Raw genomic sequence first — 70,975 nt, forward strand, 5'->3', positions numbered from 1 at the left:
AGATTTAACATGTTTGCGAGCGCTCACTTCTGCCCCTAACCTGGTGACCGTATATTCACATCTAGATGTATTAAGCGCTTCAATGTGTTATTGAATTTTTAAGATTTTTCTACGCTTGACATTACTATTCTCCATGCACAATTGAAAGATGGAACACATCATCTCATTGGATAAAACATTTTCTATACATGAGAATTGAATTAAAAAAAATTTTGTTTAAGGCCATAATAAATCTTACTTTGTGAAGAACCACAAAGATCATAAAAACAAAAAACCCAAACAAAAGCAACCAGTTACACCCAAGATGATATCATAGTAGTGCTGAACTTTTCGTTCGGCACCATGTTTGTTGAGTTTAATGGATGGATATTTCAACAGCCAGTCGGTTTTTCAATGGGTAATAATTGTGCAATCGACTGACATATTTGAATTTATACTTTTATGAATCAGGTTTCATACGAAACTTTCTTCGAAAAAAACCTAGGAAAGTTCCTTTATTGCAATTTCAGATAAATTGATGATGTCCTGTTACTCAAAAAGACACATTTTAGTGAGTGCTTGCATTTCATATATCCAAATGAACTTGAAATATTAATGATGCAACTGCTACAAGAAGCTTTGCTTCATATCTTAATCAGTGATATTGACACAAATCGACGATTTAAAACTAGAATATATGACAAACGGTATGATATAACTTTCCAATTGTGAACTTCCCTTTTCTCACCAGTAGCATACCCTCATTTCCATTATTTGGCGTATATTACATATTTCATGTTACGTCTGTGTATATTCTTGTTATATGGAGCTTCATTAGCAACATTAAATCGACAATGCATAAGTTTTAAAGTCACCTTATGAATTATTTGACCGATATGCTATATCAGTTTCTCAACTCACTGGTGACAAGTCTTATTTTATATCTTTATTCTAATATGAAAGATAAAAGATGAGGTCGGGTGACCAAGGTTTTGATTCTTTAAAAATGAAGCATTTAGTTTCTTAGTAAGGATTACTTACCTTTTTAAACTATTTTCTTCCATAGATTTCAGAATGAAATATTCAATGATTTAAACTAGACCCCTTCACCCAACTACCAACAAAAAAAACCTGAATGGTTGGGATCCAAAGTAAAGTTTAGCTTAAGATATCTCATTCATGTAGGCACAGTGCATTTTTAGACACGAGATAATGTGTTTTGTTACAATCTTACCAAAAAAGTTAAATAAGCGCTTGATTTCCTATCCAGATTGAAAATGTTGAAATAGAGCAAATATTTAATACATTAATCCGTAACTAAAACATATGTCTATATTATGATCAAAACGAATCACACCAGTTGTTATATTCCACGTCCACTCTAAGAACCAGAGTACTAAATAGCCTTTTCCAGAAACTCGTGAACGGAATGTGGAATTTTGCCCCAAAATTTAATTGTTAAATCCTGTTGATTTATAGATATTATATGGTGAACTTGAATATTAAAACTGTTAGTAATATTTTGTTTTCCAACATACTCTTTATCAAACTGGAAATGTTTATTAACAAAAGTAATGCATTGTTTTCTATTTTACTTCACACAGTTGCTATGATCTGCACTGCAGCGACCAGTATTTATACAAGTACACTTCCCAACAAGAGGAATAATTCGTATTGAATTGTAATTTTAAATCTGATTTGGGCTTTCTGGAGTGAAAAATTTTGACAATAAACCTAATCAATAGAACAGATTCCAATTATTATGCTGACAATTTATCACCGTGTTCTTCGGATAAAAATGAGACAGCTGACAACGGCTGGTAGCCGGTTTGTAGCCTACACAAACACATGATGTTGTCTGCATACAGTATACAAAACAACCCACCATTGCAGTAACTATAATATCATGTGCACTAAAATCCAGCAAAATCTTACACCCAGAAATATGACCGTCAAAGAGTTCTGCTTTTATATTACCATGTATAGTCATTGCTGTAAAAATCAAAACAATTCCTAGTATGCGATTTATTTGTAAATAATATGCTTGTTCCATGGCAATATCTTTGTATCAAACTGATTATTTCTATAATTTCATGCGACTAAGACAGCTTTCCTATATACACACAAATCTCGAAGAATGAAACTTAGCTCTTTATCTTTCCCGAAAAAATATTTCTAAATACATGTATATTGTTTTTCAAAATTTCTATATATGAGAAACATTAGTAAACCATCTGAGTATGGAAAAGTTTTCAGATATGGGGAAAATAGTAAATCCTGTAAATAATATACCGCATGTTCACCATTTTTTAATTCTATTGTGATTTTGTCAACATAATAATAAATTTGATACCATCAGCAAATATTAGACTAAGTGATCGTAGTTGGTTGAACATGGCAAATATTGCATGCAAATTCAGGGCGACAACAAAAAAATAATCATCAAATTAATTAAATCAGATCGGCTTCACGTTGCGTTCAATCATTAAATTGTTTATGAAGTGTCTTAATTCCATTATCGTGAAATTCTTTGAAGATATATTATTACAAATTTGCATTTTTAGAATATTTCATTAAGATTATTCTGGCGATTAGTTTCTAGTTTTGTAAATAAATTAGTGTCGTCAATAATTTAGAAGAATTTCATCTAGCTATCTAATTTACCGAAGAATAGATATTTTTTGGTCGTTGATGTGATGTTAGATATAATCGTCTTTCATTTTATGCGTCCTAAGCGTTGTATCTTTTACCCTTTTAGGGTTTTAGATTTAAGAAATAAAACTGGAGTTAATATCATCCCGCTATAATGGTCGGAATAGAGCTCGAATATAACGGCACATCCCATGTAAAAAGTTCAAACAAATCTATGACTTGCATAAATGATTTCTAAATAAGCCATTCAGGTATATAAAACATATTCCTCTTTTTTAATTTGAAGTTTGTTACTACGTTCCATTTCGTTTTAAATAATGATGGTCTAGACAGATATACGTATTAAACCAACAGAAGAATCGTATGGAAGCCTTATAAATGATTTTCAATGATACCAGGCTTAAAATGTCAAGAGTCTTCAAATTGCTACGTAAAATTAATTATCAGAGGCTCTGAACTTATGTCTTCCTTCTTTCTTTTAAAATATATTGACCAAACAGCTTGTGTTTGAGGAACAATATATCATCACGTTGTAATGTACATGATTCTTGGTTATACGAAACTTCCCGAGAGCGTTTCTGGTACTTAAAATCCATAATTAATATTTTCTCACTACTCTTCCAATGAAACTGCTTATGATGGTTAACTATCTATTTTATCAAATATAACATACATAAAGTAGAATATTAAAACGCTGTATGCCTCTCTTATGTTTGAATCTTAGTGAAAAGTAAACCAATTGATTCTCTGACGTAATTTTACATCCGGGTTCTTAGGATGGAACGTCGACAGTTGACAACGCTTCCTGTTGGGTTTGTAATTAACAGAAACACATGAGGATGTTTGCATACAGTGAATAAAACAATCATTCAAATAGGATACAAATATATTATGTGTTGTCATATTATTCCGAATTTTATAACCAGAAATTCCGCTGAATATTTTCTCTTTCATCTCACAGCTTGACATCAGTATAAGTATTCCGAATACAAGTGTCGTTCTCAACATCATCTTCATATTTTTAGGTTCTTAATACTGCATCATTCATAAGCACTAGGTATCCGATCACTTGTAATTGTACATACACTTATTCTAAGGAACTTGACAGATAAAAATCACTGATCTAGGAATATGTGCTTCAACCATTTTTAATCAATTTAAAGTTACTCATTTCACAGTTACACAACTCATTTCAACTATGCTTTATATGCATACTTAAAAAGAAACTGAATAAAACAAACGTCGTCTTACCGAATCACGTTAGACGTGGTTCATGCAATAAAAAAAATCGTCCATTGAACACTTTGAAATGATTTTAACAATGATATATATATGAAACATTTACCCTTAGTATTTGTTTCGCGTTTATTTGAAAGATTTATTAACCCTGCCTGTATCAGACGTTTCTTTCACATTCATAGTCTTTTTTGCGTAAATCCTTCCGAGTAAATAAAAATTATTTTTCTGAATATATGTCCATTGAAATTCAATAGCCCGACCTTGGTGCCATCCATTTAAAAACATCTTATTACAACATATTTTCATTAAGAATCAATTAATCTTCATCTCAATCTTATATTTTTTTTTAATTAATATTTACGGAATCAATTCAATGTTCAAACTGCGGTATTATAAGAATTTACACTAATAAGCAATATACCGCTGCTTCTCTTTTTATGTTTTTTAATACAATACAAAACTACCTGCCCAGAAAAACACCGTCAAGTATAAACTCAATGGGTTGTTAATGCATGTATAATAGAATCATCGTTTCAACACAAGATACATTGGGTGAGTGGAATTATTTTATAACATAATATAGGTTATTAGGCCGTATAAATTTGACATGCAAAATAATCATCTCCTGCTATAATTTATTCTCGAAAAGTCTGTCATTTCACGTAATTCCCAGTGTAATTATAGATCCATTTTTAGTTGACTCCCTTAAAAGGGAGATTACTTTTTATTGACCATGGAGAACAAACGGAAAGGGCAAAGTTATCTGTGCCTACACATATCAAAATTTTGTTAAGCTAAAAACGTTCGATATCAGTTGTTTCTCGTCACAAAAAATTGGTTAAAACGCCACTAATAACTTTCGACTTATCATGCTCTGCGTGCACAGAAGCAAATTTGGTATAGAACCAGTCTTCGGTAAATGGACTGTTATGCATTAATGTTGCTTTAACCATGTCTAGAATCGCATTGACAAGGATAACACACACATTCAATTTTTCTCTGACTGTTTACACTAAATCCATTGAGTATTGGATATGTACTGACTGATATTAGTCTCACATAGATGTTTTTTGATTAATAGTTGTAATCGGCTCTGACTAGCTGTCAGTAACTGCGGGTACTCTGACAGTTACTGTATTTTGTGTCTTTTTTATTGTTTTGGATGTACCCGTCCACGTCTGGTCTGTGATTTTGCTAGATGTTTTTTCTGCTTTGTATCGATCTGACGATTTAAGCCATTTTCAACTGATTTTATAGTTTGTTCTTATGTTGTGTTATAACACCACTGTCCAAGGTTAGAGTGGTAGTTGAGCGCTTACAAACATGTTTAACCCCGCCACATTTTGTATGTGCCTATCCCAAGTCAGGAGCCCTTAGTTCAGTGGATGTTGTGGGTTCATATAAATTGTGGTATGAGTGCCAATGATACAATTCTCTATTCAATTCACAATGTGTAAAAAGTAAACAATTATAGGTCAAAGAACGGCCTCCGACACGGAGCCTTGACTTACACCGAAAATGTCTGTCGTATTTGTTTTTCGTAAATTGTTTTGTTATAGATTATGCCGTGTTTTCTCAAATGAATTGTTTTATATTTTTAATGTCGGGTCCTTTTAGCCGACTATACGGTATGAGTTTTTCTAATTGTTGAAAGCCTTACAATGCTTACATCAACTTCACTTGGGTGGATAGTTGTCACATTGACAATCACATCACATCTCCTTATTTTTATAGAACTTAATTTAAGGTGAACAACAAAAAAGATAAGTTTTATTTACGCCTTAAGTATAAACGAAGAGGCATATGGCTTACGTATACACACTATATAATTGATTCATGATTTCGTTAACATACATTTCTTTAATATTTATACTAAATTCTCTCATAAATACAACGACGTGGTTTTAAATATTGACGGTTCCTTATTTGACATTACTCACACATTTTACTGGTGTTTTGTTTATAGACATCATAATATGATAGTCAAATAGTTAACAGTCTTTTGAATAGACTTATTTTCAAATGTAACCAACGCAAACCTGTAGTAAGATATTTAAATATTGCATTAGTTTGTATCAACATTAACTGTATTTACAAACATTAATACATAAATAACATATATTTCCACCACTTAAAATCCTGCATTCAGTCGATACTGATATTTGCAATGCACAAATTCGTGATGTTCGAAGACGGTTCATTGTGTCATGACACTAAATTCATTTGAGATTGACTGATTGATTTTCTTTCTCCTGCGAATTTATTTGGTTTTAAAGTTAAATCTTGCTTCATGTTGCTAATTGTGATGCATTATTGTTTGCCTATACTTTAGAACGGAATTATTTACATAAATCCAATTCAGATTCATAAATTATTTTCTTTTTCCAAATCAATCCTCAGGTGACCAAAACAAAACATGAAAAGTGAGGATAACATAATACACTGTAGATACTTGACACTGATTTTTTGGATTCATAGTAGACAGATAAGACACTTTATTTAGAAAGGTACACATTTACGATTCTGTAAACATTCATCAATATTGAATTTAAGTAGTAAATTGTCCAAGGGGGTTTCTGATTCAATATGAACCCCGGGTCATTAGGATGGTACGTTGATAATTCACAGCGTTTATTGAAAAGTTGGTAATTGACAGAAACACTTGTGTTGTCTGCATACAGTAAAATTCTGTAAACATCCATCGATATGAAATTTTAGTAGTAAATTGTCCAAGGGGCTTTCTGATTTAATATGAATCCCGGGTCATCAGGATGGTACGTTGATAATTCACACCTTTTATTGCCAGGTTGGTAATTAACAGAAACACATGATGTTGTCTGCATACAATAAACTAAACAATCCTCTATCATGGACACATCGGGTTCATAGAATGTTAAAAGCGCCCGAATTTTAGTATCGAAATGAGAACTTTTCATAACTATTTTCTCTTTTGTTGCAAAACAAGGCATCATGAGGATAGTCCCATAAATCATTATAGTTCCGAATATCAAGTTCATGTCTATGGCACGCCTGAACCACTTTTATAGATAATCCTAGACTATCTCCAATTAACTAGGATTTTCTCAGATAATTGGGATTATCTCATTAGTTTGCATTAAACTCATATACACCGGGATTATCTCGGAAATTTTCAGATAATTCAGGTTAAAAATCTTAAAACAAATTAAAAATGTTTTCCTTCAGTATTCGTTTTCGCTGCTATTTGACAAGAAAAAAAAAACAAATTCTTTGATTTGTCTTCCCTATAAATCAACATGCGTTTGGCCTACAAAATTTTAATCCTGGTATTTATGGTGAGTTTTTCTTCATATGATCTTCGTCACATATATGTTAACATCATAAAACAATATATTTTCCAATTGAAGCAATTAAACTTCAATTCAATGTAATAATATAGTCTTAAATAATTTTGTCTGAAAAACATTATATTTGAATAGTCTACATTTATAATCAATGGTGCTTAGTATTTTCGTTTTGTTTGGTTTTAGATAAGTAAGTTTATACAGGATCATACAGGCCGACAAGATCAGTAAAGGAGAAATTAAATAGAAAATTACTCACATTTTCGTGTTTTAAAAGAAGGTATAAAAAATCGAATATAATATAAGCTGAAAGTCATTTATCATATAAAAAATATTTTTTTATATTCCATAAATTTTCTATTCTGACACTTGTTTTGCCTATTCTTTACATTCTATCATTATAATTCATATTGGGAATTTTCAATAAAAATGAAATATAGATTATTTAAACAAAGAGGCTAAGGATACCAAACTGGGCAATGAAAATTGTTTTGTTGAAGAGAAACCGATTAAAACAAGGCGACTTACCATCAATGAATCATACAACGAGCGCCTAGTGGAGCGGAAACTACTTACCATCAATGAATCATACTACGGGCGCCTAGCGGAGCGGGAGCTACTTTTATGAATGAGTAATACTATGAACGCATTGTGGAGCGGGAACTACTTACCATAAATGAGTAATACTATGGGCGCCTAGTGGAGCAGGAACTACTTACCATCAATGAGTAATAACATGAACGTCTATTGGAGCAGGAACTACTTATCATCAATGAGTAATACTATGAACGCCTAGTGGAGCGGGAACTACTTACCATCAATGAGTAATACTATGAACGCCTAGTGGAGCGGAAACTAATTACCATCAATTAGTAACGCTACGAGTGTCACGTAGATGGGGAACTACTAACCATCAATGTGTAACACTACGGGCGCCTAGTGGATCGGGAACTACTTACCATCAATGAGTAACACTACGGGCGCCTAGAGGAGCGGGAACTACTAACCATTGGGAGCATCTGTTTATGCCCTGTTTTATGAGTGATGTTACTCAGACAGGAGAAGTTTTGGGAATTTTCCATAAGATTGAAATCTAGGGCCCTCAAAAAAGATGAGGAAGACACCAAATGGACAATCTTTGTCAAAGAGAAACGGATAAAACCAAAGGAAAAACTAAAAATTGCTGCTCGGACTTTTTGTTGTAATAAAATTCTTCAAATTCAACATTAGATCGCCTGAAAAATTGTTTCTTACACAATTTTAATTCCTTAAAGCCTTAATCAATTCATCACAACGACCTAGTAAGAATCTTATATCGGCATTGTGTGTAACACATGTGTCAATTTTGTTAGTGAATTACGAACATATCTCAAACATAACGACCAACGGAAATAACCCAAACTCAATTTACGTCATATCGAAACCTGTCATATGACTTTAAAAACAGTACACCCTGTTCGGAAATGCAACCCATAATGCTACGGTAGGGAGCAATTTATTTGATGTTTGACAGATAGTTTCAATGTATATTTATAACAGAAATATATGATTAAGAAAAGGGTGTATAACATTAACATGTTTATTTTGATAATTGATAGATCATTTGTACAGTAAAAGGAAATTCATAAAAAAAAGCATATACGTCGTATATAAGAAGGGAAAGTTGACCTACAGATTGCAACCGAGCAAGAAATTAAAAATCAATACAAAAAATGTCATAGCAGTTACCAAAAAACTACTAAATTAAACTCGATGGTTTTATTGGACGAATGTTGCATTACGAAAATTGCATACCTTTGTATTTCTTCATCGCATGAATATCAAACGGGTCTTGCTACCAGAAAGTTAAAAAAAAGTTAACCTTCCCCCAAAACAACAAGTTCAACGCTAAACAGAAGTGCTTTATGTAATTAAGTACTTTGATTCCGTCCCGGATCCGCAATGCCACATAAACACTGTGGAAACATTCCTCATTCACACTGATTTTTTGAATCTATAGTAGACAGAGAAGAGACCTTACTAAGAAAGGCACACATTCGAGAGTATGTAAACAATCCTCGATATCCTTGTCTTAGTAGAAAATAGTTCATTTGGTTCTCTGAACTATTATAATTCCCAGATCATTAGGATGGTACGTTGATAGTTGACAGCGATTTTTGTCAGGTCGGTAATTAACAGAAACACATGATGTTGTCTGCATACAGTAAACAAAACAATCCGAGATATTAAGTCTTAGTAGAAAATAATCCATTTGGTTCTCTCAACTATTATAACTCCCGGATCATTAGGATGGAATATTGATAGTTGACAGCGATTTTTGTCAGGCTGGTAATGAACAGAAACACATAATGTTGTCTGCATACAATAAACAAAACAATCTTCCATAATGGATACCACTATTTCATGTGTTGTATGAACCTCACGAATTTTTAAACCAGACATTCTACTGAATATTTCTCATTTGTTTCACAACGAGACGTCATGAGGATAATCCAAAAAAATATTCTAGTTCCGAACATCATATATGTAATTTTATAACTTTATAAATCAACGAATAAAAATGTTAATGGACTTACCCATTAAAATTTGAAATGTTTGCCCTCAGTTTTTGTTTTCTGCTGCATTCGGGGTAGGCGAACATAATCATCCTGTGATTATTTTTCATCCTCGAATTCAATTTGCCCCTCGGCTTATATATGTAGACATGAAATTATATATTTTCTCATCAAATAAATTGAATTAAATTTGATTTCAATATATTTATATAGTCTTCATAAATATTTTCTGAAACACAAAAAAACATGATAAATGATCAATTAAGGTATTTTGGTAGTCTACTTTTATAACAATGGTGCTTTGTTTTGTTTTAATTAAGTTAACACACCCAATTAAGTGTACACTTTTCTCTGGGTAAACATATCTATTTATTAATTATATTTGGCTTTGAACTAGTTTTCAGTTGCTGCGAGTACATTGCGGTGCTTTGTGTCTTTAGTTTGTCTTTACGTTAGTTGATTTATTTTTGCTCCCTACCGTTTTATTGAGTTTAGCCATTTGCAACTGAATTTTACAGTTTGTTCTTGTATAGTGCTGTGCAAACGCAGTCCCAAGGTGGATATCAATAAAATTATCAACTGAAAATCTACCCAGTTCCAATCTCACACCTATATATGATGAGGTCTTTTTGGTTGCAAGAATTTAAAAAAAGTAAGATTGATTTTTTCAAAGGTTGTTTTGTCAATAAAATTGGTTTTGAACTAACTAGCTTCCAGTAACTGCGAGTAAACAGCGTTTTATTTAGCCATTAGCAACTGAATTTTAGTTTGTTAAAAACGCAGTCCCAAGTTGAGATGCAATACAATTTTCAACTGAGAGTCTACCTAGTTCCAATCTCACACCTATATTTGATAAGGTCTTTATTTGGTTTCAAGAAGGTATTTACAAAACGTACGATTTTTTCAAAGGTTGTTATGTCAAAAACATTGGTTTTGAACTAGCAGCCAGTAACTGCGAGTAAACTGCGTTTTATTGATTTTAACCACTAGCAACTGAATTTTACAGTTTTTTCTTGTACAGTGCTGTGAAAAGCTGTTTGGATAGCAACAGAATTTTCAACTGAAAGTCTCTCTATTTCCAATCTCACACCTATATTTGATGAGGTCTTTTTGGTTCAAGAAAAGACGGTTTTTACAGAAAGTTAGATGTATTTTTTCACAGGGTGTTTTGTCAATAAAGTTGAGATGGTCAATGTCTTCTTTGGTGTCTATAGATATAAGGAGATTTTTTCACAGGGTGTTTTGTCAATAAAGTTGAGATGGTCAATGTCTTCTTTGGTGTCTATAGATATAAGGAGATGTGGTATGAGTGCCAATGAGTATAGGTCAAGGTACGGTCTTCCTTTTCAACACGGAGCCTTGGTTGCTTTGCCAAAAGGTACAGAAGCAAATAATCATCAAAGGAAATTCAGGAGTTGTAAGTTAGAATAGGTTTGACCAATTTATCAAAGCGATTACTTTAAACCAACTTATATTGGCGGATACTTTATTTTGCGTTGAACCCATTGTAGTCTATTTCGCAGCGATTTAATTTCAAACTTCTTGACGTTGTTTGATATGTTTAATATGGGGAGATCCTTGTTTCTTACAATCGTGGCGATTTATATTTGCATTATATTTCTACTCGCGAAAGTTATTTGGTTTACAGTATTCGACACCGAAATAGGTAAAATGCCTAAAAGAAGCTGTATTTGCTGGAAAGGAAAAAAATGAAATGTTTGCAAGACTTATCTTCCTTTGTTAACAAACTGGATATGGAAATCTTATGGATATGTGATGTGACTGCAAAATGAAATAACTTATAACAAAGACAAACGGACATTGGTTTGAATAACTACTTGTTGAGCAAACTATACCGTATATGGTCACACTGTTCATATTAATATTTAATATCAGGATATCATCTTAAGAGTGTCTATTAATGAATGAGGTTGTTAAATGTGATATATGCTTTTTTGTGCTTCTTTGTTAAATATTTGTTTGTTTTTGTTGTGATTAAGATTATGACACGGTGTTGACTGCTGTACCCCTATTTTGACATTTTTACCTATTATGTCTGTTTGTTTTATTCACGCATCGTTGTCAATATAATGGAATTTGATGAGACTGTCATACAAGTGAGAGGTTTAGCGCTATAAAACCAGGTTCAATCCACCATTTTCTACATAAGAAAAAGCCTGTTCCAAGTCAGGAATATGACAGTTGTTGTCCATTCGTTTGATGTGTTTGTGCTTTTGATTTTGACTTTTGATTAGGGACTTTTCGTTTTGAATTTTCCTCGGAGTTCAGTATTTTTGTGATCTAACTTTTTTTTTATTCATACTAGTAGTTGAGTAGTTTACAGATTTTTTTAATGTTTAATTAGCTAGTGTTGTTAATCATTTAAGGAAATCCATATAAGAGAAATCCATACATTTTTTTGTACTTTTAATTATTATGAAATCTCTATTTTTCTTCATTTTGCTACGTTGGTTATATTATCAATCTATGCTTCTTTGATATTTGCTGATATTTTGTGGGTTTATTTAGATTTAATTAAATTCTAAAGTTGCATTAAAATTTTTGTTTAAAATTCGTTGATGCGTTGATGCATTTATTCAAAGGGCTTTGTTCATTTTTGGAGGCCCTACGGTGACCTATAGTTATTAATTTATGTATCATTTGGTCTCTTGTGAAGAGTTGTCTCATTGGCGTTCATACCACATCTCCTTTTTTTATATATCAAAAGACCTGTGGTGATATATTTTTAGACATTTCAATAGTGGAAACCCAAAGCACGAGTTAAGGTTCATTCAATAAACCATAAAAGTTTGTAGCAAGCAGCAATCACCAACAATAACTTTATTACAGGTTATTCATATGTGAAAGGTGCATACATAATTTGAAGGGCTACCCATGACTGTCAATTAACCCTGGATAGTGTTATAACTGTAGAAAAATATCATAACCTGTAAAAATCTGTTGAAAATTGGCGAGACTCATCAAATCGATACTTTAATAAACCTTAATAAAGTATAAACATAACTGACCGAAATGTTTGTGATATGACGTATAACATGTAATATTTTGTTCTTCCTAAATTTGCCTTCGAAACAATCTTTTTTCCTCAGAAAACGCCAATTTTTGAGAAAATATCCAAATTCGGAGACCGTAATCGATCCGTGTCTCATACGCTTTGGTGCATGCTCAGTCGACGAAATGCCCGCGAAATTTAAAAACTCTTTGTTTCAACATTTGCGTAATTGTGATGCGATTCGCGGGCATCTTCTAGTATTTACAAAAATTTATACTTACGCAAACATTAATTGCGAACACCTATGGTCCTGCATCATGTCGATCCTTTATTGTCATTGCACAAGATCATGATGTTTATATACGGTGCATGATGGCTTTACACTAAATCCATTGGAGTTGTACTGATTGGTGTTTTTTTCTATGAATACACTGGGTTTAGGTTCAATCTTGTTTCATGTATGCACATTATGAATTGTTCTTTTACACATTGGAAACGGAAGTGTGAATATAAATCCGAATCAGATAACGAGAAGAATATCTATAAATCATTCTCTTTTTTAAATTATTCCCTAGAAAATCCAAACTTAACGTGCAATAGAGGGAGAATAGTAAACTACACTGTGCGTACTTGTTTCAGGACACAGAGTCATTAAATTCATTTAATTTATATTACACAAACAGGAGACAAAAAGAGGTATCTTCATTGATAGAAACATATTTTGAAGATTCGGTTTACCGTTACCTTCCTAAATATGAAATCTCAGTAAAAATAACTCCAATTCGGTCTCAGACGTAATATGAAATCCGGGTCATTCGGATGGCTCCTCGATAGTTCAGAGAGATTATTGTCAGGTTTGTAATTAACAGAAACATAATGTTGTCTGCATACAGTAAACAACACAATCTTCCATAATGGATACATTTATTTCCTGTGTTGTCAAAGCCTCCTTATTTCTAAAACCAGAATATCTACTGAATGTTTTATCTTTTGTTTCACAACAAGACGTCACGAGGATAGTCCCAAAAACCATTACAGTTCCAAAAATAAAATTCATGTTTGTAATTTGTAGTTAATTCAATAAAATAAAAATGTTAATGGACCACTTTAAACAAACTGAAATGATTTCCTTCAGTATTCGTTTTACATCTTTCTGGGTAGAAAACAAAAATGTGATTATTCTTACATTGAACTCAATATGATCTTCGACAAATATATGTATACATCATGAAACAACATATTTTCACATCGAAGCAATCAAATCAAATTTTAATTCAATAAAATAATATTGTCTTCATCAATAACTTCTAATAAACTTTATCGACCAATCACGATATCTGGATAGTTTACTTTTATCATCAACATGATCAATGGTCCATTGTTATTTTTTTGTTTGGTTTTTAATTACAAGTTGTAAACATATACATAGATATAAGAAGATGTGGTATGAGTGCCAATGACACAACTCTCCATCCAAGTCACAATTTGTAAAAGTAAACCATTATAGGTCAAAGTACGGCCTTCAACACGGAGCCTTGGCTCACACCGAACAGCAAGCTATAAAGGGCCCCACAAATGACTTGTGTAAAACCATACAAACGGGAAAACCAACGATCTAATCTATATAAAAAACGAGAAACGAAAAACACTTATGAACCACATCAACATACGACAACCACTGAACATCAGGTTCCTGACTTAGGACATGTGCAAACAAACACATGCCAATTAAGTGTAAACTAATTAAAATTAATGCATTACTAATATTCTTGCACTGACGGAGACACATTGATAAACCAAAGCAAAATTCATTAATTGCCATGAATGAGTATCACTACGGACGCCTAGTGGAGTGGGAACTACTACATTTGTGACCATTGTGATCATCTGTTTAATCCCCTATTTTATAGGTTCTGTTGCACGTACTTTTTTTGTTGTGTGAACTGTTTTGTGGACATGTATTTGTCTGTTCGGTTTTTTTTTTCTTTGTTATGGTGATTTACGTCATTCATTGTTTCTAAAGATAGTTTTTCATTGACGGGACAAAACAGAGGATGATGAACAATCTTAAATTGAATAATGACCTAGGTAATATGAAATCTTGAGTGTTTCATTGGGCGGACATTGCTTGAAGAAAAAATGCATACCTTTGACTTTCTTCTAAGCATGAACATCACAAACCAATCGGAAGACATCGAAATATTTCGCTATCTTACATTTAACAACAACAAGTAAATAAAAACAATATAAAAATAACTCTGTATGAAGTTGTTGCTTCAGATGCGCTTTTGTGGATTTTATTATGATCAGGAATGATTATACTCAATTAATTGAAAGCCAAGTAACTTAAATACGTGAAGAACTTTTCTTTACATATTTTGTTTGAGCAAAAATCGTTTCTCCTCCGACGGTTGCGGATTTTTTACAAAAAATGCGGCGTGTTATTTTCGTAGGATATGTTAATTAAACATGAAAATTGTAGTAAAATACATGTTTTGTCATATCCCATTTGATTTGCTTCCATCATGTTAAAAAGCAAAATACCCACAACAACATAATTGTTAATCTAAATTTTAAATAAAGCACCGTTCTACTTTCTTCTAAGCATGAACATCACAAACCAATCGGCAGACATCGAAATATTCCGCTATCTTACATCTAACGATTAATGAATCTACCGAGGTACGGTATGGTTGATTTGCTTTTTGGGTTTTTTTTTCTCGTTTGAAAATTCCTGTTTCTAGTTTATTTTTAAGGTCGGTGGTTCTCTCCGGGCTTCTTGGCTTCCTCCGCCAATAAAACTGACTGCCACGAAATAGCCAATAGTGCTGAAAGTGGCGTTAACCACCTATCAATCAATCCATATGATTTAGACTCTGCTTGAAAATGTTCTTTTATGTGACGATGGATTTTCATTACTTTTAAAATTTAGTCTTGAATAATATTCTTCTTCCATGGCAGTATCTTGTACCAAACTGATGATTTCTCCAAATTCGTGTAATACAGTTTTCCTTTCTTTTTACACACGAATTTTGAAGATTGACTAAGCTCTTTATCTTGTTCTAATAAAAACTAAATAGATCGGGTTTTTTTTTTAAATTCCTACGAGAAAAACTTGTTTATCTTCGGAGAGTTTGCAGATATGGGGAAAATAGTATCTTCTCTCGATAATAATAAATCCACCATTTTTTTATTCTATTGTGATTTTTTTAACGTTATAATAAATTTGATACCATCGGCAAATATAAGACATAAAGATAATTGTTGGATAAGCATGGCAAATATTTCATGCAAATTCAGGACGACAGCAAACACATCAACATTAAATTAATTCAATGCAGATGGGCATTACGTTAAATCACGAAGAAGGTCGCTTGTCATTTGACCTGATGTAAACATCAATATAAATATAAATACACTGACAAGCACGGTGCAACCGTATGATAACGATACGTCTAGGTCTGTTTGATTTCATGTCAATGATAAAAAGAATATATAAATCATTGTTTAACCTGTATATACATATTTGTGTATGTGCAGAATCAGTCAACGAAATGGTTCTTCCCGTGGGAAGCCTTGTTTCACTTATCAATGTTGACATTCTATTCTTTAAATATTTTAACATGCTTCCAGCTAAGGGTTAGAATTAAAGTCGCATGAATACGGATTCAAATTAGGTTGAAATTTTGACTTACATTTCAATCTAATATATTATATTTTATTATTAAATTTTAGGGAATCAGTTCAATGAGCAAACTGAAGTATTGTAAGAATTTACTCTTAAAAGCAATATTATAGCGTTTTTCTGTTTAAGGGTTTTTTAATACGATACCAAGCCAACTGCGGGCAGACACCCCATCAAATGTAAAGTTAGAGGAAAGTTAATGCATTTTTTAATAGAATCATGCTTTCGGTATAGAACCCATCTTCGATTGACAAAGGGAAGCAATTTGTGTTAAGATTGTGTATTACTAAAATCAAATCGACAATTGACAAATAAACTATTATGTATTATGGTTGCTGAAATCCATATAATTTATACTCTGTTAGATAGTTGCCTCTTTGGCAAATTAAATCTTCCATATTTAGACAGGGTAAATATGGTCTTCTTTCCATCTATTATCCCATATGTCGACATATAAACATCTTTAGCTATGTAATCATTCTATAAAGTGTGGTCAGGATAAAAAAAAATCTTATCCTGATTTACCCCATATGTCGACTGTGTAAACATCTCCTGCTATATATCTATCATATAAAGATGGGTTTTAAATAAACTATGAAAACAACGCAAATACGATTTTGATCTGTTACAAACAAACCTATTAAGTAGCGAATCGGTCAAATACGTGAAAGTAAGACTTATCCCTTTTGTACATGTTATAAGTATTTGTAAGACTTGTGATATCTCCCTTAGTACATTATACGTGTATGTGAACATTATCTCCCTTTGAACAAACTTAACATGAACGCAAGACTTATTTCCGTTTATGAAAATAAGGAGATGTTGTAAGATTACCAATGATGCAAATTACCAACAGAGTTCAAATGAAGTGGATGTAAACAATCATGCTTTGTTCACTAACCGATTATGGAAAACTTAAAAGCTGTGGTGGGACTGCCAAGAAAATAACTTTTTTAACTCTTTAAGTTTAAATACCCCAAAGACCAATAGACACCGTTTTGAATAACTACAGGTTCAGCAAAACCATACCGTATAGTAGGCTATAAAAAGCCATGTGATGATAATATTTGAAACAATTCAAAAGTGAAAACCAATTGCATGAGTTAGACTTAAACAATAAACCTTAAACAATTGTAGCAGGCATCAATCATCAATTATCACTTGATAACTTGTTTTTTACTTGAAAATGGTGCATATAGTATTTGACGCGACACAACGTCTTTAAATACAAGAAAAAAGATGTCTTAGGTTATTAAAATTAAGACCTTGAAAAACTAAACAAAGCTATCGACTTTGACAAAACAATAATTCATTTATTCTTTCAACTCAATTTTAATTCATGTTGTCCATTATTTTCCTTTTTTATTTATTTTGTCCATTATTCTTTCTTCTCTTTGTCCTTCATCCTCTATTTTGTTTTATTATTCTTGCCTTTTTTCTCTCTCTATTCTTAATTCTTTTAAACCTTTATTCTGCTCTTTTTGTTCGTTATTTTCTATTCTGTAAACCCCATCCAGACTCTCGTATAGTGTGTACGAAGAGATAAAAGTCTCACATACAGGTTATGCGGGTAGGAAGATGAGCCTTACATACGCGTATTATGTATACATTGGGGATAAGTCTTACATGTATACACTATGATGTATACAAAAGGAGACAAGTCTTACATATATATACTAAGATTAATACCAAGGAAGATAAGTTTTATATATACGTAAAGTCTTAACGAAGAGACATATGGCTTAAATACCCACTAAATTATTGAGTTTAAGATTTCGTTACCTTACATTTCTAAAAAATTTTACTAATTTTTTTCATAGATACAAAGATGTGGTTTTCACATTACACAAAAATATTACTGGGATGTAGACCTCGTAATTAAGATACAATCTTAATGACCTTATTGGTCTTTTGAACAGACTTATTTCCAAATGTAATCAAGACAAAATTGTACTAAGATCTTTAAAAAGGCCTTTATCGGTATCAACATTAATTTTATTTACCATAGTTAATACGTTACTAAACATATATTGCCAATACATTTTGTCCTCCATCCTGTCAATACTTATATTGACAATGTACAAGATCATGATGTTCATAGACAGTTCATTACTTCCGTTAAGCTAAATCCATTAGAGGTGTACTGATTGGTATTATTTTTTCTGTGAATACATTGGTTTTTATGTCAAATTTTGTTTCATGTCGGCACATTGTTGTATATTATTGTTAGCTTATACTTTAGAACGGAATCATTAACATAAATCAAATTCAGATGACGGGATGGACATTCATTAATCGTTCCCTTTTTCAAATTATTCCCGAGATAATCAAAACAAGACGTGAAAAGTGAGGATAGCAAAATACGCTGTGGATACTTGCCTTAGTCACACTGATTTATTGAAACAATAGTAGACAGAGAAGAGACTTTATTAAGAAAATCACACATTCAAGATTCTGTAAACATTCCTCGATATAAAGTCTTAGTAGAAAATAGTCCATTTTGGTCTCTGAATTATTATGACTCCCGGATCATTAGGATGGAACGTTGATAGTTGACAGCGATTTTTGTCAGGTTGATAATTAACAGAAACACATAATGTTGTCTCCATACAATAAACAAAACAATCTTCCATAATGGATACCACTATTTCATGTGTTGTATGAACCTCGCGAATTTTTAAACCAGACATTCTGCTGAGTGTTTTCTCATTTGTTTCACAACGAGACGTCATGAGGATAATCCAAAAAACCATTATAGTTCCGAACATCATATCTATAATTTTTTTTAGCTTTATAGTTCAACGAAATAAAAATGTTGATGGACTACTTCAAATAAATTTGAAATGTTTGCCCTCAGTATTCGTTTGCCGCTGCATTCTGGGTAGGCGAAAAAAAAATATTCTGTGATTATTTCCCCCTGAAATTCAATGTATTCCTTGTCTCATCTATATAGACGCCATGAAATAATATATTTTCTCATCAAATCAATTAAATTGAATATGAATTCTATACATTGATATAGTCTCAGTAAATATTTTTTGAAACAAATGAATGATCAATCACAGGATTTGATAGTCTACTTTTATAATCAATGATGCTTTAATTTTTGTTTTTGTTTTATTTTAAATAAGTAAACATTACCAGGCCGACAAAACCAATTAAGTATACACTCCAGTATAGGTAAACATGCTTTATTTATTAATTATAATTGGCTTTGAACTAGCTTCTAGTAACTGGAAGTAAACTGCGGTGATTTGTGTGTATTGATTTTTTTAATGTTGGTTTATTTTTGCTTCGTACCATTTTATTGAGTTTAGCCATTTGAAAATGATTTTTACAGTTTGATCTTGTGTTGTACTGTGAGACCGCAGTCCCAGGTTGGGTTGTAATAAAATTTTCAACTGAAAGTCTACCAAGTTTCAATCTCACACCTTTATATTATGAGGTCTTTTTGGTTCCAAGAAGGTATTTACAAAACGTGAGATGGATTTTTTCAAAGGTTGTTTTGTCTATAAAGTTGAGATGGTGAATGTCACCATTTTTTTTGGAAGCTCTATGCTTTGCCCAAGTGGTACACAAGCAAATAATTCATAAAAGAAATTTCGGAGTTTTAAGCCAAAACGTGATTTTTTAACCAATTCATCATTGGGATTATTTGACACCGAAATAGCCCAGAGAAGGTATCTTTGATCTAAAGCAGAATAATAATAATTTTCCTGACCTTTTTGGCATCTCTTCGATACTATGTTTGAGATTACCGTTAGACTGTTATATGCAACCTCAAATTTAGATTCTGTTACATTCTGTATTATGTTACTTTCAAATTCGACAAAAGGGGGACTATACCTGTGTGTTGTTGGATAATCATAGTTTTTGTCTTTCTAATATACAGGGTTAGTTGCCAATCATCACACAAATTGTCAAGCTTATCAAGAGTATTTTGGAGACCTTCTTCACTTTCAGACATATTAAGAAGATCATCTGCAAATGAAAGTGACCCAACACTCTAAGTTTTATAATTTACGGGTCTGCACTCATTAGTGTTAAAGCTTGGAATAAGGTCATTAATAAAGATATCAAATAAGGTAAGGCTTATTGAATCACCTTGGTTTATCCCTCTTTGTGTTAAAAATATTCTGGATATTTATGGTCAATCTTCAGAGCTATTTCTATTTTAGAAAGAATTTTTAATATCATTATGCATATTGCTCCCTAGATGTCTTTCGGTCATCTTTGTGGTTGGGTTGTTGTCGCATTGTGTTATATCCACATGTTATTTATTCATATGAAAATAAAAGGAACAAGACAACGTAGATCGAAAGGAATTTAACTTCTTTCTTCATAATATTGATACGCATGTGCATGTAATATAATTTCGGTGGTTATCTAATTGTCATACACAATGTCCTTTTATTTTGATGAAGATATAAAATAAGTAGTTTCTTTAAGCAGTTTTACACAAAAACAAAACGATAAAGAAAATATAAACAAAGATCAAACTAAAAATAAATAAATTAAATTAGACTCTGATTTGAAAACCTGACTTTACATTGGACGTCGATTTGAGGAACGGACGTCGATTAGAGACCGGACATCAATCTGAGTATAACATACATAATTTCTTTTTTATTTTTTGAAAATATTTGTTTATCAAGGTTTTTAATATAAATAAACTATAAGCTGTTCTCTGGTTTTCACGGAATTGTGAATTAGATTACTTATCTCCCATCAACAATTTCAACATCTTCTTAAGATGACACTCAAAATCTTTGCAAAATAATTTACCAATGAAATGACTCTGTAATTTGACATATCAAGTGTTTTACTAGACTAATGTGATAATAATATAATTTTGGATGTAAACATGTCTTCTGATTGGCTGAAAGTTTTTTTTGTCTATCAGCTCGTAGACATAACTTTGTCATGTGACTTAGACGCCATCAAGTGTTCTACCTGACTTGTGTGATAAGATTAAATATGATTTGTTCCACTGAAATTTTAAACTGTTTCAAAGGGATTGAATCATGTGATAGAATACAGAAAAGTCCATGAAACAGTATGGGACGAAACAAAGGATAATCAATAATCTTGACCCACATCCTTGTGCAATATAAACTCTTAAGTATTTTTATTGGACGAACGTTGCTTAAAGATAATTGTAAACTTTTGACTTTTTTCTACGCATGACAATCAAATACACAGAACCGTCTTTTATACGATATCGCAATTAACTATAAAAGAATTCATTTGAATAGAAAACAGATATAAATTGTGTAGTGTTTTATAGACACTGACACCATTGATTAACAAAATCAAACTCTTCATCTATCAAAAGAGAGACACAATCTTGTTTTCCAGTATATTGCGTTTCATCAATATCCATCACATATAATACCTGTTATAAAATGTGACAAAAAGAAATGCAATCGTAAATCTAATTGCATGTTTGGTTTAAAAGATCAGATAACTGATAAATGCATGATTTTACCTCATCTCTTTTTATATAAGACATGGACTCTTAATGTAGCTGCTGTTAAATGTGGGGCATACTTTTATTTTTGAAAGATAACAACATTATAACATGCAAAATAGGAGACATGGTATGTATACCACATGCAACAAACTCAAATTAGGCTTTTAGAATAGAAACAGTTTGAAACATCAATTGTATACTTAAATCAGTTTGTTCAAACAAGCCTCACCTGATTATTCAATTTCTTATCTAATCCCATTTTTGTAAATAAACCAAACAATAAAGACGTAATAAGACACAGGAGGAAGCAGGAACAGCAGGATCAATACAGTGTAGATCTTGTCTAGTACGCAATTAAAAAAATCCCGTTTTGCAATTGCCTCTGGGTTGAATACGGATATTGATTTTAAAGAGGCATAAGCTGTCAATTTCAGTTTAAGTTTCACCGATTTTATTCAAATCTTCTTTTTATACTTGTGACATACTAAGACGTATGTCCAAATTATAACAAGTCCAAAGGAAACAGTTTATAATGCATGTACTCGTTATAATATATCAGACTTTTCGTGTGAATTTAAACTACAACTTATTAACCATCGAGATGATGTTTGAAGAATGCCAATTATCATTTGACCTGATGTAAACATAAATACGAATAACAATTCACAGAAAAGCACCGATTTGACCTAAACTCTCTAATTTGATTTATAACATACTGAGACGTATATCGAAATTATAATAAGTCCAAAAAGAAACAGCTTATAATGCATGTACTCGTTATAATATGTGAGCATTTCGTGTGAATTTATACTTCTCTCCATCTAATTAACCATCGAGATGACCTCTGAAGAATGTCGATTGTCATATGACCTGATGTAAACATAAATATGAATATAAATACACAGTGCCATCGCATAATAACGATCTGTCTAGATCTGCATGATTTCATGTCAATGATTAAAAAGTATGTAACATGTTTAAATCATTGTCTTACCTGTATATGTATGACTTGTGTGTTGCAGAATCAGTCAAAGAAATGGTTCTTCACGGGAGATCCCTTGTTTCAATTTTCAATAGATATAAGAAGATGTGGTATGAGTGCCAATGAGACAACTCTCCATCCAAGTCAAAATTTATAAAAGTAAACCATTATAGGTCACAGTACGGTCTTCAACACGGAGCCTTGGCTCACACCGAACAGTAAGTTATAAAGGGCCCCAAAAATTACTAGTGTAAAACCATTCAAACGGGAATGTTTACATTCTATTCTTTAAACTGGGTTTAGTTATTGACTTACATTTCAATCTAATATGTTATATTTTTCTGAATTGATATCTACGGAATCAATTCATTGATCAAACTGCAATATTGTAAGAATTTAAGTTGTATACATACATTAACTCTTAAAAAGAGATATATAGCTTACATACCCAGTTAATTATTGAGTCAGAGATTTTGTTAACATACATTACTTAAAACATTCAACTAAATTCTTTCATAGATAAAAAGATGTGGTTTTAAAGTTTGGCTGTTCCTAACCTGACATTACATCCTAATTTTACTGGGATGTAGACATCGTAATTAAGATACAATCTTTATGAACGTATTAGTCTTTTGAATAGACTTATTTTCAAATGTAATCGAGACAAACGTGTAGTAAGATATTTTATATCGATATCAACATTAATTTTATTCACAAAAATTAATACATAAATAAACAGATATGGTCCTGCATCCTTTCGATCCTTATATTGGCAATGCATAAGATCATGATGTTCATAGACAATGTTCATAGACAGATCATTGCGTCGTTCGGCTAAAATCTTGGGGGGTACTGATTGATGTTTTTACTTCTGTGAATACATTGGATTTAAACTCAAATCTTGTTTCATGTGGGCACATTATGGTGCATTATTGTTTGACTAAAAATTGGAAACGGAAGTATTAACATAAATCAAAATATAATGACGGGATGGACATTCATAAATCATTCTCTTTTTTCCAAATTATTCCTCAGGTAATCAAAACAAATGGTGAAAAGTGATGATAACAAAATATACTGTGGGTACACTAATTCATTCAATCTACAGTAGACAGCGAAGAGACAAAAAGAGGAACTTAATTAAGAAAGGCACACATTCAAGATTCTGTAAACACTCCTCGATACGGAATTTTAGTATAAAATAATCCATTTGGTTCTCTGAACTATATTGACTCCCGGGTCATCGGGATTGAATGTTGATAGTTGACAGCGATTAGTGTTATGGTTGTAATTAATAGAAACACATAATGTTGTCTGCATACATTAAACTAAGCAATCCTCCATAATGGACACAAAAAGATCATGTGTTGTCCAAAGCGCTTGAATTTTTATATCAGAAATTGTTCTGAATATTTTCTCTTTTGTTATACAAGTTCATGTCTGTAAATATTTGGTCCATCAAATAAAAAATCTTTAAACAAATTTGATTTGTTTTCCTTCAGTATTCGTTTTCGCTGCTTTCTTAGTAGAAAAAAACTCAAATTATTTGATTATTCTTTCCTATAACTCCATATGCTTCACAATTTTAAACCTGGTATCTATGTTGACTTTATATCCATATGACTTTTGACACATATATGTAAACATCATTAAACAACATATTTTCATATCGAAGCAATTAATTAAATTTCAATTCAATATGATAATATAGTGTTAATTTATAGTTTCCGATGAACTTGAATGATATTTGAATAGTGTACTTTTATAATCAATAGTCCTTTGTTTTTTCGTTTTGTTTGGTTTTAGATTAGTAAACCCATTTGGTAAACATATACAGGATCATACAGGCCGACAAAATCAATTAAGGATAAACTAGATAAAAAATGAACGCATTACTCACATTCTCGTGCTTCAAAAGAAGGTCAAAAGATCGAATAGGATATAAGCTGTAAGCCATTTGGCAATAAGATGTTTTCTGTATTTCTTAAATTTTCTATTCTGACACTTATCTGGTCGAAATTCTGACATTCCATCATAAGAATTCATATTGGGAATGTTCGATAAGAATAAAATAAATAGCCCTTAAAAAAGAGGCGACAGATACCAAAATGGACAGCTTAAATTGCTTAGGCGAAGAGAAACCGATGAAAACAAAGCAATTTTACTTACCCTCAAAGAGTAACACTACGGGCGCCTAGTGGATCGGGAACTACTTACCATTGTGGGAATCTGTTTATCCTCTGTTTTAATGAGTTGTGTTGCTCAGACAAGAATGAAATCCAGGGTCCTCAAAAAAAAGAGGAGGAAGGACCAAATGGACAGCGTTAATTGGTTAGTTGAAGAGAAATCGAAAAAATCAAAGCAAAAACCAGAAATTGTTTCTCGGACTATTTTTGTTGTGTGGAATTGTTTGTGGACAGGTATTTGTCTGTTCGTCTTTTTTTTCTCTCTGTTATGGTGCTTCTGCCATTCTATGAGTAGTCGCTTTTTTCATAAATAGTTTTTGATTGACGATTTGACAGCAAGACTTCTTTCCCTTCGACATCAAGTTGGAGGTAAACGTGCTCAAATCCATTGAAAATTCGCTACATTCAACATATACCGCTAGCAAAAGTTGTTTCTTGAATAATATTTATTTCTTTAAGTCTTAATTAATTCATCACAACGATCAAGTATGACTCTATCTTATCGGACTTGTGTATACCACATGTTTCAACTTTGTTAGTCAAATAAGAAAATCAACCAGTTAAATCTCAAGCATGACGACCAAGGAAAATAACTCAAACTCAGTTTACGTCATATCGAAACCTATTATGTAACTTTAAAAACAGAACACCTTGTTCGGTGATGCAACCCATAATATACAGTAGTGAGGATATAAGCTGTAAGCCATTTATCAATTGGATGTCTTTCATATTTCATAAATTCTTACATTCTATCATTAAAATTCATATTGGGAATTTTCATTAAGAATGAAATATAGAGCCCTTAAAAAAAGAGGCGAAAGATACCAGAATGGACAATTTTAATTGTTTCGGAAAACAGAAACCGATAAAACCACAGCGATTTTACTTTTCATTAAAGAGTAACACTACGGGTGCCTAGTGGATCAGGAACTACTAACCATCAAGGAGTAAAACTACGGACGCCTATTGGTTCGGGAACTACTTACCATCAAGGAGTAACACTACGGATGCCTATTGGATCGGGAACTACTTACCATCAAGGAGTAACACTACAGACGCCTATTGGATCGGGAACTACTTACCATCAAAGAGTAACACTACGTGTGCCTAGTAGATCGGGAACTACTTACCATCAAGGAGTAACACTACGGACGCCTATTGGTTCGGGAACTACTTACCATCAAGGAGTAACACTACGGGCGCCTAGCGGGTCGGGAACTACTTACCATCAAGGAGTAACACTACGGACGCCTATTGGTTCGGTAACTACTTACCATCAAGGAGTAACACTACGGACGCCTATTGGTTCGGGAACTACTAACCATCAAGGAGTAACACTACGGCCGCCTAGTGGATCGGGAACTACTTACCATCAAGTAGTAACACTACGGACGCCTATTGGTTCGGGAACTACTAACCATCAAGGAGTAACACTACCGACGCCTATTGGTTCGGGAACTACTTACCATCAAGTAGTAACACTACGGACGCCTATTGGTTCGGGAACTACTTACCATCAAGGAGTAACACTACGGACGCCTATTGGTTCGGGAACTACTTACCATCAAGGAGTAACACTACGGACGCCTAGTGGATCGGGAACTACTTACCATCAAGGAGTTACACTACGGACGCCTATTGGTTCGGGAACTACTTACCATCAAGGAGTAACACTACGGGCGCCTATTGGATCGGGAACTACTTACCATCAAGGAGTAACACTACGGACGCCTATTGGTTCGGGAACTACTTACCATCAAGGAGTAACACTACGGACGCCTATTGGTTCGGCAACTACTTACCATCAAGGAGTAACACTACGGACGCCTATTGGTTCGGGAACTTCTTACCATCAAGGAGTAACACTACGGACGCCTATTGGATCGGGAACTACTTACCATCAAGGAGTAACACAACGGACGCCTATTGGATCGGGAACTACTTACCATCAAAGAGTAACACTACGTGTGCCTAGTGGATCGGGAACTACTTACCATCAAGGAGTAACACTACGGACGCCTATTGGTTCGGGAACTACTTACCATCAAGGAGTAACACTACGGGCGCTTAGTGGATCGGGAACTATTTACCATCAAGGAGTTACACTACGGACGCCTATTGGTTCGGGAACTACTTACCACTAAGTAGTAACACTACGGACGCCTAATGGTTCGGGTACTACTTACCATCAAGGAGTAACACTACGGACGCCTATTGGTTCGGGAACTACTTACCATCAAGGAATAACACTACGGGCGCCTAGTGGATTGGGAACTACTTACCATCAAGGAGTAACACTACGGACGCCTATTGGATCGGGAACTACTTACCATCAAGGAGTAACACTACGGACGCCTATTGGATCGGGAACTACTTACCATCAAGGAGTAACACTACGGACGCCTATTGGATCGGGAACTACTTACCATCAAAGAGTAACACTACGGACGCCTACTGGATCGGGAACTACTTACCATCAAGGAGTAATACTACGAGCGCCTAATGGGGCGGGAACTACTTACCATTGTGGGCATCTGTTTATCCTCTGTTTTCATTAATTGCGTTGCTCAGACAAAAATGAAATCCAGGGTCCTTAAAAAAAAGAGGAGGAAGGACCAAATGGACAGCGTTAATTGGTTAGTTGAAGAGAAATCGAAAAAATCAAAGCAAAAACCATAAATTGTTTCTCGGACTATTTTTGTTGTGTGGAATGTTTTGTGGACAGGTATTTGTCTGTTCGTCTTTTTCCTCTCTGTTATAGTGCTTCTGTCATCTTTTGATTAGTCGCTTTTTTTATAAATAGTTTTCGATTGACGCGATGACAGTAAGAGTTCTTTCCCTTTGACACCAAGTTGGAGGTCAACGTGCTCAAATCCATAGAAAATTCGCTACCTTCAACATATACCGCTAGCAAAAGTTGTTTCTTGAACAATATTGATTTCTTTAAGTCTTAATTAATTTATCACAACGATCAAGTATGACTATCTTATCGGACTTGTGTATACCACATGTTTTAATTTTGTTAGTCAAATAAGAAAATCAACCAGTTAAATTTCAAGCCTGACGACCAAAGGAAATAAGTCAAACTCAATTTACATCATATCAAAACTTATTATGTGACTTTAGAAACAGTACACCTTGTTCGGTGATGCAACCCATAATATACAGTAGTGAGCAATCAGTTGATGTTTGAGAGAGAGTGACAATCAATATTTATAACAGAAATCTATGATGAACAAAAAGATGCATAACATTAATTGGAAAATTAATAGATCAGTTTGTACAGCAACAAAATATTCGTAAAAAAGGAGCATATATGTCGTATCTCAAAAGGAAGAATTGACCTACAGATTGCAACCGAGCAAAATATCAATTTAAAAAGTCAATGAAAAAAAAATCAATACAGTAGTAGTTTCCCTACAAAATTAATAAACTACTCTTGAGAGTTTCATTGGACGAAATTTGCAATAAGAAAAATTCATACCTTTGACTTTCTTCTACGCATGACAATCAAAAATACAGAAACGTCTTGTATTCGATATCTTAATTAGCTATAATATAAATTATTTGAGGAGACAACACAGACACCGCTGAATAAACTAAAACAAACTCTTTATCTATCAGAAATAAAGGTAACAGTAGTATACCGCTGTTAAATAGTCATAAATCGAATAAGCGAAAACAAATCCGGAGCACAAACAAAAACCGAGGGAAGCACATCAACTATAAGAGGAAAACGGAACAACAGAAACACTGAACTGCTACAAAAACAAACGCCAACATGCATAGAAACGGACTATTTGATAACAACTGCCATATTCCTGACTTGGTACAGGACATTTTAAGAAAATATGGTGGGTGAGAGTAAATATTGTGTTTTCCAATATATTGCGTTTCATCAATATCCATCACCTATAATACCTGTTATAAAATCTGACAAGTTGCTATTTTTCAGAAAAAAAAAAAATGCAATCGTAAACATAATTGCCTGTTTGGTGTGAAAGATCAGATAACTCATATATAGAGATGCATGATTTTACCTCATTTCTTTTTATGTAAGACATGGATTCTTAATGTAGCTGCCGTACAATGGTGGGCATAATTTTATTCTGAACGATAGCATTACAACATGCAAAATAGAAGGTAACCACTTGATGTTCCATTCTTGTGTGCTGGTTTGGAAATTAGAGGTTGCTACCTGGCTTGAGTCGAAATGTAAATGTAAAAAAAACCTTTTGGTTGGAAAAAGTTCAATAAAATTATTATTATTATTATTATTATACAATATTTATAACATTATATAATATTAAAATTACCCTTAGCGTTTTAAAACATATATCAATACACATATACATGTATAAGTGTTAACAATAAAAAACGAAAGTCCATGATAAAAATTTAGCATATAAAAAACGATCACTAATAACTTTTAAAAGAAGGAAAAAAAACGAATGAAATAATTATGCTTATTCGTTTTTGTACCCAGTTGAAAATATTCCGAAATCTTAGGGTCTATTCAAATTTGTTAATCCCGAAATAAAACCGTTTTGGAAAACCAGTCACAATGGTTTGTATGGTTTTATTATTGGCTATAATATTCAAGATATACTTGATCTCAATTTATTTATACCACAGTCAGCAAACTGAAATCAGGCTTTTAGAATTGAAACAGTCAAATTTATACTTATATCAGTTTGTTCAAACAAACTGTAAAATCCGTTGAAAATTGGAACGACTCATCAAGTCAAAAACAATTAATAAAGTATAAAAATACTGACCTAAGGGAAATCAGTTTCCGAACGCTAGTTGAAAGCCCAATTTCAACTCATAAATAGATAAAAAAAAAATATTGAAACAACAAAGCACTACAATGTTCTTCAATGAAACAAGCTTTGATCTAATACCAACCAAATATTTTATACAACAACACTACACAACGTCCTTTAATGAAAAACAAAATGTCTTAGGCTAAAAAAAAATTGAGACCAAGACAAAATAGCTAAGACATGTAAGAAAAGTTTCGTTTTCAGATAAACGTATTGATGTTTTTGGATAGGGTTCCTTTATTTATCTATTCTTTATTTTTGTAGACCATTTTTCTGTATTCTTAATTTATTTTGTCCATTATTCTCTATTCTCTATTCTTTATCATTCTTGTCTATTTTTCTCTATTCATAATTCTATTTAAACTATATTCTGCACTTTTTGTCTATTTCTATCTATTCTGTAAACTCCATCCAGACCCTCGTATAGTGTGTACGAAAGGATATAAGTCTAGCATACAGGTTATGCGGAAAGGAAGATGGGTCTTACATACTCGCGCGTATTATGTGTACATTGGGGAGAAGTCTTACATCTATACACTATGGTGTATACGACGGGGGAAAAGTCTTACATAGTCTTGAAGGATAATACAAAGGAAAATAATTAGTATATACTCGTAAAGTCTTAACGAAGAGACAAATGGTTCACATACCCAATAATTTATTGAGCCAGGGATTGCGTTATCATACATTACTAAAACATTTTACTAAATTCTTGCATAGATACAAAGATGTGGGTTTAAAGTTTGACTGATCCTAATTGGACATTACACAAAAATATTACTGGGATGTAGACCTCGTAATTAAGATACAATCTATGAGAACATATTGGTCTTTTGAATAGACTTATTTTAAAATATAATCAGGACAAAATTGCAGTTAGATCTTTAAAATTGCTTTTATCGGTAGCAATATTAGTTTTATTCACCATAGTTAATTACATAACTAAACATATATTGCAAACACCTATGGTCCTGCATCCTGTCTATATTGATATTGGCAATGCACAAGATCATGATTTACCTAGACAGTTCATTGCGTGGTCAACTAAATCTATTGGAGAGGTATTTATTGATGTTTTATTCTGTGAATACATTGGTTTAAGGTTTAATCTTGTTTCATGTAGGCACACTGTGGTGCATTATTGTTTGCATATACATTAGAAACGCAAGTATAAACATAAACCAAAATCAGATGACGGGAAGGACATTCATAAATCATTCTCTTATTTAAATTATTTCCCAGAAAATCCATACAAAATTTGCATGAAGAGTGAAAATAGAAAAATACATTGTGCGTACATTTCAAAGGACACAGAGTCACACGATTCATTTAATCTATAGTAAACAGAAAAGAGACTTTAAGAGGTATTTTCATTTAGAAAGGCACACACTCAAGATTCTTTTAACCTTTCACAATATGAAATTTTAGAAGAAATAACTCCAATTTGGTCTCTTACGTAATATGAAAGTCGGGTCATTCGGATGGCTCCACGATAGTTCACAGATGTTAGTGTCAGGTTTGTAATTAACAGAAACACATAATGTTGTCTGCATACAGTAAACAACACAATCTTCCATAATGGATACATTTATTTCCTGTGTTGTCAAAGCCTCCTTAATTCTAAAACCAGAACTTCTGCAGAATATTTTCTCTTTTGTTTCACAACGAGACGTAACGAGGATAGTTCCGAAAACCATTATAGTTCCAAACAGAAAATTCATGGTTATAAGTTTGTAGTTAATTCAAAAAAATAAAAATGTTAAGGGACCACCTTAAACAAATTGAAATGTTTTCCTTCGGTATTCGTTTAGGCTGCTTTCTTGGTAGACATTTTTTATGTGATTGGTCTTTCCTTAAACTCAATATGAGGTTGGACACCTGTAAACATCATGCATTGTGTCATAAACCAACATATTTACACATCGAAGCAATCATAATGTCAATTCAGTATACTAATATTGTCTTAATAAATATTTTCTGATAAACTTAAACGATCAATTACGATATTTGGATAGTCTACTTTTATAATCAATGATGCTTTGTTTTTTTTTGGGGTTTTTTTTTTTGGCATTTAATAAGTAAACATATACAGGCTAATAAAGTGTTAACTAAATAAAATTAACTCATCACTAATATTCTCGCGCAGACGAAGACAAACTGATAAAACCAAAGCAAAATCTATTAATTGCCATTAATGAGTATTACTACGGGTGCCTAGTGGAACGGGAACTACTACATATGTAATCATTGTGAGAATCTGTTTATCCCCTGTTTTATAGGTTCTGTTGCACGGACGTTTTTGTTGTGTGGACTGTTTTGTGGACAGTTATTTGTGTGTTCTTATTTTTGTCTCTGCCATTCATTGACTGATCTTTATTAAAAGAGAGGCGAAGGATACGAAAGGGACATTCAAGCTCATAAGTTGAAAATAAACGGACGACGCCATGGCTTAAAAAGAAAAAGACAAACAGACAAACAACAGTACACAAAACACAACATAGAAAACCACAGACTGAGCAACACGAACCCCACCAAAAAAAACCCGTGTTGTTGCTCATGTTAGTACAAACCCGGTGATAAGTCTAATTCGGTAGGTCACATTCGGGGGAAAGGAACGGGATTGTAGTTACGACAATTGGAACATATCCACATCTATATTTCAAAGATAGTTTTCCATTGGCGCGATTTCACCAAGAGGTCGTTCCCTTTTGTCGCCATGTTGGAAGTCAACGTGCTCAAATCTATTACGAAAAATCGAGACGAAATATAATCAATAACCTTAAATAGAACTACAGCTGGGGGTAATATGACCTCTTGAGTATTTTAGTGGACGGATGTTGCTTGAAGAAAATTGCCTACTTTTGACGTTCTTCGTCAAATGAACATCAAAAATCAATCGGCATACCACGGCAGATTCCGCTACCCGACATTTAACGATTAATGAATCTGCCAAATTATGACGAATGAATATAAAAAAACATCGAAATATCTTGTATACGATATCGTTATTAGCTATAATAGTATTTATTTGAGAAGAAAAACAGAAAAAAAGGTGTGATGTTCCATTGACAAATATACCACTGAATAAACAAAATCCAACTCTTCATCTATCAAAACAGAGGCAACTTTAGGTAAACCTTGTTCCCCAATATAGTACGCCGCTTCAATATCCACCACCTTAACTACTTGTTATCAAAATCTGAAAAAAAGTAACAAAAAACGTTAAAAATCATTTCCGGTCGTTTCAAATCGGCAATTTCCGTAGTTGAGAAATTAAAAAAAAAAGTTAGAATTTTTTTTTCTGTCAGGCTATTAAAACATAAATGATAAGCTTTGTTAACATCATTTCTACTCGGCGATTTCCGTAATTGAGAAATTTTACAGGATATATCAATAAAGTATATTTTCTAACAACAAGAAAATAAAAACAATATGAAAATAACACTCTATTAAGTTGTAGCATCAGAAGCGCTTTTCTGGATTTTATTTTCATCAGGAATGATCATACCAAAATAATAAAAAGCCAAGTAACGTTAACACGTGAAGAACGTTTCCTTACTGAAATCTTTCCGACAGCTCCGTAATTGTTACACAAATGGCGGGTATTTCATAGGATATGTTTAAAACATCAGGTTTGTTTGTAGCAAGGGATGTGTTTTTTTCATTTCCAATTGCTTCCATCATGTCAAAATTGAAAAACAACATAATTGTTGATCATAACTTTTAAATAACAAAAACAGGTACCGCTACAGGAGCAGGAAGTGCTTACTACTGGAGAACATGCGCAGTCTAACTAAAGCCAGCATTTACAGACTATTTGGGTTTAGTTCGTCTGGCTGACTGCTTAGTTTTCTTTTTTCTCGATATTCAAATTCCTCTTTGTTCTTTTGTATGTTTTGTTATACCTAATTAGTGATGTCAGTACTTTTTCTAAGCTTCTCAGCTACGGCACGATAAAAAAGAAGCGAAGAATATCAAAGGGACATTCAAACTCATAAGTCGAAAGTAAACGCCATGGCTAAAACAGAAAAAGACAAACAGACAAACAACAATACAGAAATTCAACATAGAAACCAAAGACTGAGCAACACGAACCCCACCAAAAACTGGGGGTGATCTCAGGTGCTCCGGAAGGGTAAGCAGCTCCACATAATTGATATTCCCATGATACCTTTAAGTTTAAAGGAAAAACTAGTACGGGAAACAGCTTGGCACAAAAACGTACGCACCTAGTTCACGGTTATGTATTGACTGGTCACCAGTGCTTTTGAAGCAAAACTAATTGGGAGCCAAAAACAGAACAAATAAATGATATCTAACCTTAAAATAAAATCCAAAGCAGAAGAATCCTTAAACTGATATAAAAACTTATTGTTAGACAAAACTAAAAGGCGGGAGAATTCACAAATAAAAAAATATAAGGATGCTTACTCCTTTGTTTCAAAATAACAATTTTTTTAAAAGACTGTAATCAATAGACTATTTTCATGATGACAACTTTTGACTCCTGATTTTAGATATTTCGACAGGTTACCTACTCTGTAGTAGGACATTCTGGTACCCAGTCAAGTAGGAGCAACCAAAAGAAGTAAAATAAAACATATAATCGGAACATTTTGGAGGGAAAGTTTACTGTTTTCCTTTGACTTTGCCGTGTATAGAAATCATAAAACAGTTAATTCCCTCCCTAAATTGTACCGATCGTAAGCTTGATTGTTCTTCTTTAGGTTGCTCTTACTTAACCGAGTACCAGGATGTCCTACCACAGAGAAGGCAACCTGTCGAAAAAATTTAAACTCCGGAGTCAAAAGTCGGTAATATGAAAAAAGTCTATTGATTGTATATAGATAAGGAACTTAAGGGGGTACCGTACACCTAAGAAAAGATAACTCTTACTGAAATTCTGAATTAACTTACATCAATATAGCGTTTTAAAATACGCCTCATATTACACGCGTTTTATTGACCTTGAATAGTTGTTTACCTGTTGATATGAAGCAGACGATACATCAATGTTATAATAGAACAGCGTAAACGTGATCCGTTTGGTAAATTTTCGAGGTCTAAATCTGCCGATAAGAAATCAAATCGTTCAGATTACTTCAAATGGTTAAATGATGGCAGGAAATTGGAAGATTCTCCGCAAGTCGGCTTGCGTAATGATCATGGCAATTACGTATACGAGTTTCTTGATGTTGGGGCCGAGGCTGAATTGGAAGATGATAACAAGTCTGATGTGTCAAAATCTTGGACAATGGGGAGAAGAATTGTTGAGTTGAATGTCCTAGCAAAAGGAATGTATTGCTGCACTTGCAAGTGTCCGCTTCACCTGTCAAATATTGTAGGAGAACGATTGTTTGGGCTAGGTGGTCTAAAGATGGTGGATTGTGAACTGTGTCATACTGTAACTGATGTCCAGTTTGGGAAGAGGGGGCCATCTGGAAGTTATGACATCAACACAAAAGCTTCCATAGGTAGGTATAGAAACTATATGATTATATCACATGCTTGTAAATTATAATAGCCTGTATGATGCTAATATTTACAGTTTTACTGTTTACATTTATAATTAACATGTTGCATTGTTTATTTTTCATAATTATATTTAAATGCATTCATGATTTTTGTTTAATAAATATATTAATATTGAGTCCTTGGGGGCAATTACAACTAATGTGTCTATATATATATAGCTAACTCAACAGTGCATGCTGCTTGCATACTTGGGAAAATTGGGGTGTTGGGAAAACTTTTTAGATTAAGGTATATAGGATTTTTTCTGAGACAAATGCCTGTGCCTTATAGCAGATTAATTGTTGAAAACATTGTCATTGTTCAATGAACATCAACAACTTTCAACCCCTCCCTTCTTATCTTTTTCATAGTCAAAGTAGGCTTTGAAAAGAGTTATAATAACTAATTATAAACTGTGAAATATTTTTTTAGAGCTTGGCCATTAAATGTACAACTATATGTACATCATCATATCATGTAAATATTCTTAGATGATGTTTTGTAAGCCAAGTCGGAGAAATTAGCACAGGACTGTCAGCCTGTGTCCTGTTAATATATCTTCTGTCTAGGAAATTTTAATGAATTTTACAATTTTAATAGAAACAAATTACCATCTTTTCTTTGTTTATAACACAACTGTTTCTTAGTCTTAGAAATGCAGGTGTGTACATTTTCCATTATTAAGACATCAATTTTCTTTCTCAATTTTAATAATACCTCATATTCTATTAAAGGAATGATACATGCAGGGATGGGCCCAACTCATCTGCAGAACTTTCTAGCAGAATGTAACCTGCCATCCATTACAGAGAGCACATTAAGGAAAAAAGAGAAAGAATTAAGTGGACAGATTAAAAATGTAACAATCCAGTCGTGCAATATGGTACAAAGAGAGGAAAAGTCACTCAGCACAAATGGCAATGTAAGTATTAAATGTATGCACACAAAGTGGAATATCCAGACTGGATGCCCCTTTCTAGAAAACTAAGTCTTTTTTACCCCCCCCCCCCCCCCAAAAAAAAAATCCTTATATTGTATAACTTTTCATGGAGTACATCTAAAAAAAGTCCTAGATCCTAGATTTAATTCAAGGGACTTAGGTAATATATATGAGAATTATAATACAATTTGATCATGTAATGCTACATTGTATATATGTACAGGTATGTCATATGAAACTTCAAAGTAACATCAAACATGTTTTTGAAGTGAAGCTGATTTTTTATTATTTCATGGTTTCATGCATCAAGAATCATTCAAAGAATTATTTAACAAATAACAGTTTCACAGAAGAGTAAATTTGTAATATTAAAATGTGTCCCCTTAGTAAATATTGTCCTAATTACAAAAAATACAATGATCATTTAGGTATAAGTGTGAGACAGACAGAATAAACAACAATACATGTACATGCATGTACAGATCAAGACTTTTCACCACCTAAAATTGCACAGGACAGCACAATTTTTGAAATTTTTCATTAGATTTAACAGTGAGGACCACCAGAATTTCTTTAAGGACTACAAAAACAATAATTTCTAATTGTGTATTTGGTGTGCAGTCACTGCAAATGTTTGTTTCTGCATACATATGCATCCAAAAGATTTGTTTGTGTTCTTAATAATGTATTTGTAGCTTACTACAAAACTAGGTATCCTAAAGGTGAAGGTAAATGTTTAAGGTCAATCTATAAAAAACTTGCTGGTACTTTTTTTTATTAGAAATGCAATCTTTTCTAGATTGACGCAAGTTTTGACGGTGGCTGGCAAAAGAGAGGCTCCGGTTGGAATTATAATAGTAATACAGGTAATAACAGCATTCGTATTATATAATTTAATGTCTGACATTCATGATTTAATTACTGTATTTTGTTAAATTTTGCTGAATCAATTATTAATATAAATAACTTAATTGGACAAAGAATTAATTTCAATATTTAGTTTGATATAAGACATGTAAGAAGCTGTAGTTAAAGAAATATCTTCCCTTACTTATTTTTATTCAATCCCTAGGCTAGATCTCTTTAACTTACCTGGTTCAATTATAGCAAATAGGTGAGCTTTTGCCATCATTTTGCATACATTATAGAAGTAAGATGTGTTACATGATTGCCAGTGACTCAACTGTCCACCAGAGCTCAAATGAATTGGAAGTAGGCAATTATAGCTAGACAACTATAAAACCTTCAACAATGAGAAAAACTTATATGCAACATGAAAAATACCAAACAATTCAAATGAAAAAACCAACGGCGTAATTAATAACAAAACAATTTATGAAGAAAATATGACAGATATAAACTAACAACAACCACTGAACTACAGGCTCTTTATTATCAATATCTGTCCGTCATATTAATCTGTAACATTACATCTGTGAACCTTTCATTAAAATATCCATTATCCTACACCCCTAAACAAATTGAAACCAAACTTCAAAAAAATATTTACTAAACTGTTTATCATTGCATCATGTATGTAATACCTTTTACTTTAATTCTTGCAGGACATGCAACTTTTATTGGAAAGGAGACAGGAAAGGTGTTGTCCTTTGAATTAAGAAGTAAGACTTGTAAGATTTGTGAATTCCATCTTAATAGAAAAGAGACTGTTCCGGAGCATGAGTGTCAGTTGAATTGGCATGGCTCTAGTAAATCCATGGAGGCAGATATGGCGGTGTCTATGGCCCACAGATTAAAAGATGATGAATGTGAAATTAATGGTATGTTTCATATTCAAAATAAAGAATTTTGAAATACAATTTCATGTAATGAGTTCCCCAAAATGCATTGAAAATATCATATAAAGGGAAATAACTCTTATTTCAACAATACTTTCAAATTTGAAAGGTGAATATTTTGTGATTTTCACAGGAAACTAAGATTTTGTTCTTACACTTTCATGACAAAAAATCAATTAATTTTGTTGTTAATGATATATCATAACCAATGTCATGTAAAAATCCAGTTTATATTTATTTTAGTTGCTTTATTTACATTAGCTACATGTAATTAAATAAGGCAGAATATAACAGCTATCACTATTTTCCAAATAAAAAAATATGCTTGCAGTTGTATATCTTGACCGCTGTTGTGTTGCCTTTTTGTAGGTTTATAATTCTTCAATCTTCATTTCAGTCAGACATGCTGATAATGATGCAGCAACATCAGCCAGACTTGAAGTTGAGTTTCAAAATATAAAGAAAAAAGATGACCAGAACCATGTAAAGAAGGGTATATCAACAAGCTTATATAATATTTCAAAGAGTATTTTTACAAATTAATTTTAGTGTTACGAGTATGTCTATGAAAAGGCTTAAGCCCATCCTTTACCAAATCAAATCATACTTATAGATCTTATTATATTGATCTGTCAAGACTACAAACTCTAAAAAAAAACATTACAATGAAATTTCAATTTTGTGTTGTTCAAAGACATGTAAAGATCTTTGCATTTTTGTGTTATCTGAATTCACAAACATTACATCGAAAATTGAAAGAACTATTAGTATATATATGAGTAATCTTCATGGCTTATGGAACGACCAAATAGTTTTTAGTGAGGCTTTATGAAGTTTAGAATAGAAAGGCCGGACTTAAAAAAATAGAAACTAGGACCCTTTTTTTCCGAAAATTAAAAGGCAGATGCATGAATCCATTATTGAAGATTTCATCCATGCCCCATAAAAGTCTGAAGGGTGCTTGCTCCCTCAATAGTATAGACAGATAAGCAATAAAAAAAGAAGACTTTTTAATTTTTTTTTTTACATTAATTATTTGTTTCTTATTTTGTAGTTACAAAGAATTGCAAAAGGATGAAACAAAACAATATATTTTGAGGTGCTTTATGTATTCCATTAAGGGAGGTGACAATGAAGATGACATTAAGATTGGGCTGCAAAGAATTGTACCACATATTTTTGGATCACATGAAAATTGTAAAGATGCTGACTGGTGTAGCTATCATCAAGATCCAGAAAAATTTACGTAAGATCTTCTATACTGGTATTGACAACATATTATTAGCTCACTGGGGCCCGAAGGGCCCCATGTGAGCTTTTACCATCACTTGGCGTTCGTCTGTCGTCGTCGTCGTAAACTATTTAAAAAATCTTCTCCTCTGAAACTACTGGGCTAAATACCTTCAAGCTTTAAATAAATGTTCCTTAGGGTATGTAGTTTATAAATTGTATCCGAAGTTTTGATCCATCGACAAACATGGCCGCCATGGCTAAAAATAGAACATAGGGGTCAAATGCAGTTTTTGGCTTATATCTCAAAAACTAAAGCTTTTAGAGCAAATCTGACATGGAGTAAAATTATTCAATTGGTCAAAATCTATCAGCCCTGAAATTTTCAGACGAATCGAACAACCCATTGTTGGGTTGCTGCCACTAAATTGGTAGTTTTAAGGAAATTTTGCAGTTTTTTGTTATTATCTTGAATATTGTTATAGATAGATATAAACTGTAATCAGCAATAATGTTCAGCAAAGTAAGATTTACAAAAAAGTAAATATGACCAAAATTGTCAATTGACCCCTTAAGGAGTTTTTGTCCTTTAAAGACAATTTTACACAATTTGTTCATCAAGTTTGCTAACATTTAAAAATCTTCTCCTCTGAAACTACAGGGCCAAATACCTTAAAACTTTAACTAAATATTCCTTAGGGTATCTAGTTTGTAAATTGTATCTGAAGTTTTGATCCATTGACAAACATGGCCGCCATGGCTAAAAATAGAACATAGGGGTCAAATGTAGTTTTTGGCTTATATCTCAAAAACTAAAGCTTTTAGAGCAAATCTGACTATGGGTAAAATTGTTCAATTGGTCAAGATCTATCAGCCCTGAAATTTTCAGACAAATCAAACAACCCATTGTTGGGTTGCTGCCACTAAATTGGTAGTTTAAAGTAAATTTTGCAGTTTTTTGTTATTATCTTGAATATTATTATAGATAGATATAAATTGTAAACAGCAATAATGTTCAGCAAAGTAAGATCTACAAAAAAGTTAAATGACCAAAATTGTCAATTGACCGCCCTTAAAGCTTTAAAGACATTTTTACACAATTTGTTCATCAAGTTTGCTAACATTAAAAAATCTTCTCCTCTGAAACTATTGTGCCTAATACTTCTTAACTTTAAATGAATGTTCCTTTAGGAATTTAGTTTATGAATTATATCCGAATTTTTTGATCAAACAACAAACATGGCCGCCATGGCTAAAAATAGAACATAGGGGTCAAATGCAGTTTTTGGCTTATATCTCAGAAACTAAAGCATTTAGAGCAAATCTGACATGGGGTAAAAATGTTTAAAAGGTCAAGATCTATCATCACTGAAATTTTCAGGCAAACATTGTTGGGTTGCTGCCACTAAATTGGTTATTTTAAGGAAATTTTGCAGTTTTTGGTTGTTGTCTTGAATATTATTGAAAATAAAGATAAACTGTAAACAGCAAAAAATGTCCAACAAAGTAAGATCTACAAAAAAGTTTTATATGACCAAAATTGTCAATTGACCCCTTAAGAAGTTATTGCCCTTTAAAGACAATTTTACACAAGTTGTTTATGTTTTTTAACTTTAAAAAAAGAAATGAATCTAGTATAAATTTTGTATTTTATTTCCTTGTACGTCAAGAAACATAGAAACTATGGCTAAAATGGAACATATGGGTAAAATGCATTTATTTGCTTTTGAAGAAAATATGACAGATACAATGAACATTGAAGTGGCATTTTTAAGCCACTCATTAATATATATTGAAAAGCAAAACTAATCATTGATGAAAGATTTAACCAATATTTTAACAGGTGAGAGATTCAGGCTCTTGAGAGCCTCTTGTTTTCTGTATTGTCTCATTTCTCAAAGAATTAATAGATATAAGATGTGGTATGAGTGCCAATGAGACACCTCTTCCATCCAATTCACAATTTGTAAAAAGAAATCCATTATACATATGTCAATCCTAAAAATTGATTCCTTAATATGCTGAATCTAACCGTGTATTAAGTTTTTGGATTTTGGCCCGGTTTTTAAATTGGTCCACATTGAGGTCCAAAGGGTCAAAAATTAAACTTTGTTTGATTTTATCAAAAATTGAATTATAGGGGCTCTTTGATATGACGAATCCAACTGTGAATTTAGGTTCTTAATTTTTGGTCCCGTTTTCAAATTGATCTACATTAAGATCCAAAGGGTCCAAAATTATACTTTGTTTGTTTTTAACAAAAATTGAATTCATGGGGTTCTTTAATATGCTGAATCTAAACATATATTTAGATTTTTGATTATGGGCCCAGTTTTCAAGTCGGTCCAAATTGGGGTCCAAAATTAAACTTTGTTTGATTTCAACAAAAATTGAATATATGGGGTTCTTTGATATGCTGAATCTAACCATGTATTAAGTTTTAGGATTTTGAACCCCATTTAAATTGGCCCACATTGAGGTCCAAAGGGTCCAAATTAAACTTTGTTTGATTTCATCAAAAAATGACTTATTAGGGTTCTTTGATATGCGGAATCTAACCTTGTATTTAGATTTTTAATTTTTGGTCCCATTTTCTAATTGGTCTACATTAAGGTCAAAGGGTCCAAAATTAAACTTTGTTTGATTTCAACAAAAATTGAATATATGGGGTTCTTTGATATGCTGAATCTTACCATGTATTTAGATTTTTGATTTTGGGTCCCGTTATCAAATTGGTCCACATTGAGGTCAAAAGGGTCCAATATTAAATTTTATTTGATTTCTTAAAAAAATGAATGCAAAGGGTCTTCATATTTGGTGAGTTGGTATGTAACTGTTACCTGCACCTTTGACATCAAGTTCAAATAAAGGAAGAGGGGAATATACTTTAATGTACTTAAAAGGTTCTTCATACTCTTTTTTAGACATTATGGTGGATCATGCTCACTTCAGAATAGGCTATCTGCAGCTGTGCTTCAGAAAAATGAAGGATATGGCTACTTATCCAAGGTAACTATGAAAATTTTCACATCTTCTTTTTGAACGAAGGGTGACATAGTGTTTGAATATGATTGCTTCTTTTTCTTTCCTCTTCTATTTCTTTCTTCTTCTTCATCTTCTCAGAAAAGCCTGTTCAGATCATAACTTTATTAATCTTTTGATATAGCATATAATGAATTTTTAGTATGTGGGTATATCACTTGTGTCAAGTTCCAGGATTGGTAACTAAGACCTTGACCTAAAGTTCATTAAAATTAAATTTCTAGTACTATCTTTATGTCCACTCCATTTCTTTTTGTCCGTCTGACCTTACTCTCATCCTCTTTCCTTTCCTCACTCTAACTGAAGTTTGCCTCATCACGGAAAGTGAGTCACTTATTGTTCTAGAGTCATGCCCCTTTATAACTTGGAAAATTGCAAATTGTTTTGTTTCCTTACTCTAACATAAGTTTGTCTGATACAACTTTTATAAAACTGATACATATAAGAATCACAACACTCAGACAGAGTTCAAATTTGTGTTGTGACTCATTTGTCAACCTATAGTTCTGTCCCTTTTTAACTTGGAAAATTGCAAAGCTACAGCGGAGGCATTCATGACATCTTACACATTCTCCTTTAATAATTTTTTTTATCTTTTTGAAACCATGTTACATGTTGCATCCAATGTTTATATACAAGATTACTGTATTGCTTTTTTAGCCCTGCAGATATACATTGTACAATTTACAGTCACGAATCATGTTTATCTAGTATGTAACTCAATTATCTTCTTTCTTCTCAAATTATTATCAGATGTGGTATGTGTGCTAATGCAACAACTATCCATCCAAGTCACGATATATAAAGAGTTACCATTATAGGTCAAAATATGTGTTCACGATGGAGATTACTGTTTTTTCTTGATTTTTAATATTTTAATGCATATATGTATTACATTTCAATTATGTTGCATTTTTTTAGATCAATGAAGCAGCAAACCTCTCTCCAGGAGAATTTACAATGGCAATTTCCTCTGTAAGAGATAAAAAAATGGAAAAAAGAAAAGAAAAAAAGAATTCAAAGGAATATAAAGTTGGCCGTATACAAAAGAAAAGAAACCGCAATAAGAACAAGCGTAAACATCTGGTAAGAGAAGGAAAAACCTATGGATCTCAAATGAAATTTGATCTTCAACAGGACCCTGAGCAAACCACAGAAATTCCACTTCCTTTTAATCTAGATGGCACTGAATGCAAAGTGTTTTTTGATTTAGAAACAACAGGCTTGGGTAGGAATAGCGACATCATTCAGATAGCAGCTAAGTCAAATTCAAATAGTTTTAACAGATATGTCATCCCAAGAGTGGACATTCAGATCGAGGCCAGTAAGATCACTGGTATAACATACAGCCATGGAACAAATAAAATGTATGTTCGAGGAGATATAGTTGAACCTGTGACACTACATAAAGCCCTACTTGATTTTATACATTTTTTAAAGGAACAGAACCAGCCAATTATACTAGGTCATAACATTTGTAACTTTGACATTCCTGTAATTGTTAACAAATTGAAAGAATGTAATTTGTTTTCGACATTTTGTGAAACCGTGAAAGGTTTTATTGACACAATGAAAGTGGCTAGAAAATATATTCCAAAAAATGATGTAGAAAATTTTAAGCAGCAGACTCTTGTCAAACAGTTTGTAGGAGAAAATTACTCTGCCCACAATGCAATAGAGGATGTGGATTCATTAAAAACATTATACTACAGTAAATTTACCTCACTAGTGAAATCTGATGATGTATTTTCTATTTTATACCACAATTGCATGGACTCCTACTCTGACTTACTAAGTAATAAAATTGTTTCAAGGCCAGTTTGCATGCAACTAGCAAAAGATGGTATATCGTTGAAACACCTCAAACTGGCATCTGTACGAGATGTAAATGGACTGAAATTTGTCTTACAGGACCATAAGATACCACCAAAGAGTGTGAAATGCATTCAGGACTACTTTCAGACTGAGGAATGAATTTTGTATGGCCAAAAAATAAATATATGTCTGTGTTTTCCTATAACCTGACTGTGTCTACCCTGATACTTGTTTTATTATTCTCCCAACACAATGAATTTGCCAAGGATATGATGTTTCAGTCTGTCCATTTGTCTATCCTATTCTTGTTAGTTCAACTCCTTAAAAACCGCACAACAGAATTTAATGAAACTTGGAAGGTGGTAAGAATGCAATAAGTGTGTATATTACAAAGTTCTATGAAATTTTGATTCCCTGCATTATAATTTCATATTTTGAGTTATAGTCCCAGATCAATTGACACTGAAAAATAAATAATTTGCCATTTTTATCTGCAAAAAAATGACCGCCAAAGTCAAACATACTAGTGGTTGGATATTGTACCCTATGAAATAAATATTTCAAAAATCATTTATCTGAAGCTACTAAAATAAAATGAACCAAACTTTAAAGTCTCATGAAGGTCAAATTTGCAAGGAACACACCACTTCATGATAATACATTCATATTTGCCAAAGATGTAAGACCTAGGTCAAAAGTCATGGCCTGGTCATTTTCATGCTAAAAACTACATAAAGTTGACCTTATGGTCAAATTTCAAGATCACATGAAGGTCATCATGGTGCAAGACACATTACCTGATGATGATACATCTACATACCAAAGATCTAAGACCAAGGTAAAAAGACAACAAGGCATGGTAAAGTGTTTATAGTAAAAAATAAAATTGACCTTGAGGTCAATTTAAGGTCACATGAAGATAATCACAACACAGGACACTCCATCTCATTATGATACATCCTCATACAAAAGATGCAAGACCTAGGTAAAAAAAACAACAAAAAAAATGCATATGGCCTTGTTTTCTATCAAAAATACATTTATTTGACCTTGAGGTCAAATTTCAAGGTCACATGAAAGTCATCATGATATGTGACACTCTACCTCATGATGATACTTCAACATGCAAAATATCTAAGCCCTAGGTCAAAAGACAAGAAAACTATGCCCCAAATATATTATCAGAATGGAACTTGCTCTTATTTATTGAGGGTGGTGGTATTAAAAAAAAAATCTGGTGGATAAAAATTTATAAATTTTTGCAAAAATAACAAACTGATATAGCACTACAAATGGTTAGTTTTTTAAAAAAATTAAACGACACATTTTTTTTTTTTCTAAATTTTTTCTTCAAATACTTGACCCATCAAATTCACTTTGGGGGGCTGAATCTGAGACCCCCCTTTTTTAATTCGGACAAAAATTTAAATCCAGAATAAAAAAAATACAAGTAAAGGGAATAGGTGAACTAAAATTCGCCTCAGTTTTCACTATTAACTATGCTATTGTCAATTTAGGATTAATTTTAATTTTTTTTAACATATATACCCCTATACCCATATTTCTGAAACTTCCAAATTTGGCTGATATTAGCATGTAAAAGATGCCATATTCGAGTTGCCAAATCTTTTAAACATATGGTTCAAATCCTTCGAAATTTTTATAAGATGTTTAGCTTGGCCTAGTTTATCAATGGGATAAAAACAAGAAAAATTAAACGACAGGTTTTTTTTTGGTGTATAGTGTTGGGTACCCCCTTAAAAAGCAGAAACAATGAAAGATCCGTGTCTTTGTTTTTGAGATAAAAGTAATTAAAAATCTAGCGGGAAATTTTCTCAAGATTTTTCATACATTGAACATTGGCACCTTTTTTCTTTCAAAAACTATGAAAAAATAACAAGGATTTTATAAGATTTTCAAATATGGATTTATAAACTATATGTAATAAAATTATGAAAAGAAAAGTAGGAGTTAAGAGGGATCATTTTTTAATGTCACTACATTAGTAAAACTAGAGGATACCAAACATCTGACAAAAAATCAAAAGCCATCGTAGCAAACATTCTTAAATTCAACTGATACTCACATTAAGGATTGCAATTAGGAACCAGTTTAATATCGTCTACTGCTATATCGCCATGTATATCTGCTCCCCTGTACCCTTCTATTACTATTTGTCCTGGAGTATCTGGTAAATTTATTTTAGCTGGTAACCAGTTGTTGCCATGATTTCCGGACTGACTCCATATTTTTTGTAAATTTCCATGACTATCCTTCAATATTAATGTGAAAAACTTCAAACCATATAAACTAAAGTAAAATTAAAGTATAATCTGTCATTTTTTTTTAAATTTTAAGTGTTATTCACTCTTTAATTTTCTGTGTATAAAGAATTGTGTGTCAAGAATTGCGATAACGTTCAACGTATCCTTTTGCGGTACCACCGCTATCTTTGTTTTTATTTATATTTTCTGACCCCTGCTTGTCTTTTCGTGTTTGGTTTTCTTCTGGTAGCCATCATGTCGTCTTTCTTTCCAGTACGCATATGCTAAGTTTTTACTTGATACGCTCTAAAGTGTGATCAATGGTTCTGGTACGCATATGCTACCTTTATTACTTTTTATGTGCTCTATAGTGCGATCGAAGGTTCCTGTATACACATGCTACCTTTTTACTTTATGCGTTCTAAAGTGCGATCGACGGTTCCTGTACGTATATGCTACTTTTTTATGTTGATAACAGTGCTATCGACGGTTCCTTTACGCATACGTTTTTTTTTTTACTTTTTATGTGGTCTTCAGTGCGATGTATGATTCATGTACGCATATGCTTTCTTTATGCTTTATGTTTTCTATAGTGCGATCGACGGTTCATGTACGCACATGCTACTTTTTGAATTTGTATGTGGTCTACTGTGCGATCGACAGTTCCTGTATGCATATGCTACTTTTTATGTGGTATACAGTGCGATACGCATTTCCTATCTTTTTACTTCATGTGGTCTATAGTGCGATCGACGGTTCCTGTAAGCTTATGCTATCTTTTTACTTTTTATATGCTCCATATTATGACTGACGGTACTTACCTTTATATAAACACTTAGAGATGCTATGAAATGTCCAAACATATGATACCAGAACTTTAAACATGTTTTCTGTGGCCATACAATATCATTGGAAAGCAATCGAACAAAGTTCTGATAATTCATATCCGATGCTTCTAAGTATAAGAAGTGTCCTTTTACTAAAAAAAAAAACCAAAAAACATCAATAGTAGATGGTCTTGATGGTGGTCCTTCATTTCTTTATTTTTTAATTGTTTAGACCTTTTTATCTTTTTTTTTATATTTAAGCAACCCATTATTCTCTATTCTAGATTTTGATTGCCTATTTTCCTCAATTATTTTTTGTTTGTTTTATCCTTTGTTCTTCACGTTTTATCTATTATTCTCTATTCTGTAAACCCTAACCTAGCCAGACCCTCATTGCATCATGCTTCCATAGAATGTACTTCATATCAGTTGCTTCCCCTTAGAAAATCGTTAAAATGAGAAAAAATGTCGGTAATTTGAAAGTGGATTATTGAATATATATGTATATTTTGAATGGGTACAATGAAGTCGTTGACCTTACCCGTGCCCAATGTATGATCACTATCTGGTCCAGTTTTATCAGTAGCTGTAGGTCCTGAATGAATTCTCCAGTCACCGTCATCCATTTTATCTTGGTGCCAATTACAAAGGCCAGACTCAAAATTACAATTAACCATCACAACAGGGTCTGTAATTAAATCACAACTGATCATTACAACAGTGTATGTAATCAAATAACAGTTAACGATTACAACAGTGTATGTAATCAAATAACAGTTAACAATTACAACAGGGTCTGTAATCAAATAACAGATAACAATAACAGTGTATATAATCAAATAACAGTTAAAATTACAACAGGGTTTGTTGTTAAATAACAGTTAACAATTACAACAGGGTCTGTAATCAAAGAACAGTTAACAATTACAACAGGGTCTGTAATCAAATAACAGTTAACAATTACAACAGGGTCTGTAATTAAATAACAGATAACAATTACAACAGTGTATATAATCAAATAGCAGCTAACAATTACAACAGGGTCTGTAATCAAATAACAGTTAACAATTACAACAGGGTCTGTAAATGAAATAAGCACTTGACAAATCTCTAGCGTCCGAAGCGCATTTCTATATATACTTTTCTTTTTATTTGACCTGTTGATACTAATTGTAATGCTTTTTTGTTATTTAATGTCATTCAGGGTTATATCTGGTCTATATACCAGCTTTGATAAGTGTTTGGTATTACTATAAATTTTCACTTCGTACTATGAACATAAAAATTATTTATTTTGTAAAAATATTTCCTTTCTCTATTTGAACTGTACACGTATACCTAACAACAAAATTATTTTCATTTACCTGTGTTTAAAGTAATTGCAAATGGCTGATATTTTTGTTCGAGCATATTGTTTTTCTTAAATTGTTTAACATTTCATAGCGGTATATTATTATTCTTCTCTTAGTTTATTTATTTTGTATTTACATTGTATCAATTGTCAAATTTATTTGTTCAGTGTATGTTCACTGGTGTTAATATGTCCTTTGATTGAGTTAATCCATTTCAGTTGATATTTTATAGTGTGTCTTTCTATGTTGTGATGTTACACTATTGTTTCAGAAAAATGGTGAAGGTTTGGTACCATTAAAACGTTTAAACCCGCTGCAATTGTTTGCACCTGTCCTAAGTCAGGAATCTGATGTTCAGTAGTTGTCGTTTGTTGATGTGGTTCATAAGTGTTTCTCGTTTCTCGTTTTTTATATAGATTTGACCGTTGGTTTCCCCGTTTGAATGGTTTTACATTAGTAATTTTTGGGGCCCTTTATAGCTTGCTGTTCGGTGTGAGCCAAGGCTCTGTGTTGAAGACCGTACTTTGACCTATAATGGTTTACTTTTATAAATTTTGACTTGGAAGGAGAGTTATCTCATTTGCACTCATACCACATCTTCTTATATCTACTTCCTCAGGAACGCTTAAACCTAAAAATTTGCAAGCTAGGGATGCGTAAATACACTGCAACGTTTACCCAGTTAACCATTAGAACAGGGTCTGTTCAATTCTTTTTACAATTTTGGTACGAACTATCAGTCAGAATTTTATAATCGCAGTCTTTTTGTCTTTTTTTTTGTTTTAGTTAGAATGCAAATTTTTGTAGAAATTGCCTGGATGGGTGTAGAAGCAGGAAATGCATATCTTTCCGGAGCATCAGATATCATTCCTAATGTTGAAGGAATTTATTATGAAGACATGCGAGAACCCAGGATTTGATGTTGTGGGGTACTACTGAGAATAAGAGTTACCGGACCATATTTTGACAAATTCATTGGTTGTAACTTTACTTAGTTACTTTAGTTTGACTGTACCTCTGGTATCTTTCGTCCTTCTTTTACCTTTAAATTACATTTTTATTAATTGTTTTAGGGGGCGCTCGTGTGTTGCGCTCCCCTCTGAATCAAAGCCTTCAAGATATGTATACTTATGCCTAACAATAAATCCTACCGAGCGTCGTTGTTGGCAACGTTGTTGTCGTTGTTGTCGGTATGGTAGTTGTTGGTGTTTCTGTCGTCGACATTGTTGTTGTTTTTGTCGTCGGTATTACAGTTGTTGGAGTTTCTGTCGTCGGCATAGATATTGTTTTTGTCGTCGGTATTATTGTTTTAGTCGTGGGCAATGCAGTTGTTTTTGTCGTCGGCAATGTAGTTGTTTTTGTCGTCGGCAATGTAGTTGTTTTTGTCGTCGGCAATGTTGTTTTTATAATCTCGAGTGTCGACATCTCAGTCATACGTGTCGTTGTCGCATCAGTCTTCCTAGATGTGAGCTCTAGTGATGAAGTGGTCGGTACAATAGAAGTGATATTATTAGTGGGTGTGGTAAAGGGGGCGTTCCAGTCGATGTAATTTTTACACACATTATTACACAAGTGGTCCTCACAACACTCCTCACAGACTTGACCGTTTCCATCATCTGTATCTCTCTTCCATTGTGTAAATACACACTACAATCAAAATAGCCTCGATATGAAAACCCCAATTAACATGATTTTGTAATAGTTATTGTCATTCTAAATCCTTGCATAGCTTAAAACATCGTTTGGGCTTTGCTGTTAAAACAAACATTAGCATCGTTTTGTAATATTGACAGTGTTATTCTGGATCCTTGTATAGCTTAAAATATAGTATGGCTTTGCTCATTATTGAAGGACGTACGTTTCCCTTTCCCTTTGCTGTGGTTTCTTTAATCCTTGACCTTTGTCCTTTCGTGTATAATAGTAGTGGTCGTTATCAATCATACCTTTCCTTCATTGTATACTAGCTTTAGTAGTTTAAGAGAAAATTCCCTCTCTTGTGTTTAAATTGCTGTAAACAGTAACTATATTGACTTTGAGATGTCTTTTTACCTTCGACCTTGAGATATCTTTTGACCTTTAGATGACTTTTGATCGTCTGTGTCGTTTGGTTCTGTCTTTTAAATATATATCATTATCTCTTTTTTATTCTTATAAATAATAACCACCTTTCATATACTAATTTTCGCGAGCAATTTATTTTCGCTACTTTCGCGGATAGAAAAATAACGCGAATATAAATCGTCGCGAACTCGTAAAACTTGGATCTTATCTTATTCAAATACATCAAGTAAATTTGAAAATCGCTTAATTAAACAGCCGCGAAGTGGTCTAAAAAGGACTAAACGCGAAATAAAGTATCCGCGAAGATAAGTTGGTTTACAGTAAGTTTAATGCAAAAGCGTGGCAGGAACGATTTAGGTCTGCCGTCCGACTAAAAGCATTACGTTTCTGTGTAGAACTTTAAACAGTATCAACAACTACTACTGATTGTGGAATTTCCCCTACTCTAAGTACCAGGTACGTAAAAATGCGGTCTCGCAGTTTTTTTTAATAATTTTGCATGCAAATAGCACAACAGAAACCGCATATGAATATCGAAAAAATAATATGTGTAATATATTTTCAGAGATAAAGCAAACTGAATAACATGCAAATAGAAGCACAAATGTGTAATATTGTACACGTAAATATTGCAGAATAGTATTGCGTATTTCAACTGTTAATCCGATTTTCCCCAAAAAATCAATCTGATTATGATAAAGATCCTTAGTCCAAGCTTTGCATACGGGAATCTGAAAATTCTCTGTTCTACTATCTGTTTTAAAGATCTTTCGGGATCCTCTTGTTATGTCGGATTTTGTAATACACACTTTAAGATTTGAAGGCTGAAATTTCATTGGCTAAGGTAAGTAAATAATTACCAGAACAGAAAGTAAAACGGAGTGTTGTCAGATCCTTGTATGCAAAGCATAGACACAGGATCTATATTTTAATCTGATTGAAAAAAGATTTCTTTCAAAATGATATTTTATTGCCACTAAAATTTCCGTCAATAGGATATAAAGTTGACGGTTTTCACCGAATTCGTTTTAGATGTTTATGGCGGATATTAAAAATATAAGAATGCGATTTCGGGACAAAGTTCAGTCACGACGTCACTTTAACTTTTTCTTTTTCTGATGTATAGTCACCGTTCATGCAAAACTTCATAAATAAAGGCAACAGTAGCATACCGCTGTTCAATAGTCAAATATCGATTTAACTGAAACAAATCCGGGCCACAGACCAAAACCGAGGGAAACACATCAACCACAAGAGGAAAACAACGAAACAACAGAAACACCGATCTGCCACAAAAACAACGCCAACATACATAGAAACGGATTATTTGATAACAACTGCCATATAAATCGCCAATTTACATACCCGTTATTTTTGTTGAAGCCGTATAACAAGTACCCGTATGCCTAGAATATCCGTAGTTTACCGTTTGTTTATACCAATATTACAACGTTAAAATATTAAAAACAGAATCCTCGTCGTTATTAGATTGTACAAACCGTTTTATTACTTTTACACCCATGTGTCCATCTTTTTTCTTGGGATAATCGATTAAATACTTGTCCAATAAAACATTTCTGAAACAAACAAAAAAACATCGATATCGAATACCAAATATTAAAAAATCAAAGTAAATTGCATCGTTACTTTATGTACTCAGTAGATGGTGAGCATTTAATATTCAAAATTCGACCGTGAATAATGAAGATTTCTCTAATTTTCATGCCTTTTTCACATTTCTCGATCGGTGTGAAATTTCTCATTTCAAGAGAAAACTTTGTTCTCGGCAAATGATTGGTCGAAATTTTATTATGACGTCAAATTTTCTTGGTGTCTTCTGAATTTCCTATTGTGATGTCATGAAAAAAAACGACGTCACATATAAAGCACACAACTTTCTTCAAATCTTTGAAACAGAAGGATAAAGTTTTTTAGATATCGTCTAAAAATCATTAGAGAAACCGATTCCAACACTATAACTCGTGTATTACGATATTTCTCCACTCTCAACAGTTAAATTTTAATTATCTAAAAAGCTCGCAAGCCTCGCGCTTTAAAATTTAACTGTCTCGAGTAGAGAAATATTGTAACACACTTGATACAGTGGTGGAATCTATATGTAATAGCTTTCACCCTGCAAGGTCTTTTAACAACCCTAAGGGGACGACCATTTGATCATATTCTGGGGGGGGGGGGGGGGGGGCAGGAGGATTTGTTTTTGGATGGGTTATTTATTTTTGTAGACCAAAACAAAAGGACAGATTATTTATTTTCTGCACTGTTGAAGCATGATTTTTCATTTTCATTAAAACAAGGGACTGATTATCTATTTTCACAATTATATTTATAATATTTGAAAACATACATTTTTTAAATTCATAAATAAATAACATAGTCAATTAAGTCAATTAAGTCAATCAGAATTAATCATCATCCTCTGGGAGGTATTCTTCTGAATTGCAAACTGCATATATTTCATACGTACAAGGTATAAAAGCTGGGCTGTAACTGGCCTCTTTTAAAAGTTGTCAAACATTTTTTTTTTTTAACAATATTCTGGTCTCAAAGCAAAATATATAGATTCAGTGTAAGACTTTTAGTTTTTAGGGACAACATCAAAAGACCAATATGTAGGACAAAGCAAAAAATGTTTCAGTTTGCAGAAAAACCTTTTGTACCTGTCAATTATGTTTTTTTTTCAAATTAAGTTAAGAGGGGGCTGATTATCATTGATATAACTATGTCAAGTCAGTTTTTATAACACATTTCAACTACAACTTGATGTAGTTCCTAACTGGGATACAATTTAAAGTAGTTTGTAATAGACAAAAGGTCCTTAAATATATAATAAAACTAAAGTTTAAAACATAATTACTAAATTACAAATAGAATGCAACACTAAGAGAATATTCATAAAGAAGGGCAATCAATGAACAAAAGACAAACCCGGGAACAGATAAAACACAAAACGACAAACAACATTATAGACAATCAACACTGAAAAATAAAAATAAATGAGAAACATGGATCTAAAAAAAACAGGGGCTACGTCAGAGGGTGAACAGAACTTGCTTCTTGCAAGACACTTGACTTGAAAACAATTTAATATGAAGACAAGCTTTTGTTTTGAAATTTCCAACATGAGGCATTTACCTCAATGTAGTTACGGCCCTGTAATAAAAGTGAGGTAAATGATTACGAGACAATATACCTCAAGTGAAATGAAACCCATTTTCAAACATTTCAAATACATTAATATTTATATTATTAAAAGATTTGGGAAGTTTTTCCCGAAAAAAATATGAAAAAAGACGAATTTTGGAAGAATCTGGTGCCATCTCATACTTCAGAATAGCATTTATAAAATGGCTTAAAAGACCTGCCAAGTTATTTTCAATACATTGTAAGTCAGGTTATTTATTTTCAAACTACCACAGAACTAACTTCATTTTTTTTATTATCAAGGCTGAGGTGTTTATTTTCAAAATCCTCCTGCCCCCACCCCCCGAATATCAAATGGTCGTCCCCTAATGGTAGATCCGCCAAGGTTGTGCTGTGTATAAACATCACCACCTCCACCTAGGCAAGCTATGATAACAGAAAAGTCTACTTAGTAAAATAACGCTTATGAAAAACTCCGCCAAGCTAGAAATAGCGATATGTTCACTCCACTAAGCTATATATAGCTAGAAATAGCTAAATGTTCACTCTACTAAGCTATATATAGCTAGTAAGAGCTAAAGGTTCACCCCACCAAGCTTGCAAGAGCTAAAGGTTCACTCCACTCACCGGGTTAGTGCTAAATATAAATCCCACATAATCATGTAATGTCAGTTTAATCATGAAAGGACTAATATTGTATGGTAAAGGGCAAATTTCGAACTTTAAGTACTTTAATTACAAGATCCTAAACACAATTCTAAACACATCTTTGTGCACCTTTTTTACATCTTGAAGTCTAAACATGTCTCATTTTTAAACACGTTTAAGTTGAAGAAAGTGTTTAGAATTGTGTTTAGGATCGTGTTAAGCTTAGAAGTTAGTGTTTAAGTCCTAAACACTTTCATTCTAAAAGACACTGGAAAGTGTTTATATTCAAGACGTGTGTCCATTTAATGTGCATACTTAGAAATGTTTATAGAGATTAAACATAATCACATAAGATTAAAACTAAACATGTAATACAAGTGTTTATTTTCTAAGCACGCTTTTTGTTTACTCTTACGGATTATTAGTGTTCTACTGCAGCTTTTAGTTAGGTTCTTTTGTTCAAGTAAAGTAGTTGTTGCATTGTGGTTTTGTGAATCATTGGTTGTCTGCTTGCATTTTTTTCTTTGGACAAAGTATTGGACATCTTTTATGGGCATGTGTTGTTTTTCCGCATGTATGTGTTAGGCCATGTGCTGAGAATGCTACAACACCGCATACCTAAAACAGCTCTATATTAGACACCCTCAGGAAAAGGGAAACCAGGGAGACCAAGAACCACCTGGCGAAGAACTGTTAATGCAAAATTGGAAATAATGGGCTACACCTGGGGTCAAGCCCAGTACATGGCTAAGGACAGAGAGAAGTGGAATCAGTTTGTTGTGGCCTTATATCCCGTTGGGGTGAAGATGATAAGTAAGTAAGTTGTTTTCTCGGGACATGCATTTTGTTTTGATTTATATCTACAAAACGAAACTACTTATTTCCTTTATTATATACTTAGTAGTAAATACAGGTAAATTATATGTGTAATACAATTGATGATATTCGTGCTGTATCAGCCATCCGTGATGATATCGATATCAGTCACGGTTGCAAAGGCTTTATCAAGTCCCTAATCAGTTTGACGTCACGTAATCGATATTGGTCACGGTTATAAAAGATTTATCAAACCCCTAATATGTATTACGCCATGTCTCGTGAAAAATACATAAGAGAGATACTAGTCAGTTGTACTTGGGGTACATGTGAAAAAAAACATAAGACATATTAGTTGTACTTGAGGTAGGTACATGTATATAATAAAATGTATATGATATGGCTTTTTCAATATCACACACCGTATCAACCCTCAACCAATATAACCCCTCGAGCTGAGCTCTTGGGATTATATTGGTGTCTCGGGTTGATACAGGTGTAATATTTATCATACAGGAACATGATTTTTTTCTGAATAAAATGTAAATAAAAATGTTTCCTAATTTCCAATAAAAGCAAACTAGAGGTATAGGGGGAGTGTTGAGATCTCACAAAACATGTTTAACCCCTCCGCATTTTTGCGCCTGTCCCAAGTCAGGAGCCTCTGGCCTTTGTTAGTCTTGTATGTTTTTTTAATTTTAGTTCATTTATATGTTTTGGAGTTGAGTGTGTTGTCCATTTTCACTGAACTAGTACACAATTTTATTTAGGGGCCAGCTGAGGACCACCTCCGGGTGGGGGTTTTCTCGCTGCGTTGAGGACCAATTGGTGTCCTTCGGCTGTTGTCTGCTCTTTGGTCGGTTTGTTGTCTCTTTGACATATTTCCCATTTCCATTCTCAATTTTCTACTGAAACAAATTGTTTTTTAAAAGAAATTAGGAACAAAACAATTGATTTTTTAAAAGAACATGCCCCTCATATGAGATGAATGATCGGTTTCTTGTCTATTTATCAGCATTTTATTTCTAATATGCTTTGATAAATTTCAGGGCCTTTTATAACTGACTATGCGGTATGGATTTTGCGTATTGTTGAGGGCCGTATGGTGACCAGTAGTTGTTAACTTCTATGCCTTTGTCTCTGGTGGAGAGTTGTCTCGTTGGCAATCATACTACATCTCCTTATTTTTATATTTGATAATTTCTATTAAAAGCAATGTACAGACCTCGTCTTCACCACATTGAACAATCTGGTCACAACCGTCAGCGGTCCGTGCTTCTTTACAGCTGTAACATATAGGACCAGGCTTGTTCAAAGCTGTTAACGAAAACACGAAAAGCTGTTAAGAAAAACATGAAAAGCTGTCAAGGAAAACATGAAAAGCTGTTAAGGAAAACATGAAAAGCTGTTGGGCTAAACATTAAAAGCTATTAAAGTCATGAAAAGCTATTAATGAAAACATGAAAAGCTGTTAACGTAAATATGAAAAACTGTCAATGCATACATACAGGACTGGGATTGTTTAAAGCTGTTAATGTAAACATGAAAAGCTGTTAATATTATCACGAAAAGCTAATAATAGACACACGAAAAGCTGCTCAAGTAAAATAAACAGCTGTTTAAGTAAAACCGAAAATTTTTACTAGTAATATAAACATAAAAACAATTCTTTAAATGTAAAAGTATGAGTTCAGGTATGTTCATTTCTGTTAATATAAACACAAAAAGTTGTTCATGTTAACATGAAAAGATTTAATGTAAAAATGAATAGCTATTAATATAAACCTGATGATCTGTTAATGTTAACATGAAAAGCTACACAAATTAACAGCTGTTAAGGTAAAAATGAAAAGCCGTTCATGTAAACATATTGGTCTAGTTTTGTTCAAAGCTGTGGTTGTTCAGTTGAAAAGCTATTGATATAATCATAAAAGCTGTTCATGTAAAAATAGAAAAGCTGTCCAAGGTAAAGACGAAAAGCAATAAATGCAAATACATACATTCCTGTTTTTTTTAAATTTGAACAGCTGTAAAAATAAAATGAAAAGCTGTTAATTCAAACATATAGGTTCAGGTTCAAAAGGATTTTGATGTATAAAAAGTTTTTAATATATAAAAAATACATTTTTAAAGTAAATGTTAATGTACAAAATCAGCTGTTAATTAAAACTTGAAAAGCTGTCAAAGAAAAAAATATAACTACAAATGAGTGTAAACAAGACAATCTATTAGAAATAGAACAACATGTTCAAAAAACAAAACAGGTTGTTATTATAATATGACGTCAAACTTTTAACTTAACTGGTCAAAATAAACAAGAGAAGTTAATATAAACTGCACAGGTTGTTTCAATAAGCCAGAGTGTTAACGAAAACGAGACAGACTGTAAGGGAAAACAAGACTAGCTGTTTATATCAACTAGGCACACTGTTAATAATAACACGACAAGCCTTAAATATAAAAAAATAAGCTGTTTAAGAGATCAAGACAGACATGCATACGAAACAAAAATACATGCATTGAATGTTAGCAAATTAGACTGTTGACTTTAAGTAAAACAATTTAAACATAAACAGATTGGATATTAATGTAAAAATGTAAAGAACACAAGCTATCAATATAAACATTATAAGTATAAAAATAAGAAGATGCGGTATGATTGCCAATGAGACAACTCTCCACAAGAGAACAAATGACACAGAAATTAAAACTATAGGTCACCGTACGGCCTTCAACAATGAGGAAAGCCCATATTGCATAGTCCGCTATAAAAGGCCCCGAAATGACAAATGTGAAACAATTCAAACGAGAAAACTAACGGCCTAATTTATGTACAAAATAATGAACGAAAAACAAATATGTTACTCAGCAACAAACGACAACCACTTAATTACAGGCTTCTGACTTGGGACAGGCACATACAGAATGTGGCGGGATTGAACTAGTTAGATGGCGCCACACCCTCCCCCTAACATGGGACAGTGGTGAACAGCACAAAACAAGAATACACTATACAAAACAATAAACAAACAAACAACAACCACTAAATTGCATGCTCTTGACTTGGAACAGGCACATATAGAATGTGGCGGGGTAAACCTAGTTTGAAGGCGCCAACCTTCCCCTTACCTGGGACAGTGGTATAACAGTACAACTTACAAATGTAAGAACAAACAATAAAAATCAGTTGAAAAAGGCTCAATAATTATAAGGTTTGTTTGGAAGCAAAACAATCTATCGCATGCGGTTTAATGTAATAGCATTGCTTGAAAATGCTTAATTCTTAAATTTTCCGATCACTGATATAGTAAGCGTGAACATATTTACGAGAAGGGCCGCGAATATCTCTTTCCTTAATTTGTCAACTAACATCAGATCTCAGAATATTTCAGTAAACAGTACCTCAGTTCTTGGATTAGATTTAGACGATGTACTGTGCACTATATGAATTGTTTTAGACTAGTCATTTTGGGGGTTTTATAGCATGCTGTTCGGTGTGAGCCAAGGCTCCTTGTTGAAGGCCGTACTTTGACCTATAATTGTTTACTTTTTATACATTGTGACTTGGATGGAGAGTTGTCTCATTGGCACTCATACCACATCTTATGTATATATAACCTCTATCTGAGGGTCTGGATGTGTGTGTACAGAATAGAGAATAATGGGCAAAAAATATAAAGAATAGAGAAAAATGGCCGAAAAAAAAAGAATACAGAAATGAAAAACCCCTCCCCCGCCCCCAATCCAGACCCTCCTATACGCTAAATAGAATTTTGATATGTGTCAGTTAAGTAACAAGCCAACGTGAAGAAAACTAAATGACCTTTAAAGGTCAACTTTCAATCTTCAACAATAGACAGTAGATATAAGAAGATGTGGTATGAGTGCCAATGAGACAACTCTCCATCCAAGTCACAATTTGTAAAAGCAAACCATTATAGGTCAAAGTACGGCCTTCAACACGGAGGCTTGGCTCACACCGAACAGCAAGCTATAAAGAGCCCCAAAATGACTAGTGTAAAACCATTCAAACAGGAAAACCAACGGTCCAATCTATATAAAAAACGAGATACGAGAAACACTTATGAACTACATCAACAAACGACAACCACTGAACATCAGGTTCCTGACTTAGGTTCGGTACAGTTAGTCTCGAATCTTACAAAATGATACACGAAAAGGATTACAAGAATTACCAAAATTAATGGACAGTACAACAAACCTCATCAACCACCAAAACCAGTCTTCTCCGAAAAATTCCACACAAACAAATACAAACAACAAAGAACAAAAAATGGTCCGTGTAGTCAAACTTGATAAAAGCATAAAATGTGTTGGGGATGAAACCAGTTTGTTTACGTGCGTAACTTGGAGCAGGCTCGTGAATATGTGGATGGGTTTAACTCTTTGTTTAGCTCCTAACCTTTGCGAATAATTTCGATCAGTTAAAAATAATAGGTACATAAAAGGAACAACCAATAAAAATCAGACAGGTAAAACAATAATTACTCTTTAATAAATGCAACACTTTATAAATTTTGTGCGTCCGAAGCACTTTTCTGGATTTACCTTCATCAAGAACGCTAAGACCGAAAAATTTGAAATCCAAGGATGTATAAAAGGGAGTAATGTTAGAAGCTATATGACCTAAATGTACCTAAAATAATAGCCAAATTCGGAAAAGTCTACTTTGCCTGAGGGAGTTCGAGCCAAATTTTCTCAGCAATTTCTTTTTTTAAAAGAAATTTACAAAAACATGCAAAAGATCATGTCAGTACCGAAGGATTAACTGCTGAGCTGATAATACCCTGGGGACTCATTGTCCACCAGCATGGGTATCGGCCCAGTGCTAGTAAAAACTGTTATAAAGGTACAATAGATTTAAAAAAAAATAACTTCAAGCATATACCGTATCAAATATATTTTCGTCGTACTATGTCGTGACTGGAAACATTACAAATAATGAACTAAATGATGATTAGGTCAAATTTATCAAAACTCTGTCATCATGCTAATTGAAGTCTTGGATATAAAAATTCCCGCGAAATTTATATGGGTCGATTTTTTAATTTTTACAGTATGGCTGGTTACCGTTCCTTATTCTACTTACAGAGAGATCCACAATATCCTCCGGTGTTACATATGGTACTACTATTACAGCAGTGCTCACACAATGTCGTTTCTCCGTCAGAATCTTGACGTTTTCCTATTATAGATGGCGGCAATGTGTGTCTGGCCATAATGGGCATTTGCGTCATATTAGCCTCGTCTTGACGTTTACCTATGACCGATGGGGGAAGTGTCATACTATTCCCGCCTGGTGAGGGGCGAACGACCTGTGGTAACCCGGATACAGCTGCACATTTCTGAAATTAAACCAAATTTTGACTTTCATGAATATATATTTTATAGCATATATACAATAACCACTTTTTTACCAGTCTAGCTTCTGTATGTTACAATAAAAAAAGTTAGGCAATACCCAATGAAACAATTCAGAATACAATTCAAAATAAATGGATGCATCATACAATGTTGTACCAGACAACACTAAAAAAATATTTCAGACAAAAAAGATGGGTACCAGTCATATGCACTGTTTTATCTAAACATCCAACATCATATCATGCTTTACCAGACAACACTGCATTAGTTAAACATCTCAGATAAAATAAAACATAGATGGGTACTTGTCTATATGTATCTAAGCAACATCATATCGTGTTGTATCGGACTACACAAAAGACATATAAGGTAGCAATACACAGTTAGAAGTTTAGTTTCGCATTATGGCCATGGTGAATTTTTTAAATATGAAAGTTTGTGTACAATAAAATTGATTTTTAGATAGTTGAAGAATAATATAGCCTTCGAAGTGGGTTTTAATATGAACATTTAGATTGTTTTTAGCATGTTTTAAAGGCCATTTTTCTGTTTGACAGTCCGTATTTTCCTATCCGTACCGCCCATAGGTCCAGAAATTATTGTAGTGTTTATCAACAAAGATTTGACGCTCGATCTTTTCAATTCAATTTTATGGAAAAACGAGCAGAAAGGCATATGATTTTTTTTGGACCTCTTGATAGATAAATGTCTATGGTTTCAGGAAAGGCATCACTCTAATTGATTGAAATTTTCCTTTGGACCAAATTTTGGAGACTTTTGTGACATTTTCACCCCCCTTTTTGAAATATTTTGTATCAAATAAATGCAGATTGTTGCCATGGTAACACCTAAAAGAGATTATATTTCACCTTTTTAACTATTGAAAATGAAATCTATGGAATATGCTCTTTCCAGAAATATACACATGCATAACACAAATAGTAAGCCTTATTTGTTAGATAGGAGGGAAAAGGGGGTGGTTAAAAATTATGAGTGCCAATTTTAAGATTTTTTCCTAACTGTGTATTGCTACCTAAGATAAAAAAAAATGGTACCAGGGTTAAGTTCCGTATCATCTATTTTCACATTTCCCAACCGATTGTGAAAAAATTGTTCTCCTCACTAGTGAAATATCTGTTCTCGGCAAATGATTGGTCGAAATTTAATTATGACGTCAAATTTTCTTCGGAATTTCTTATTGTGACGTCATGAAAAAAGACGACCATGTCTGATGACGTCACATAAAAGGAACACAACTTTCTGCAAATCTTTGAAAAGGAAGGTTAAAAGTTGTTTATATATCGTCTAAAAATCATTAGAGAAACAGATTACACCATTATAATTCGTGTATTACAATATTTCTCCACTCTCAACAGTTAAATCTTAATTAGTTAAAAAGCTCGGCAGGCCTCGCGCTTTAAATATTAAAATTAATCTGTCTCTAGTGGAGAAATATCGTAAGGCACTTGATGCAGTGGTGGAATCTATATATCTAATCTTCCGACATAATACCATACTGTACCAGACAATACTCAAAACATATCAAATAAAAAGATATGGGAACCAGTCTACATACCATACTGTACCAGACAACATTACAAAATAAAAAGATATGGGTACCATTCTATATACATACCGTATTATCTAAACATCCAACATCATACCATGTGGTACCGGATGACGTCACATAACGTCTCAAGTAGCATTGCTGAAATGAAATATTTTTAAATAAGGTAAATATTTTGAAATCTTTAAATTTCGAATTCCAAGGCTGCATTTGCCAAGTGATTAAACTTTACACGTGCTTTCTTAGTTTTGTGATACATATATTAAGTATATAATTGTGTCATTTGCACTATGGGTTAAGGAAACTGCTTTTAGAGAAGTCTACGAGTCGGGCATACTTATCTAAGGGATTAAAACTTTTAAAACCCGTTAAAAAAAACTGTTATTCAAGACATAAATACTTATGTGGTATGATTGCCTATGAGACAACACTCACCCAGAGATAAAATGACGTAGAAGTTGTCAACTAGGGTCACCATACGGCCTTTAACAATGAGAAAACCCCACATAAGTATCGACAGGATGTTAACCGTAAGTGTTCACAACAATATTCAGTAATACATGTTTAGTTAGGCATACTTATATTTAGGGAGACAATTTTCAAAAACCGGTATAAATAACATAAATTTATACTTTACAGTGTTCGTTAAGCTAATTTTTAACTTTTTCAAAATGTTTTGTTATTCTCTGACTTATTTTAAATACTCAGTAATGCCCGAGGGTCTGGATAGGGGTCCTTCATTTATGCATCCTTTAATCTTTTTGCTATTGTCCTCTATTCTTTAACTGCATGCCCTTTATTCTCTATTCTTCAAACTTCAGAACCCTATTATTCTTTTTTAGCGTATTTTTCTCTGTTCTTTATATTTTGCCCATTATTCTACACTTTGTGCCCATTATTTTCTTTTCTGTAAACCCCGTCCAGACCGTCATGTATCACCCAAAGTTTTTTCATTTGGACCAATATGTATTTATATATTTTGAAAAAATACTGTTAAACAATTTATTTGTAATTTTTACCTCGTGTTCGCTACATGTCGTCAGTTTGAAACAGTCACCGGGCTGAACCACGTGCTTGCAACTCAAACATGTTAACCCTCCGTCTGAAATAGAGAGTTAATCAGGTAGAAAGCGTTTAGTTTTATGTTACAAGGAAGTAATTACTTACATAGGCGACAATGGTAGCCTTTTTTGGTCCTGCTTTTTCACTATCAAAGATCCATGGAAAAAAATGTCGAATTCTGAATTATCAACACCTTTGGGTGTAATTGAAATTGCAAAACACATATGGTGCCGCAGCTTTTTTGGCCATTAAAAATACAAAAATTATGCAAACGTCAGCAAAAATAAGGCCCCCTTTTTTTGATATGCATAAATACATGCAGTGTTATCGAGGATGAGACGAAATGATTAAAGACAGAGTCCTTGACATATTTCTCGTTCTTACAGTAGGTAAATGAACCCTAACCCTTAGGCAGAAGAATAAAAAAACAGTAACAAATTTGATATAGACTATAGTTTCATGGCGATCAGCAATTTTCTTCTGATACAGTTTATCACTTAGTACTTTATTAATTTACATATCCAATTTCTAAAATATCTCGAAAAATAGAGTGGATGCGCCAGAAATCGTTATTTCGCCTTAGTTTACAAGGAAGTAATTATTTACATAGGCGACAATGGTAGCCTTTTTTAGTCCTGCGTTATCACTATCAAAGATCCATGGAAAAAAATGTCGAATTCTGAATTATCAACACCTTTGGGTGTAATTGAAATTGCAAAACACATATGGTGCCGCAGCTTTTTTGATAGAAAAATTGCATTTTTTAAGGGTACTCAACGGTTCCGGAATTTTCGAAATAGTATAAAAGAACACCCCTTGCTAAATTTGACACAGAAAATGTTGCTCGTCACACAGAGTTTCCTCTAAATTTCTCGCTATGTCTACACCAATGGCCAATGTGTGGTTCTAAATTTCAACAGTATACAGCAACTTATTAACAGTATACAATATATCAATTAACTCTTCAATATAGTAAAGCAACTCACTATACAGTGTTCATGACAACGACAAACTGTCTCTGTGCTGTATAAAGACAGCGACGACCTGCACAGTATAGAAGGCAGCAACTATCAATACAGCAAACTCATTATACAGTTTACAATACAAAAACTATCTATATAGTATTCACGACAACGACGAACTGTTTCTGTATTGTATAAAGACAGGGACGAACTGAACAGTATACACAACACAGCAACTCATTGTACGGTATACAACACGACTAACTATACAGTATACAGGACACTTGTCGAAATCGATTCAAACTTACAAGCTGCGGATATGTCCAGGAACAGGAAAACAACGCAATCTACAATGAAAATGCTCAGTGAATAAATTATACATGTTATAAGCAATAAATATGAAAAAAAACTCATGTGAGGTCAACTTGAGATGGCAAAATTTTTCTCGGTTTCGCCGTCTAAAGGATACGACTCAAATGGCTATCGTTTGGCTGAGCGGTATGTATAGAAATACTACCAGTTTCGTTTGCAATGAGGTCGTTATATACGCCTTCTATATAAAATCCATATCTTGCTATATAAAAGAGGGACGAAAGATACCAGAGGGACAGTCAAACTCATAGATCGAAAACAAAATGACAACGCCATGGCCAAAAATAAAAAGACAAACAGACAAATAATAGTACAGATGACACAACATAGAAAACTAAAGACTAAGCAACACGAACCCCACCAAAAACTGGGGTGATCTCAGGTGCTCCGGAAGGGTAAGCAGATCCTGCTCCACATGTGGCACCCGTCGTGTTCCTTATGTTATTACAAATCCGGTAAATAGTCTAATTCGGTAAGTCACATTATATAATGTTGACAACGGAACAGGCAGAATTAAAATTGCGTTCTATTTATTTTATATGAATAAAATATGAGAGTAAAACTATAATAAGGGTTTGGATTGGTTTGTGGAGGTGGTCCTACAATTTTGTATTCTTTAATATGTTTAACCGTTGTTCTGTATTACTTATATTTCAACACCCCATTATTCTCTATATATTCTTTATTTTTGGGGGCTATTTTTCTTTAATCTCTGTTTTTTGGTCCATTTTTCTGTAGCAATGGACCTTTATTCTATATTCTTTAAACCCCCATCCAGACCCTCCATAATCACACTCTGTAAGTGATGAAATTCAATTTTCCTTCATGGCACCGTAAAATTTCGCTGTCTGGATGAGGTTTACAGAATAAAGAATAATGGGAAAAAGTGCAGAATAAAAGAAAAAGAAAGAATACAGAAAAAATAGCAAAATAATAAAGAATAGAGAATAATTGGGTGCAAAAAAAATAAACAATAGAATATGATGGGCAAAATACATAATGAATAGAGAAAAATGTTCTGAAAAATTGAAGAGAAAGAAATAAAGGAACCCCCAGGTTTTCAGTAGATATAATACTAACAGTTTACAATTCACTGTATGCGCATGAGGTGCAAAAAAGGGGAATTAGATCCACGTCCTCGACTAAGTCAAACCACATTTTGTTTCCGAATCCTTTTGTGTATCACTGCAATCATATTTTGTATTGTCAATTTTTTCAAATAAAAGATATCTAAACTAAATCAGACTTTGTAATTGGTATTTGCATGAAATATTTGCCGTTGGACGTTTAGCAGCCATCAGCTAAGCAATCTATCAATCATACCACTATATCCTCGTCTTCAAAAAAGTCCCTCAAGATTCAAACAAATTAAAAATATTTCTCCGTATATGTCATATTGCAAAAATTAACATCATTGTGTAACTAGCGTAATTATTTTTACCGCCTCAGTGGTTTCATGGTAGAGTGCTCGCCTCGAGTGCGGGGGTAGTAGGTTCGATTCCCAGTCGGGTCAAATAAAAGACTTAAACATTGGTATTTAATGCTCCTCCGCTAAGCACGCGGCATTAAGGAGTGAGAGGAAAGACTGGTCGGCTCGGAGGAGTCAGAATAATGTTTCCAAAATTGGTGATGATCTTTTTTGCGGGCTGAAACCTTGTGAATTACCACGTTTAAATCTAGCTGAGCGTGGCGGTTTAGTCCACAGCATATTTATATTCATATAACAGCATGTGTACGTCCTGATATCCATGTCTTGTAATATTTGCCACTAGGGTTATAAATCAATCGTTATCATTAGCATCTGTTCAGCATCTGTATTTAATAGTCTCAAGCTCTTGAAATTAATTTACATATGATCTAACCTTATGTCATACAATGATCTTGAACTGGACTATTTGAACTTTCTTTATTTATCTGTAGATTATGATAAAATGGTTGAAAATGTAAATATTTGCACGTCCACGATTCTGGCCAGAACCACAGAAATTTTTAAAATACACAATTCATTCTAAAATAGCAAATTTTCAAATAATAACAAAAACAACGGACTTACATGTGATTTGGAATGACATCGTTTCGTGACATTTATTAAGGAACAAGATAAATTTAGATAGAACTACAGTACAGATTTGACAAAGCTTTCTAACGTGTTCGTGTAAACTACAGTACACATATTTATGGCAAAGTAATGTGTCGTGTTCATGCGAAACTATGGTACAGATCTGACAAATCCGAAAAGAATGTGTCCGTGCACATGGATAGCTGTAGTGCAGATTTGACAATGCCGAGAACTGTATATATTTCTGTGTATGACGTTGTTGTATGAAATCTAAACTGTGAAGTACAGCCATTTATATATTAGAGTTTTAGGCAAAATGGTTGCATATTCATTGAAAACAACACCTTTATTTCGAGGGTACAAATAATATAATGCTTTTAGTGACAAATAGTCGCTTAATCAGCCGTTGGTTTTCTCGTTTGAATTATTTTACATGTTGTCATGCCTTATATAGCTATGTGTTTTGCAGATTATTGAAAGCTATACGGTGACCTTTGTTAGTCTTGTATGTTTTTTAAGTTTAGTTCATTTATATGTTTTGGAATTTAGTGTGACGTCCATTTTCATAAAATTAGTACACATTTTGTTTAGGGGCCAGCTGTAGCCCGCCTCCGTGTGCGGGATTTTCTCGCTGTGTTGAAGACCCATTAGTGGCCGTCGGCTGTTATCTGCTGTTTGGTCGGGTTGTTGTCTCTTTGACACATTCTCCATTTTATTGCTTACATCTACGTTATTTGATCGTCGGCAATCATACCGCATCTTCTTACTTTTATATGTACTTTTATTGCTAATGTTTTATTTGTTTAAATATTTTACAATTCATAGTCAGGTTCGATCCCGAAACAAAATACAAAAAAACTATTGTTAAATTGACCTTTGAACTATTGGCCCCAAAATTCAAAAGCGTCTTTACCTTCACAGTGTCTTCCATATAGATAATTTTTATTCCAATCAGGAAAGGGAAACTCAGGTTTGCATCCTGAAACCATTTTCCCAAAAATTCTATCTTTAGTAACAGTGACCTTGACCAAAATATCAATATGCTTTTTTCCCTTCATATATCAACTGTATGTATAAATTTCATTAGAGTAATCAAGCAAGTGAAATTAATATTCAAGTTACCATCCAGAACCATTTGTTTCCGACACATGGACAGAATGACGGATTAAAGGACAGGCAGACGGACGGACATAGCGATTACTATATGCTCATGACATTTTTCAGGGTGTATAATAAGGAATGTTGGTGCGGCTGCCAATGAGACTACTATCAATAAAGATAAAAGGACAAAAATGAGATTGCTTTCATCAACTGTGTACATGTTGTTTGTTACTTTTTGTTATTGTTTTACTTGTACATGTGGGTTTTTTTTTGTGTTTTTTTTTTCTAGCAACGAGTATCATAGAGAAAACAACTTATTTTCAGTGATCGTTCTTCTATGTTCCTTAGTTGAGGGTATGGATGGGTTTATAAAATAGAGAATGATGACCAAACATAAAGAATAAAAGGCAAAAAACAACGAATATAGAAATATAGGCACGTAAATGAAAGACAGATAAAAATGTGAATGATGGACAAAAATAGAAAAAAATTGCCTTCAACTTTTAGGAATACAAAAATGAAGACATACCCACTGATCAATAATAACGGGGCTGATTTAAGAGTTTGATATAAGATACGGACACTTGTCAGTCATTAAAGACCTCTTTATCACATCTTGATGTCTATTACGGTTTTAATGTGTAGTTTAATTTTTCCTATATGTTTTCCCAATTGGGCAATTGGATGTATATGTAACCATGGTGTTTCAAAGGCAACTACATGTATATGCACTTAGTATCCGGAAACGAATGTTCGACAAATGATATGCAAAACCAGAGACATATATGTGTATATATGTCTCTGGCAAAACCTAATAAACATATCATTTCCAAATTGCCGGTTCGTGAATTATCTATTAGCACTTAAACTTAATTTGCAATTCCCTGGGGCAGTTTTTGTACTGTTCCCTAGGTCCTTTCAATATTTATGCTCGCAATCTCTTTATTTATAAATGTGCATATACACATTTGGTCTAAAGCATTTTTGATAAAGATTATTCTAAAAACACTTGACTTATTCATGCAGTCAATCATACCTGGGACTATTAAAGTCCTAGATCGTGCGTTATTTGTTTCCTCTTATATTATGTTGACAGTGCCAGCAGTTTGTTTAGTTTGAATTATAAATATTACTTGTATTATTATACATGACCAGGGGACATTTTATCAAATTCATGATTAGATAATCAGTTATCAACAGTTATCGAAGAAGTGAACAATACCGAGTTCGATATTATCTACAACTAATCTAATGAAACCTTTAATAACCTTGTTGACCCTTCTTCAACTTTTGAATTGTTTGATATAAGGGTTTAAATCATTTTTCTATATTCAAAACTGCTAATTCATGGTTTTAATTTTGACGATACACGTTTCTAAATTCAATTATAATTCATTTTGTAAAACTACACACGTGTAAATGTACATGGCGATGTAGATAGAGCTATTAACAACGCAAAATGTTCATATGGATGCATATGTACATGACTTGTATTGACCAGTCATTTTGGCTTTAGAAAGGTAGGGTACTGGAGTATTTAAAAAAAATCAAAGAAATATGACATCAAATAAATGAATGAATCTATAATATAAGCAACAACTTTACTGTAGCAAAATAATATGGTACATACATGTTATACATATATATATATATATATATAAATAAAATAGAATACATAGAAATGAGATTAAAAACCGACCTCGCAACGATCCCGTATTCTGGTATGTCGCAATATAATTTGTGTTCCTCATTCAGAATTTCTCATGCCGGCTTTGCCTGTAATTCTGTGGTTGTCGTTTGTATATCATATTTGTTTTTCGTACATTATATTGTACATAAATCAGGCCGTTAGTTTTCTTGTTTGAAATGTTTTACATTTGTCATTTCGGGGCCTTTTATAGCTAACTATGCGGTATGGGTTTTACTCATTGAAGGCCGTACGATGACCTATAGTTGTTAATTTCTGTGTCATTTGGACACTTGTGGAGAGTTGTTGTCCATTGGCAATCATACCACATCTTCTTATTTTCATATTCAAATGGTAACATATTTTCTTTGTTAAGCTTTTTTTATCAAGCTTGTATAAAACAAATGTAGCTTTCGTATATTTGGCAATAAACCTAAGTCTTTTGGCAAAAAGTTGCATTTAAATATCCTACACGCAGGGCAAATCAACATAAAATGATATTCGTATTCAATAATAGAAACAGATTAAGATCTATAATTAAGCAACAAAAATAAATAAGTAAATGAATAAACATCAAGGCTCTAAACTTTTCCATCGAGCATTCGTCTAAATATCAAATTGTTTCATCTCAGACAACGTTTCATACAGCAACAACCGAAAAATGGAAGTTGTTATCTTGTATATAGGCAGTCAGATTAGATATAATATCCTTCCGGAGCAACTGAGATCACCCCAGATTTTTGGATGGGTTCGTGTAGCTCAGTCTTTAGTTTTCTGTGTTGAGTTTTGTTAAGAATGTTCGCTCCTCTTGTTTTTGAATTTTTGCCAGATTTTCGGAATCCTTTGGTTATATCCATGAAGTGCCATTAAAAAAAATCCCCGCTAACCCCTTCTTTTCTTTTCGTAATTTTATTACATATAGTTTCAAAAGTCACATTTGAAAATCCTATAAAATCCTTGTTATTTTTTTCATATTTTTTTTAAATAAAAAAGGTGCCAATGTTAAATGTATGAAAAATCTAGAGAGAATTATTTCCAAATTTTCAATGGCTTATATCTCGAAAAACAAGCACACGGACCCTTCATTTTTTTCTGCTTTTTTAGTTCCTTTATTTATATACTATCAATTTATAACAGTCTTTTAAAAAGCTTGTTATTTTGAAACAGAGTAGCGAACATCCTTAAATGTTGTTTGTCTAAATTTTCGTTATTTGTCACTTTTGCCATTACATTAATTGTCAGTTTGTCATTGATTTATGAGTTTGGGTATCCTTTAGGTATCGTTCGTCTTTCTTTTGAAAAAGTTTACAAAACATATACTTAGTAGATAGAAACAAGACGATATGGTATGAGTGCCAATGAGACAACTCTCTATCCAAGTCACAATGTGTAAACAG

The 70,975-nt window shown here is 32.9% G+C and overlaps 3 protein-coding genes across 3 annotated transcripts; 2 read left to right on the plus strand and 1 right to left on the minus strand.

Annotated features, from left to right (window-relative positions):
* The first annotated feature begins 34,774 nt into the window (after positions 1 to 34,774).
* On the plus strand, positions 34,775 to 38,281 carry LOC127721281 (uncharacterized). The gene is made up of 4 exons (XM_052227965.1): positions 34,775 to 35,387; positions 36,162 to 36,349; positions 37,167 to 37,233; positions 37,933 to 38,281. The coding sequence occupies exons 1-4, from the start codon at positions 35,168 to 35,170 to the stop codon at positions 38,178 to 38,180; spliced, it is 723 nt and encodes a 240-aa protein (XP_052083925.1). The 5' UTR covers positions 34,775 to 35,167; the 3' UTR covers positions 38,181 to 38,281.
* Positions 38,282 to 42,322: 4,041 nt separating this feature from the next.
* Positions 42,323 to 44,478, plus strand: LOC127721277 (uncharacterized). Its single transcript, XM_052227960.1, has 2 exons — positions 42,323 to 42,405; positions 43,360 to 44,478. The coding sequence occupies exon 2, from the start codon at positions 43,399 to 43,401 to the stop codon at positions 44,410 to 44,412; it is 1,014 nt and encodes a 337-aa protein (XP_052083920.1). The 5' UTR covers positions 42,323 to 42,405; positions 43,360 to 43,398; the 3' UTR covers positions 44,413 to 44,478.
* Positions 44,479 to 46,340: 1,862 nt separating this feature from the next.
* LOC127722260 (nephronectin-like) lies at positions 46,341 to 60,742 on the minus strand. Its single transcript, XM_052229155.1, has 7 exons — positions 60,494 to 60,742; positions 56,609 to 56,700; positions 52,257 to 52,334; positions 49,848 to 50,343; positions 47,886 to 48,032; positions 47,339 to 47,361; positions 46,341 to 46,526 (listed from the first exon to the last, which is right to left on the minus strand). Exons 1-7 carry the CDS (start codon positions 60,687 to 60,689, stop codon positions 46,341 to 46,343), a joined length of 1,218 nt encoding a protein of 405 aa, XP_052085115.1. The 5' UTR covers positions 60,690 to 60,742.
* Between the last annotated feature and the right edge of the window lie 10,233 nt (positions 60,743 to 70,975).

The sequence above is a fragment of the Mytilus californianus genome, unplaced genomic scaffold, assembly GCF_021869535.1.
Source record: "Mytilus californianus isolate M0D057914Y unplaced genomic scaffold, xbMytCali1.0.p SCAF_12, whole genome shotgun sequence".
NCBI lineage: Eukaryota > Metazoa > Mollusca > Bivalvia > Mytilida > Mytilidae > Mytilus > Mytilus californianus.

Bases quoted from the DNA above. Each gene is read 5' to 3' on its own strand.
- LOC127721281 (XM_052227965.1), top strand. From the start codon at position 35,168: ATGGGGAGAAGAATTGTTGAGTTGAATGTCCTAGCAAAAGGAATGTAT. The intron at 35,388-36,161 runs GTAGGTATAGAA...ATTCTATTAAAG, and splicing joins CAACACAAAAGCTTCCATAG to GAATGATACATGCAGGGATG. The intron at 36,350-37,166 runs GTAAGTATTAAA...AATCTTTTCTAG, and splicing joins CACTCAGCACAAATGGCAAT to ATTGACGCAAGTTTTGACGG.
- LOC127721277 (XM_052227960.1), top strand. From the start codon at position 43,399: ATGGCAATTTCCTCTGTAAGAGATAAAAAAATGGAAAAAAGAAAAGAA.
- LOC127722260 (XM_052229155.1), bottom strand. From the start codon at position 60,689: ATGACACTTCCCCCATCGGTCATAGGTAAACGTCAAGACGAGGCTAAT. The intron at 50,344-52,256 runs GTTTGTACAATC...TTTTGATTGTAG, and splicing joins GGTGTAAAAGTAATAAAACG to TGTGTATTTACACAATGGAA. The intron at 47,362-47,885 runs GTAAGGTCAACG...GACATTTCATAG, and splicing joins TGATCATACATTGGGCACGG to CATCTCTAAGTGTTTATATA.